We start from the raw sequence: 72,089 nt of genomic DNA, 5'->3' as shown, positions 1-72,089 counted from the left end.
AAGAGCCCATATTACCTTGTCTTCTCTCTTGAATTGAATGCTTGCAGATTCCAGCTTAGTCCAATGAACGTGCACTATTATTATTATCCACACTATTCGGTCGTGCAAGTGAAAGGCAATAATGATGATTATATGATGAACTTATTGAGATGAGAAAAGCTGGTCTGAACTCGACCTCTCTTGTTTTTGTAAACATGATTAGTTCATCATTCCTGATTCAGCCTATTATGGAAGAAACACATTTGCAATGCCAATTAGAGATTGTAGTTGCTTATGCCATGCTTAATTAGCTAGGAGCCTATAATGGTTTACCTTGCGTGCCAACATGCTATTAAAATGGTTGTGATGTGGTATGATAGGGTGGTATCCTCCTTTGAACGATTCGAGTGGCTTGACTTGGCACATGTTCACGCATGTAGTTGAAACAAAATCAACATAGCCTCTACGATATTTATGTTCATGGTGAATTATATCCTACTCATGCTTGCATTCGGTGTTGATTAATTTTAATGCATGTTCATGACTGTTGTTGCTCTCTAGCTGGTCGCTTCCCAGTCTTTTTCTAGCCTTCACTTGTACTAAGCGGGAATACTGCTTGTACATCCAACTCCATAAACCCCAAAGTTATTCCATATGAGTACACCATACCTATCTATACACAGTATCTACCTGTCGTTCCAAGTAAATTTGTATGTGCCAAACTCTAAACCTTCAAATAAACATTCTGTTTTGTATGCTCAAATAGCTCATGTATCAACTAGGGTTGTCTGTATCCTCCATGCTAGGCAGGTTATTCTCAAGAGGAGTGGACTCCGCTCCTCACTCACGAGAAAATGGCTGGTCACCGGGATGCCCAGTCCCATGCTTTAAGCAAATCAAATCAAAATAATTGCAAAAAAAACTCCCCCAGGACTATTGTCATTTGGAGGCACCCGTTGTTTCGGGCAAGCCATGGATTGATGCTTGTTGGTGGTGGGGGAGTATAAACTTTACCATTCTGCTTGGGAACCGCCTATAATGTGTGTAGCATGGAAGATATCGAGATCTCTCGGTTGTTATGTTGACAATGAAAGTATACCGCTCAAAATATTATTCATCTCTACTTCAAAACCGAGCTCTGGCACCTCTACAAATCCCTGCTTCCCTCTGCGAAGGGCCTATCCATTTACTTTTATGTTGAGTCATCATCCTCTTATTAAAAAGCACCAGTTGGAGAGCACCGCTGTCATTTGCATGTATTACTATTAGTTTACATTGAGTATGACTTGACTGGATCTCTTTTACCATGAATTACAATGTCTATTCAGTCCTTGATCTTTAAAGGTGCTCTGCATTTATGTTTTGCGGTCCCAGAAAGGGCTAGCGAGATACCATCTTGTTATATCATATTATGATTGTTTTGAGAAAGTGTTGTCATCCGAGATTTATTATTATTGCTCGCTAGTTGATTATGCCATTGATATGAGTAAACATGAGACCTAAGTGTTATTGTGAATATGGTTAGTTCATAATCTTTGCTGAAAACTTGAATGTTGGCTTTACATATTTACAACAACAAGACCAAACAGAGTTTGTAAAAGTTTTTATTTATCACTTTTAGTTTGTCAACTAAATTGCTTGAGGACAAGCAAATGTTTAAGCTTGGGGGAGTTGATACGTCTCCACCGTATCTACTTTTCCAAACACTTTTGCCCTTGTTTTGGACTCTAACTTGCATGATTTGAATGGAACTAACCCAGACTAACGCTGTTTTCAGCAGAATTGCCATGGTGTTATTTTTTAGCAGAAATAAAAGTTCTCGGAATGACCTGAAAATCAACGGAGATTATTTTTGGAATATATAAAAAATACTGGAAGAAGAATCCATGTCAGGGGACCCACACCCTATCCACGAGGGTGGGGGTGCGCCTACCCCCGGGCGCACCCCCTGCCTCGTGGGCCCCCTGACGCTCCACTGACCTCAACTCCAACTCCATATATACGTGTTCGGGGAGAAAAAAAATCAGAGAAAAGGATTCATCGCGTTCTACGATACGGAGCCATCGCCAAGCCCTAATCCCACTCGGGAGGGCTGATCTGGAGTCCGTTCGGGGCTCCGGAGAGGGGAATCCGTCGCCATCGTCATCATCAACCTTCCTCATCATCAATTTCATGATGCTCACCGCCGTGCATGAGTAATTCCATCGTAGGCTTGCTGGATGGTGATGGGTTGGATGAGATTTATCATGTAATCAAGTTAGTTTTGTTAGGGTTTGATCCCTAGTATCCATTATGTTCTGAGATTGATGTTGCTATTACTTTGCTATGCTTAATGCTTGTCACTAGGGCTCGAGTGCCATGATTTCAGATCTGAACCTATTATGTTTTCATGAATATATGTGAGTTCTTGATCCTATCTTGCAAGTCTCTAGTCACCTACTAAGTGTTATGATCCGGCAACCCCAAAGTGATAATAATCGGGACCACTCCTGGTGATGACTGTAGTTTGAGGAGTTCATGTATTCACTATGTGTTAATGCTTTCGTCCGGTACTCTATGAAAAGGAGGCCTTAATATCCCTTAGTTTCCAATAGGACCCCGCTACCACGGGAGGGTAGGACAAAAGATGTCATGCAAGTTATTTTCCATAAGCATGTATGACTATATTCGGAATACATGCCTACATTACATTGATGAATTGGAGCTAGTTCTGTGTCACCCTATGTTATAACTGTTGCATGATCGATCGCATCCGACATAATTCTCCATCACCGATCCAATGCCTACGAGATTTTCATATATTGTTCTTCGCTTATTTACTTTTCCGTTGCTACTGTTACAATCACTATAAAACCAAAAATATTAATTTTGCTACCGTTACCACTACTATCATATTACTTTGCTACTAAATACTTTGCTGCAGATATTAAGTTTCCAGGTGTGGTTGAATTGACAACTCAGCTACTAATACTTGAGAATATTCTTTGGCTCCCCTTGTGCCGAATCAATAAATTTGGGTTGAATACTCTACCCTCGAAAACTGTTGTGATCCCCTATACTTGTGGGTTATCATAAACCCCATCTTTTTATCCTCGATGGCAACAATACAATACGTGCCTTGCTGCCCCCTACTGTCACTGTGAAAGGACACTGCAAGATTGAACCCAAAGCTGAGCACTTCTCCCATTGCAAGAAAAACGAATCTAGTTGGCCAAACCAAACCGATAGTTAGAAGAGAATTACAAAGATACCAAATCATGCATAAAAGAATTCAGAGAAGATTCAAATAATATTCATAGATAAGCTGTTCATAAATCCACAATTCATCGGATCTCGACAAACACACCGCAAAAGAAGATTACATCAGATAGATCTCCAAGAACATCGAGGAGAATATGGTATTGAGATTCAAAGAGAGAGAAGAAGCCATCTAGCTACTAGCTATGGACCCGTAGGTCTGAGGTAAACTACTCATGCTTCATCGAAAGGGCAATAGAGTTGATGTAGAAGCCCTCCATGATCGAATCCCCCTCCGACAGGATGCCGGAAAAGGCCCCTAGATGGGATCTCACGGGAACAGAAGGTTGCAGCGGTGGAAAAGTGTTTTCGCGGATGCTTCTGGTGGTTTGGGAATACATGTGAATATATAGGAGGAATATCTAGGTCAAGGGGTCACCGAGGGGCCCACAAGGTAGGGGGTGCATCCTACCCCTGGGCGCGCCTGATACGTCTCCAACGTATCTATAATTTTTGATTGCTCCATGATATATTATCTTCTGTTTTGGACATTATTGGGCTTTATTATTCACTTTTATATTATTTTTGGGACCAACCTATTAACCGGAGGCCCAACCCAGAATTGCTGTTTTTTGCCTATTTTAGGGTTTCAAAGAAAAGGAATATCAAACAGAGTCCAAACGGAATGAATCCTTCGGGAACATGATTTTTGGAACGAACAAGATCCGGGAGACTTGGACCCTACGTCAAGCAACCAACAGGGAGGCCACGAGGTAGGGGGCGTGCCTACCCCCAGGCGCGCCCTCCACCCTCGTCGGCCCCATGTTGCTCCACCGACGTACTTCTTCCTCCTATATATACCTACGTACCCCCAAATGATCAGATATGGAGCCAAAACCCTAGTTCCATCGTCGTAACTTTCTGTATCCATGAGATCCCATCTTGGGGCCTGTTCCGGAGCTCCGCCGGAGGGGGCATCGATCACGGAGGGCTTCTACATCAACACCATAGCCTCTCCGATGAAGTGTGAGTAGTTTACCTCAGACCTTCGGGTCCATATTTATTAGCTAGATGGCTTCTTCTCTCTTTTTGGATCTCAATACAAAATTCTCCCCCTCTCTTGTGGAGATCTATTCAATGTAATCTTCTTTTGCGGTGTGTTTGTTGAGACCGATGAATTGTGGGTTTATGATCAAGTTTATCTATGAACAATATTTGAATCTTCTCTGAATTCTTTTATGTATGATTGGTTATCTTTGCAAGTCTCTTGGAATTATCAGTTTGGTTTGGCCTACTAGATTGATCTTTCTTGCAATGGGAGAAGTGCTTAGCTTTGGGTTCAATTTTGCGGTGTCCTTTCCGAGTGACAGTAGGGGCAGCAAGGCACATATTGTATTGTTGCCATCGAGGACAACAAGATGGGGTTTTCATCATATTGCATGAGTTTATCCCTCTACATCATGTCATCTTGCTTAAGGCGTTACTCTGTTCTTATGAACTTAATACTCTAGATGCATGCTGGATAGCGGTCGATGTGTGGATTAATAGTAGTAGATGCAGGCAGGAGTCGGTCTAGTTGTCTTGGACGTGATGCCTATATACATGATCATACCTAGATATTCTCATAACTATGCTCAATTCTGTCAATTGCTCAACAGTAATTTGTTCACCCACCGTAAAATACTTATGCTCTTGAGAAAATCCACTAGTGAAACCTATGGCCCCCGGGTCTATCTTCATTAATCTTCCAATACTTAGTTATTTTCATTGCCTATTATTTTACGTTGCATATTTATCATAAAAATACTAAAAATATTATCTTATCATATCTATCAGATCTCACTCTCGTAAGTGACCGTGTAGGGATTGACAACCCCTTATCGCGTTGGTTGCGAGGAATTATTTGTTTTGTGTAGGTGCGAGGGACTCGCGCGTAGCCTCCTACTGGATTGATACCTTGGTTCTCAAAAACTGAGGGAAATACTTACGCTACTTTGCTGCACCACCCTTTCCTCTTCAAGGGAAAACCAATGCAAGTGCTCAAGAGGTAGCAGGAAGGATTTCTGGCGCCGTTGCCGGGGAGGTCTACGCAAAAGTCAAACATACCAAGTACCCATCACAAACCCTTATCTCCCGCATTACATTATTTGCCATTTGCCTCTCGTTTTCCTCTCCCCCACTTCACCCTTGCCGTTTTATTCGCCCTCTCTCTTTCTATCCTCCCTCTCTTTCTACATTTGCCTCTTTTTGCCCGTTCCCCGTTTGCTTGTCGTTATGGCTAGTCCCTTTTCTTCTCCGTTGTCTCCCGAGAATGAAGTTCTAAATTTTAAGCAAAGGGAGGGAGAAAATCTAAAAGACGCTTGGTATAGAATTTGCAATGCTCAAAATAGATCTACCAGGAAGCAATCTACTTCTGTTCTTCTTCGCAATTTTTATGTAGGCACTGCTCCTTGGCACAGATATATCCTTGATACCATTACCGGAGGGAACTTCTTTGGTAGCCATACTTTTGATTCTTATAATGCTATGATAGATTTGTTTGGCTCACCACCTCTTTTGGTTAATGGAACTATGTTAACTTTGGAGCATGTAATGCAAAGACTTGAAATTATTGAGAATAAGGTTGCTACTGTAGAGTTAATTGAAAATTTGGATAAAAAGATCCACAACCGGATCACTCAATATGGATCTAAAGTAGGAGTCACTTTGACAAATATTAGAGAAAAGGAACCTATAGTTAATGAGAAAATAAATCAGGATTCCACTAGAATCGATAAACTTGAGGGTATTATTCCGTAAAGAATACTCCAAGTCCTCCCACTAAAATTGCCAAGCTTATGTATGTTCCTAAAAATAAGGGTGAATCTTCTAGTAAGGAAACTGCGGATCTCAAATCTATAAGTATTCATCCCAATCTTTTTTCTATCATTAAGGAACCAATTGTTACAAATGAATTTTTCAATCTTGTGCCTAAAAGTTTGATAATCAATAAAAATAAAGAAATTCCTAAGGATGGTAGATGCCTCATTGAAGAATTACCTACCAAAGATGCCAATACCTAGATCTATCGTCCTTGCTTTTTATGCCTAGCTAGGGGCGTTAAACGATAGCGCTTGTTGGGAGGCAACCCAATTTTATTTTTATTCCTTACTTTTTTCTCCTGTTTAGTAATAAATAATTTATCTAGACTCTTTTTTGGTTGTGTTTTTTGTGTTTAATTAGTGTTTGCGCCAAGTAGAACCGTTGGGAAGACTTGGGGAAAGTCTTGTTAATCTTGCTGTAAAAAACAGAAACTTTAGCGCTCACGAGAACTGCTGCCATTTTTATTTGGAAAGTGATGTTTAGTTAATTATTTTTGCAGATGTTTAATAGATAAATTCCTCACGTCCAGAAATTTATTTTAGAATTTTTGGGGTTCCAGATCTTGCGCTAGCTACAGATTACTACATACTGTTCTGTTTTTGACAGATTCTGTTTTTCATGTGTTGTTTGCTTATTTTGATGAATCTATGGCTCGTAAAATTGTTTATAAACCTTAGAGAAGTTGGAATACAGTAGGTTTAACACCAATATAAATAAATAATGAGTTCATTACAGTACCTTGAAGTGGTCTTTTGTTTCCTTTCGCTAACGGAGCTCACGAGATTTTCTACTTTAAGTTTTGTGTTGTGAAGTTTTCAAGTTTTGGGTAAGGATTTGATGGATTATGGAACAAGGAGTGGCAAGAGCCTAAGCTTGGGGATGACCATGGCACCCCCAAGATAATATAAGGACACCTAAAAGCCAAAGCTTGGGGATGCCCCAGAAGGCATCCCCTCTTTCGTCTACTTCTATCGGTAACTTTATTTGGAGCTATATTTTTATTCACCACATGATATGTGTTTTGCTTGGAGTGTCTTGTATGATTTGAGTCTTTGCCTTTTAGTTTAACACAATCATCTTTGCTGTACACACATTTTGAGAGAGACACACATGATTTGGAAATTATTAGAATACTCTATGTGCTTCACTTATATCTTTTGAGTTATATAGTTTTGCTCTAGTACTTCACTTATATCTTTCAAGAGAACGGTGGTGGATTTGTTTTATAGAAACTATTGATCTCTCATGATTCACTTATATTATTTTGAGAGTCTTAAATAGCATGGTAATTTGCTTAAATAATCCTAATATGCTAGGTATACAAGATTAGTAAAAACTTTCTTATGAGTGTGTTGAATACTAAGAGAAGTTTGATACTTGATAATTGTTTTGAGATATGGAGATGGTGATATTAGAGTCATGCTAGTTGAGTAGTTGTGAATTTGAGAAATACTTGTGTTAAAGTTTGTGATTCCCGTAGCATGCACGTATGGTGAACCGTTATGTGATGAAGTCGGAGCATGATTTATTTATTGATTGTCTTCCTTATGAGTGGCGGTCGGGGACGAGCGATGGTCTTTTCCTACCAATCTATCCCACTAGGAGCATGCGCGTAATACTTTGCTTTGATAACTTGTAGATTTTTGCAATAAGTATATGAGTTCTTTATGACTAATCTTAAGTCCAGGGATCATACGCACTCTCACCCTTCCACCATTGCTAGCCTCTCTAATACCGCGCACCTTTCGCTGGTATCATACACCCACCATATACCTTCCTCAAAACAGCCACCATACCTACCTATCATGGCATTTCCATAGCCATTCCGAGATATATTGCCCTGCAACTTTCCACCGTTCCGTTTACTATGACACGCTCCATCATTAACATATTGCTTTGCATGATCATGTAGTTGACATTGTATTTGTGGCAAAGCCACCATTCATAATTCTTTCATACATGTCACTCTTGATTCATTGCATATCCCGGTACACTGCCGGAGGCATTCACATAGAGTCATATTTTATTCTAAGTATCGAGTTGTAATTGTTGAGTTGTAAGTAAATAAAAGTGTGATGATCATCATTATTAGAGCATTGTCCCAAGTGAGGAAAGGATGATGGAGACAATGATTCCCCCACAAGTCGGGATGAGACTCCGGACGAAAAAAGAGGCCAAAGAAGCCCAAATAAAAAAATGATGAGAGAAAAAGAGAGAAGGGACAATGCTACTATCCTTTTACCATGCTTCAAAGTAGCACCATGATCTTCATGATAGAGAGTCTCCTATGTTATCACTTTCATATACTAGTGGGAATTCTTCATTATAGAACTTGGCTTGTATATTCCAATGATGGGCTTCCTCAAAATGCCCTAGGTCTTTGTGAGCAAGCGAGTTGGATGCACACCCACTTAGTTTCTTTTTGAGCTTTCATATACTTATAGCTCTAATGCATCCGTTGCATGGCAATCCCTACTCACTCACATTGATATCTATTGATGGGCATCTCCATAACCCATTGATATGCCTAGTTGATGTGAGACTATCTTCTCCCTTTTTGTCTTCCCACAACCACCATTCTATTCCACCTAAAGTGCTATGTCCATGGCTCACACTCATGTATTACGTGAAGATTGAAAAAGTTTGAGAATGTCAAAAGTATGAAACAATTGCTTGGCTTGTCATCGGGGTTGTGCATGATTTAAATACTTTGTGTGGTGAAGATAGAGCATAACCAGACTATATGATTTTGTTGGGATAACTTTATTTGGCCATGTTATTTTGAGAAGACATAATTGCTTAGTTAGTATGCTTGAAGTATTATTATTTCCATGTCAATATTAAACTTTTATCTTGAATCTTTTGGATCTGAATATTCATACCACAATTAAGAAGAATTACATTGAAAATATGCCAAGTAGCATTCCACATCAAAAATTCTGTTTTTATCATTTACCTACCCGAGGACGAGAAGGAATTAAGCTTGGGGATGCTTGATACGTCTCCAACGTATCTATAATTTTTGATTGCTCCATGCTATATTATCTTCTGTTTTGGACATCATTGGGCTTTATTATTCACTTTTATATTATTTTTGGGACTAACCTATTAACCGGAGGCCCAACCTAGAATTGCTGTTTTTTTTTCCTATTTTAGGGTTTTGAAGAAAAGGAATATCAAACGGAGTCCAAACGGAATGAAACCTTCAGGAACGTGATTTTTGGAACGAACAAGATCCAGGAGACTTGGACCCTACGTCAAGCAACCAACAGGGAGGCCACGAGGTAGGGGGGCGCGCCTACCCCCAGGCGCGCCCTCCACCCTCGTCGCCCCCCTGTTGCTCCACCGACGTACTTCTTCCTCCTATATATACCTACATACCCCCAAACGATCAGATACTGAGCCAAAACCCTAATTCCACCGCCGTAACTTTCTGTATCCACGAGATCCCATCTTGGGGCCTGTTCCGGAGTTCCGCCGGAGGGGGCATCGATCACGGAGGGCTTCTACATCAACACCATAGCCTCTCCGATGAAGTCTGAGTAGTTTACTTCAGACCTTCGGGTCCATAGTCATTAGCTAGATGGCTTCTTCTCTCTTTTTGGATCTCAATACAAAGTTCTCCCCCTCTCTTGTGGAGATCTATTCGATGTAATCTTCTTTTGCGGTGTGTTTGTTGAGACCGATGAATTGTGGTTTTATGATCAAGTTTATCTATGAACAATATTTGAATCTTCTCTGAATTCTTTTATGTATGATTGGTTATCTTTGCAAGTCTCTTCGAATTATCAGTTTGGTTTGGCCTACTAGATTGATCTTTCTTGCAATGGGAGAAGTGCTTAGCTTTGGGTTCAATTTTGCGGTGTCCTTTCCCAATGACAGTAGGGGCAGCAAGGCACATATTGTTTTGTTGCCATAGAGGATAACAAGATGGGGTTTTCATCATATTGCATGAGTTTATCCCTCTACATCATGTCATCTTGCTTAAGGCCTTACTCTGTTCTTATGAACTTAATACTCTAGATGCATGCTGGATAGCGGTCGATGTGTGGAGTAATAGTAGTAGATGTAGGCAGGAGTCGGTCTACTTGTCTTGGACGTGATGCCTATATACATGATCATAGCTAGATATTCTCATAACTATGCTCAATTCTGTCAATTTCTCAACAATAATTTGTTCACCACCGTAAAATACTTATGCTCTTGAGAGAAGCCACTAGTGAAACCTATGGCCACCGGGTCTATCTTCATTAATCTTCCAATACTTAGTTATTTTCATTGCCTTTTATTTTACTTTGCATCTTTATCATAAAATACTAAAAATATTATCTTATCATATATATCAGATCTCACTCTCGTAAGTGACCGTGTAGGGATTGACAACCCCTTATCGCGTTGGTTGCGAGGATTTATTTGTTTTGTGTAGGTGCGAGGGACTCGCGCGTAGCCTCCTACTGGATTGATACCTTGGTTCTCAAAAACTGAGGGAAATACTTACGCTACTTTGCTGCACCACCCTTTCCTCTTCAAGGGAAAACCAACGCAAGTGCTCAAGAGGTAGCAGCGTCCTCCACCCTTGTGGCCGCCTTGTGGCTCTTCTGACTTGCACTCCAAGTCTCCTGGGTATCTTATGGTCTAAGAAAAATCATCGTGAAGATTTTATGCCGTTTGGACTCCGTTTGGTATTCCTTTTCTACGAAACTCAAAAACAAGGAAAAAAACAGAAACTGGCACTGGGCTCTAGGTTAATAGTTTAGTCCCAAAAATAATATAAATTAGCATATTAATGCATATAAAACATCCAAAATAGATAACATAATAGCATGGAACAATCAAAAATTATAGATACTTTAGAGACGTATCAGTGCCCTCAAGAATGCTTTGCTTCTTATAAGAGACTGTTTTGGCCTGTCCTTTGCCACAAAAGGATTGGGCTACCTTGCTGCACTTTATTTACCGTTACCGTTACTTGTCCGTTACAAATTGTCTTGCTATCAAACAACCTGTTACTGACTATTTCAGTGCTTGCAGAAAATACCTTGCTGAAAACCACTTGTCATTTCCTTTTGCCCCTCGTTGGATTCGATACTCCTACTTATCGAAAGGACTACGATTGATCCCTTATACTTGTGGGTCATCATGCTGCGTCCCGAAAGTCCTCTACTTATTTTTTCTAGGTCAAAAGACCTTATGTACCAGAAGATGGGCACCAGAGGTGCGCCGAGGAGCCCACTACCCACCAGGGCACGTGATAACCCACAAGTATAGGGGATCACAACAGTTTTTGAGGGTAGAGTATTCAACCCCAATTTATTGATTCGACACAAGGGGAGCCAAAGAATATTCTCAAGTATTAACAGTTTAGTTGTCAATTCAACCACATCTAAAAGACTTAATATCTACAACAAAGTATTTAGTAGCAGAGTAATATGGAAGCAGCGGTAACGGTGGCAAAAGTAATAGTATTGGTTTTGTAGTGATTGTAACAGTGGCAATGGAAAAGTAACTAAGCAAAGATCAATATGTGAAAAGCTCGTAGGCAATGGATCAGCGATGGATAATTATGTCGGATGTGATTCCTCGTGCAATAGTTGTAACATAGGGTGACACAGAACTAGCTCCAGTTCATCAATGCAATGTAGGCATGTATTCCGAATATAGTCATACATGCTTATGGAAAAGAACTTGCATGACATCTTTTGTCCTACCCTCCCATGGCAGCGTGGTCCTATTGGAAACTAAGGGATATTAAGGCCTCCTTTTAATAGAGTACCAGAACAAAGCATTAACACTTAGTGAATACATGAACTCCTCAAACTACGGTCATCACCGGGAGTGGTCCCGATTATTGTCACTTCGGGGTTACCGGATCATAACACATAGTAGGTGACTGTTGACTTGCAAAATAGGATCAAGAACTCACATATATTCATGAAAACATAATAGGTTCAGATCTGAAATCATGGCACTCGGGCCCTAGTGACAAGCATTAAGCATAGCAAAGTCATAGCAACATCAATCTTAGAACATAATGGATACTAGGGATCAAACCCTAACAAAACTAACTCGATTACATGATAAATCTCATCCAATCCATCACCGTCCAGCAAGCCTATGGTGGAATTACTCACACATGGCGGTGAGCATCATGAAATTGGTGATGGAGGAAGGTTGATGATGATGATGGCGACGGATTCCCCTCTCCGGAGCCTCGAACGGACTTCAGATTAGCCCTCCCGAGAGAGATTAGGGCTTGGCGGCGGCTCCGTATCGTAAAACACGATGATTCCTTCTCCCTGATTTTTTTCTCCCCGAACGTGAATATATAGAGTTGGAGTTGATGTCAGTGGAGCCTCAGGGGGCCCACGAGGCAGGGGGTGCGCCCTGCACCCTCGTGGAGAGGGTGTGGGCCCCCTGGTGTTGATTCTTTCGCCAATATTTTTTATTATTCCAAAACGTGTCTCCGTTGGTTTTTAGGTCATTCCGAGAACTTTTATTTCTGCATAAAAATAACACCATGGCAATTCTGCTGAAAACACCGTCCAGGTTAGTTCCATTCAAATCATGCAAGTTAGAGTCCAAAACAAGGTCAAAAGTGTTTGGAAAAGTAGATACGATGGAGACGTATCAACTCCCCCAAGCTTAAACCTTTGCTTGTCCTCAAGCAATTCAGTTGACAAACTGAAAGTGATAAATAAAAACTTTTACAAACTCTGTTTGATCTTGTTGTTGTAAATATGTAAAGCCAGCATTCAAGTTTTCAAGAAAGATTATGAACCAACCATATTCGCAATAACATTTAGGTCTCATGTTTACTCATATCAATGTCATAATCAACTAGCGAGCAATAATAACAAATGTCGGATGACAACACTTTCTCAAAACAATTGTAATATGATATAACAAGATGGTATCTCGCTAGCCCTTTCTAAGACCGCAAAACATAAATGCAGAGAACCTCTGAAGCTCAAGGACCGACTAAACATTGTAATTCATGGTAAACAAGATACATTCACAGTCATACTCAATGTAAATTAATAGTAATACATGCACATGACAGCGGTGCTCTCCAACTGGTGCTTTTTAATAAGAGGATGATGACTCAACATATAAGTAAATAGATATGCCCTTCTCAGAGGGAAGCAGAGATTTGTAGAGGTGCCAGAGCTCGAGTTTTGAAATAGAGATGAATCATATTTTGAGTGGTATACTTTCATTGTCAACATAACAACCAAGAGATCTCGATATCTTCCATGCTACACACATTATAGGCGGTTCCCAAATAGAATGGTAAAGTTTATACTCCCCCACCACCAACAAACATCAATCCATGGCTTGTCTGAAACAACTGGTGCCTCCAACTAACAACATTATCGGGGGGATTTGTTTGCAATTATTTTAATTTAAGCATGGGACTGGGCATCCTGGTTACCAGCCATTTTCTCGTGAATGATGAGCGGGGTCCACTCATCTTGAGAATAACCCACCTAGCATGGAAGATATAGACAGCCCAAGTTGATACATGAGCTATTCGAGCATACAAAACAGAATTTCACTTGAAGGTTTACAGTTTGGCACATACAAATTTACTTGGAACGGCAGGTAGATACCGCTTATAGGAAGGTATGGTGGACTCATATGGAATAACTTTGGGGTTTATGGAAGTGGATGCATAAGCAGTATTCCCGCTTAGTACAAGTGAAGGCTAGAAAAAGATTGGGAAGCGACCAACTAGAGAGCGACAACAGTCATGAACATGCATTAAAATTAATAAACACTAAGTGCAAGCATGAGTAGGATATAATTCACCATGAACATAAATATCATGGAGGCTATGTTGATTTTGTTTCAACTACATGCGTGAACATGTGCTAAGTCAAGCCACTCGAATCATTCAAAGGATGATACCACCCTATCATACCACATCATCACAACCATTTTAATAGCATGTTGGCACACAAGGTAAACCATTATAAACTCCTAGCTAATTAAGCATGGCATGAGCAACTATAATCTCTAATTGTCATTGCAAACATGTTTCATTCATAATAGGCTGAATCAGGAACGATGAACTAATCATATTTACAAAAACAAGATAGATCGAGTTCATACCAGCTTCTCTCATATCAAGCAGTCCATCATATATCATCATTATTGCCTTTCACTTGCACGACCGAACGGTGTGGATAATAATAATAGTGCATGTGCATTGGACTAAGCTGGAATCTGCAAGCATTTAATACAAGGGAGAAGACAAGGTTATATGGGCTCTTGGTTAGATCAACAATAATGCATATGAGAGCCACTCAACATTTTCATCATGGTCTTCTCCTCTCGACCCCCAAAGAAAAGAAATAAAACTATTTACACGGAAAAGCCCCCAACGAGCAAAAGAAGAACGAGAAATCTTTTTGGGTTTTCTTTTAATTACTACTACTACAAGCATGGAAAGTAAACTAGCTAAAAGTTACAACTAATTTTTTTGGTTTTTACTAAGGTTTTTCAAACACACAAGAAGAATGCTGGAAAAGAAAATAAACTAGCATGGATAGTACAATGAAAAAGTATGAGCACCGACAACTAGAATGAGCGTGTGAACATGAATGTAATGTCATTGAGAAATACGTACTCCCCCAAGCTTAGGGTTTTGTCCTAAGTTGGTCTATGGCCACTGATCGAAGCTACTCTCTCCGGTGTACTGAGGAGGGTCCTCAGGGTGCCACTGGTTGGTGATCTCCTCCGGATCCCACTGATAAACAGACTGGCGATAAGGATCAACTGGTGGCTCCGGCTCAGGCTTTGGGACTTGTGTCAGCCTTTAGAATGCATAAATGGCTTCAGGTAAGATGAGGTACATGCCTGAAAGTATGTTAAGCAGAGAGGGTGCAGGCAAGGTAATAATCTCACAGTAAGTTTTATCAAATATCAATTTATACTTAAGCATCTTCTTCTTATCTTTAACAATAAAATCATGTGCTACCATACTCTTATAATCTAGAAAAATAGGGGGCAACAACTTTTCCTCTTTCCCATAATGCCTAATAGGTATCCCAAAGTATTCAGCAAGGCGTGAAGCAAAGATGCCTCCGAAGATGGGACCCTTTGTTCGGTTCAGATTTAATCATTTAGCAACAATAGCGCCTAAGCTGAAAGTGGTATCACGAAACAAAGCATGGCGCAGAATGACAATATCAGGAGCACTAAGATTTCCATTATTCCCGCGATGAATTAAGCATCTACTAGCAAATATCGCAAAGTAATGAAGAACAGGAAAATGTACACTGGTAATTCTTGCATCAATAAACCCATCCACATCGCTACGATGTGGTTCCTCGATGCTGCCCTCACAGGGGATCTTGCAGACCCGACAAAAATCGAGAAGTGACATCTCCTTAACCTCATCATATAAGTGAAACTCCACCGAGGGTGGTGATTTCTTAGCATGGAAATAAAAATTTTTGCACGAAAATATTAGTGAGTAGGAGATACTGTTCACGCTGGTCGCGGAGGAAGTCGGAGAGGCCTGCATTCTCAGCCAAATAATAAAATTCATCATAAATCTCGGCTACTCTCAAGAACCCATCACATGGCCATTCGCACGGCCGAACCTCCACAGTGCGAGGAAGATTGTATTTGGGCTTTTTATTCTCCTCATTCTGCTTATCCTTCGAGCTTCGGCTCGAGGAGCCTCTCAATAATCTCTTCAACATTTTCTTCCTCTAAAAATTTCTGAAATTTTTAGTGACTCAAAATAAAAGTGTACCAAACTCAACAAGATTGATAGCAACTACTCCTACAAGTGCCTAGAGGCCATATCATGCATTAAAACTACATTTGACCACATAAATTTGACATGCAAGCTCAAGAACAGGGTCACCTAAGCAGCAAAAATTAGCAATAAATAAAGCACTAGAACAAAAACTAATTGGACCATTGGAGGAGTCACATACCGAAGAACAATCCCGCAAAGTAGTTTTGTGAATGGAGCTTTGAGCTAGGAGATCAAAAATGGCAGCAAGATGAGCTAGAACTCGGGTTTGAGCTGTGGCATGATTTTTTCTGAAGGAAGACGAAGTGTGTGGGTGCTGGAATAAGTGGAGGGGGCCCACGTGGGGTCCACGAGGCAGGGGGGCGCGCCCAGGGGGTGGGCGTGCCCTGGACCCTCGTGGCCAGGTGGTGTGGCCCCCTGGTGTGTTCTCAGTGCCAATAATTCTTAAATATTCTACAAAAAGTCATATTTCATTTTCAGGACATTTGGAGAACTTTTATTTTTGGGGTATTTTTTATTGCAAGGATAATTCAGAAAATATATAGAAAATACTATTTTGCTTTATTTAATCTAAATAACAGAAAGTAAAAGGAGGGTACAGGGAGTTGTGCTTTCTAACTTCATCCACTTATGCTCATCAAAAGGAATCCACTAACAAGGTTGATCAAGTCTTGTTAACAAACTCTGTCCGAATAACATGAAACCGGAGAATTTTCGAATAACACTAAGTTACCTCAACATGGATATGCATGTACCCAACAATAAGAATATCATATTTCTTCTTGACAGTAGGAAGAGGGAATTCAAAACCTCCAATAGTAATCATTGAAAATTTTCCAATAGAATTGATACTGTTGACTTGAGGCTGTTTCCTAGGAAAGTGTACCGTATGCTCATTACCATTAACATGAAAAGTGACATTGCCTTTGTTGCAATCAATAACAGCCCCTGTAGTATTCAAAAAGGGTCTACCAAGAATAATAGACATACTATCGTCCTCGGGAATATCAAGAATAACAAATTCCGTTAAAATAGTAACGTTTGCAACCACAACAGGCACATCCTCACAAATACCGACAGGTATAGCAGTTGATTTATCAGCCATTTGCAAAGATATTTCAGTAGGTGTCAACTTATTCAAATCAAGTCTACAATATAAAGAGAGAGGCATAACACTAACACCAGCTCCAAGATCACATAAAGCAGTTTTAACATAGTTTCTTTTAATGGAGCATGATATAGTTGGTACTCCTGGATCTCCTAGTTTCTTTGGTATTCCACCTTTAAAAGTATAATTGGCAAGCATGGTGGAAATTTCAGCTACCGGTATCTTTCTTTTATTTGTAACAATATCTTTCATATACTTAGCATAAGGATTCATTTTAAGCATATCAGTCAGTCACATACGCAAAAAGATAGGTCTAATCATTTCAGCAAAGCACTCAAAATCCTCATCATCCTTTTTCTTGGATGGTTTAGGAGGAAAAAGGATGGGTTTCTGAACCCATGGTTCTCTTTTTTACCGTGCTTCCTAGCAACAAAGTCTCTCTTATCATAACGTTGATTCTTTGATTGTGGGTTATCAAGATCAATAGCAGGTTCAATCTCTACATCATTGTTATTGCTAGGTTGAGCATCAACACGAACATTATCATTGATATTATCACTTGTTCATTACCAGATTGTGTTTCAGCATCAGAAATAGAAATATCATTGGGATTCTCAGGTGTGTCAACAACAGGTTCACTAGAAGCATGCAAAGTCCTATCAATTTTCCTTTTCTTATTTTTAGAAGGACTAGGTGTATCAATATTAGTTCTCTGAGAATCTTGCTCAACTCCCTGAGGGTGGCCCTCAGGATACAAAGGTTCTTGAGTCATTTGACCCCCTCTAGTCACAAATCTAACAACATTATCATTTTTCTTATTATTTAATTCATTGAGCAAATCATCCTGTGCTTTAAGCACTTGTTCTACTTGAGTGGTAACCATAGAAGCTTGTTTACTAACAAGTTTAAGTTCACCTTTAACTCTAGACATATAATCACTCAAGTGTTCAATCATATAAGCATTACATTTCAATTGTCTACCAACATAAGCATTGAAGTCTTCTTGTTTAACAATAAAATTATCAAACTCATCCAAGCATTGGCTAGCAAACTTAGTAGATGGGATTTCAACCTTATTAAATCTATAGAGAGAATTTACCTTTACTACATATGTCGGGTTATCAAGACCATGTATTTCTTCAATAGGTGGTAAATTCTTAACATCTTCAGCTTTAATACCCTTTTCTTTCATAGATTTCTTTGCCTCTTGCATATCTTCAGGACTGAGAAATAGAATACCCCTTTTCTTCGGAGTTGGATTAAGAGTTGGTTCAGGAAGTGTCCAATCATTATCATTACTCAACATATTATTCAATAGCAATTCAACTTGATCAATAGTTCTTTCCCTGAAAACACAACCAGTACAACTATCCAGGTGGTCTCTGGAAGCATCGGTTAGTCCATTATAAAAGATATCAAGTATTTCATTTTTCTTGAGAGGATGATCAGGCAAAGCATTAAGTAATTGAAGAAGCCTCCCCCAAGCTTGTGGGAGACTCTCTTCTTCAATTTGCACAAAATTATATATTTCCTTTAAGGTAGCTTGTTTCTTATGAGTGGGGAAATATTTAGCAGAGAAGTAATAAATCATATCCTGGGGACTACACACACAGCCAGGATCAAGAGAATTAAATCATATTTTAGCATCACCCTTTACTAAGAACGGATATAACTTAAGGATATAGTAGTAACGAATTTTTTCCTCATTAGTGAATAGGGTGGCTATATCATTCAATTTAGTAAGATGTGCCACAACAGTTTCAAATTCATAGCCATAAAAAGGATCAGATTCAACCAAAGTAATTATCTTAGTATCAGCAGAGAAATCATAATCCTTATGAGAAATACACATAGGTGAAGTAGCAAAAGCAGGGTCATATTTCATTCTAGCAGTCAAAGATTTTTCTTTCAGCTTAGCTAACAGTTTCTTAAGATCATATCTATCTTTGCAAGCTAAAAGATCTCTAGCAGTTTCTTCATCCTAAACATAACCCTCAGGCACATTAGGTAATTCATATCTAGCGGGAGAATCTTCATCATCAATATTATCAGTTTCAATAATTTCATTCTCTCTAACCCTGGCAAGTTGTTCATCAAGAAATCACCTAATGGCACAATATTATCAAGCATAGAAGTAGTTTCATCATAAGCATCATGCATAGTAGAAGTGGCATCATCAATAATGTGCGACATATCAGAATCAATAGCAGGTGTAGGTGTCGCAAGTTTACTCAAAACAGAAGGTGAATCAAGTGCAGAGCTAGATGGCAGTTCCTTAACTCCCCTCGTAGTTGAGGGAAAAATCTTGGTTCTTTCATCTTTTAAGTTCCTCATAGTGATCAATAGATATAAATCCCAAGTGACTCAAAGAATAGAGCTATGCTCCCGGGCAACAGCGCCAGAAAATAGTCTTGATAACCCACAAGTATAGGGGATCGCAACAGTTTTCGAGGGTAGATTATTCAACCCAAATGTATTGATTCGACACAAGGGGAGCCAAAGAATATCCTCAAGTATTAACAGTTGAGTTGTCAATTCAACTGCACCTGAAAGAATTAATATCTGTAGCAAAGTATTTAGTAGCAAAGTAATATGGAAGCAGCGGTAACAGTGGCAAAAGTAATAGTATTGGTTTTGTAGTGATTGTAACAGTGGCAATGGAAAAGTAACTAAGCAAAGATCAATATGTGAAAAGCTCATAGGCAATGGATCAGTGATGGATAATTATGTCGGATGCGATTCCTCATGCAACAGTTATAACATAGGGTGACACAGAACTAGCTCTAGTTCATCAATGCAATGTAGGCATGTATTCCGAATATAGCCATAAGTGTGATAACCCACAAGTATAGGGGGTCGCAACTGTTTTCGAGGGTAGAGTATTCAACCCAAATTTATTGATTCGACACAAGGGGAGCCAAAGAATATTCTCAAGTATTAGCAGCTGAGTTGTCAATTCAACCACACCTGGAAACTTAGTATCTGCAGCAAAGTGTTTAGTAGCAAAGTAATATGATATTCGTGGTAACGGTAGCAAAAGGTAACGATAGCAAAAGTAATATTTTTGGTGTTTTGTAGTTATGATAACAATAACAACGGAAAAGTAAATAAGCGAAGAACAATATATGGAAAGCTCGTAGACAATGGATCGGTGATAGAGAATTATGCCAGATGCGGTTCATCATGTAACAGTCATAACCTAGGGTGACACAGAACTAGCTCCAATTCATCAATGTAATGTAGGCATGTATTGCAAATATAGTCATACGTGCTTATGGAAAGAACTTGCATGACATCTTTTGTCCTACCCTCCCGTGGCAGCGGGGTCCTAGCGGAAACTAAGGGATATTAAGGCCTCCTTTTAATAGAGTACAGGACCAAAGCATTAACACATAGTGAATACATGAACTCCTCAAACTATGGTCATCACTGGGAGTGGTCCAGATTATTGTCACTTCGGGGTTGCCGAATCATAACACATAGTAGGTGACTATAGACTTGCAAGATAGGATCAAGAACTCACATATATATTCATGAAAACATAATAGGTTCAGATCTGAAATCATGGCACTCGGGCCCTAGTGACAAGCATTAAGCATAGCAAAGTCATAGCAACATCAATCTCAGAACATAGTGGATACTAGGGATCAAACCCTAACAAAACTAACTCGATTACATGATAAATCTCATCCAACCCATCACCGTCCAGCAAGCCTATGATGGAATTACTCACGTCGGCGGTGAGCATCATGAAATTGGTGATGGAGGATGGTTGATGATGACGATGGCAACGGATTCCCCTCTCGGGAGCCCCGAACAGACTCCAAATCAACCCTCCCGAGAGAGTTTAGGGCTTGGCGGCGGATCCGTATCGTAAAACGTGATGAATCCTTCTCCTTTATTTTTTTTCTCCCCGAACACGAATATATGGAGTCAAGATGGACGTCGGTGGAGCTCCAGGGGGGCCACGAGGCAGGGGGCGCGCCCAGGGGGAAGGCGCTCCCCCACCCTCGTGGCTAGGGTGTGGACCCCTGGCCTTGATTCTTTGCCAGTATTTTTTATTATGTCCAAAAATAATCTCTGTGGAGTTTCAGGTCATTCCGAGAACTTTTGTTTTTGCACATAAATAACACCATGGCAATTCTGCTGAAAAGAGCGTCAGTCCGGGTTAGTTCCATTCAAATCATGCAAGTTAGAGTCGAAAACAAGGGCAAAAGTGTTTGGAAAAGTAGATACGACGGAGACGTATCAACTCCCCCAAGCTTAAACCTTTGCTTGTCTTGAAGCAATTCAGTTGACAAACTGAAAGTGATAAAGAAAAACTCTTACAAACTCTGTTTGCTCTTGTTGTTGTAAATATGTAAAGCCAGCATTCAAGTTTTCAGCAAAGATTATGAACTAACCATATTCACAATAACTCTTAGGTCTCATGTTTACTCATATCAATGGCATAATCAACTAGCGAGCAATAATAATAAATCTCGGATGACAACACTTTCTCAAAACAATCATAATATGATATAACATGATGGTATCTCGCTAGCCCTTTCTAAGACCGCAAAACATAAATGCAGAGCACCTTTAAAGATCAAGGACCGGCTAGACATTGTAATTCATGGTAAAAGAGATCCACTAAAGTCATACTCAATGTAAACAAACAGTAATGAATGCAAATGACAGCGGTGCTCTCCAACTGGTGCTTTTTAATAAGAGGATGATGACTCAACATAAAAGTAAATAGATAGGACCTTCGCAGAGGGAAGTAGGGATTTGTAGAGGTGCCAGAGCTTGGTTTTGAAATGGAGGTGAATAATATTTTGAGCGGTATACTTTCATTGTCAACATAACAACCAAGAGATGGCAATATCTTCCATGCTACACACATTATAGGAAGTTCCCGAACAGAATGGTAAAGTTTATACTCCCCCTCCACCAACAAGCATCAATCCATGGCTTGCTCGAAACAACGAGTGCCTCCAACTAACGACAGTCCCGGGGGGAGTTTTGTTTGAAATTATTTTGATTTGATTTGCATAAAGCATGGGACTGGGCATCCCGGTGACCAGCCATTTTCTCGTGAGTGAGGAGCGGAGTCCACTCCTCTTGAGAATAACCCGCCTAACATGGAAGATACGGACAACCCTAGTTGATACATGAGCTATTCGAGCATACAAAACATAATGTTTATTTGAAGGTTTAGAGTTTGGCACATACAAATTTACTTGGAACGGCAAGTAAATACCGCGTATAGGTAGGTATGGTGAACTCATATGGAACAACTTTGGGGTTTATGGGATTGGATGCACAAGCAGTATTCCCGCTTAGTACAGGTGAAGGCTAGAAAAAGACCGGGAAGCGACCAGCTAGAGAGCGACAACAGTCATGAACATGCATTAAATATAATCAACACCGAATGCAAGCATGAGTAGGATATAATGCACCATGAACATAAATATCGTAGAGGCTATGTTGATTTTGTTTCAACTACATGCGTGAACATGTGCCAAGTCAAGCCAATCGAATCGTTCAAAAGAGGATACCACCCAATCATACCACATCACAACCATTTTAATAGCATGTTGGCACGCAAGGTAAACCATTATAAGCTCCTAGCTAATTAAGCATGGCATAAGCAACTACAATCTCTAATTTTCATTGCAAACATGTTTATTCATAATAGGCTGAATCAGGAACGATGAACTAATCATATTACCAGCTTTTCTCATCTCAATATTTCCATCATATAATCATCATTATTGCCTTTCACTTGCATGACCGAATAGTGTGGATAATAATAATAGTGCACATGCATTGGACTAAGCTGGAATCTGCAAGCATTCAATTCAAGAGAGAAGACAAGGTAATATCTACTCTTTGTCAGATCAACAATAATGCATATAAGAGCCACTTTAACATTTTAATTATGGTCTTCTCCTATCGACCCCCAAAGAAAAGAAAAGAAATAAAACTATTTACATGGGAAAGCTCCCAACAAGCAAAAGAAGAAAGGGAAATCTTTTTGGGTTTTCTTTTTAATTACTACTACAAGCATAGAAATTAAAGCTAGCTAAAAGCTACAACTATTTTTTTTTGGTTTTTTCTTAAGGTTTATCAAACACACAAGAAGAAATCATAAAAAGAAAAATAAACTAGCATGGATATTACAATGAAAAAGTATGAGCACTGACAACTAGCAATGAGTGTGTGAACATGAATGTAACATCGGTGGGAAATACGTACTCCCCCAAGTTTAGGCTTTTGGCCTAAGTTGGTCTAATGCCACGGATGGCCTGGCGGATATCCAAAGTTGTAGTTGGGGTCGTACTGAGATGCAACAGTCATTGCATCATGGGCTGCAGCTTGGAGGCGAGCTATCTCAGCCCTCCTCTTATACTCTTCTGCCTCCTCTCTGGTTATAAAATATCTCCCTTTTGCCTGAAAGTCAAAGAAAGTAGAAGCAGGGAGAGCGACATGGTAGGTGCGTCGTCTGTCAAAGATTAGTCGGTACTGGAGGAACTGATCGTTCCTCTCAACAAAATGATGACGAACCATAGCCTCATAATCCAAATAAGCAGGAGGCAACTCAATATCATCCTCGCGTATGGTTATACCAAGAAAATTAGCTATACGGGTTGCATAAATTCCACCAAAGAAATCTCCATTAAATCTATTGTGATGCAACCTACGTGCAACAATGGCTCCCAAATTATAAGATTTATCTCCTAACACAGCACTCCTAAGAATATTGAGGTCAGGGACACACATGTGACATGCTTCATCTTTACCATTAATGCATCTACCTATGAAGAGAGCAAAATAATGTAGAGCAGGAAAATGAATGCTCCCTATGGTAGCGTGTGTTATATCTCTAGATTCCCCCACAGTTATACTAGCAAGAAAATCTCTAAACTCAGATTTGCGGGGTTCACTAGTACTACCCCATTGTGGAAGTTTGCAAGCAGTGGTAAAATCCTCTAAGTCCATAGTATAAGAATTTTCATAAGATCAAACAGGACAGTTTGAGAATTGCGTGAAGATGAATATTCAAACCTCCTCACAAAGGAACTAGTGAGATAGTGGTATTGGGGGCATTTTTCTGCCTCGAAGCTCACAAGATCAGCATTACGCAAATATGCGTTAAATTCTTCCTTAATTCCTGCTCGATCCATGAAGTCCGCTGAAGGCCATTCACAAGGCCGCACTGGAGCGTCCCTTGGTGGCTCATCATCAGCATCGCGCATTGCAAGCCTGGGTCCTTGTTTCCTTGAAGAACCACCTTGGTACATTTTCCTAAACATATTTCTTCTTCTGAAAAATTTCTGAAATTTTTAGTAACTTCAAATAAAAGTAAACCAAACTCAACAAAATTGATAGCAACCACTCCTACAAGTGCCTAGAGCTTATATCATGCATTAGAACTACTTGGAACCATATAAATTGACATGCAAGCTAAAGAACATGGTCACCTAGGCAGCACAAATTTGCAATGAATAAAGCAATAGAACAAAAACTAATTGGACCATTGGAGGAGTCACATACCAAGGAACAATCCCCCAAAGCAGTTTTGTGAGAGGTGCTTTGAGCAAGGAGATCAAAAATCGCGGCCAAATGAGCTAGAACTCGTGCTTGAGCTGGATGGTGATTTTTTTTGGAGGAATAAGAAGTGTGTGGGTGCAGGAATAGGTGGAGGGGAGCCACTGTGGGCCCACGAGGCAGGGGCGCGCGCCCAGGGGGTGGGCGCGCCGTGGACTCTCGTGTCCAGGTGCTTGCTCCCCCTGCTGTGTTCTTAGTGCTAGATATTCTCAAATATTCCAGAAAAAATCATATTTAAATTTCAGGGCATTTGGAGAACTTTTATTTTTGGGGTATTTTATATTGCACGGATAATCAGAAAAAGACAGAAATTACTATTTTTTGCTTTATTTAATATAAATAACAGAAAGTAAAAAGAGGGTACAGAAGGTTGTGCTTTGTAACTTCATCCATCTCATGCTCATCAAAAGGAATCCACTAACAAGGTTGATCAAGTCTTGTTAACAAACTCATTTCGAGTAACATGAAACCGGAGAAATTTCGAATAGCACTAGATTACCTCAACGGGGATATGGACATCCCCAACAATAAGAATATCATATTTCTTCTTGACAGTAGGAAGAGGAAATTCAAAACCTCGAAAACTAATCGATGGAATTTTTCCAATAGAATTGATACTGTGGACTTGAGGTTGTTTCCTCTGAAAGTGTACCGTATGCTCATTACCATTAACATGAAAAGTGACATTGCCCTTGTTGCAATCAATAACAGCCCCTACAGTATTCAAAAAGGGTCTTCCAATAATAATAGACATACTATCGTCCTCGGGAATATCAAGAATAACACAGTCCATTAAAATTGTAACGTTTGCAACCACACAGGCACATCCTCACAAATACTGACAGGTATAGCAGTTGATTTATCAGCCATTTGCAAAGATATTTCAGTAGGTGTCAACTTATTCAAATCAAGTCTACGATATAAAGAGAGAGGCATAACACTAACACCGGCTCCAAGATCACATAAAGCAGTTCTAACATAGTTTCTTTTAATGGAGCATGGTATAGTTGGTACTCCTGGATCTCCTAGCTTTTTAGGTATTCCACCCTTAAAAGTATAATTAGCAAGCATGGTGGAAATTTCAGCTTCCGGTATCATTCTTTTATTAGTAACAATATCTTTCATGTACTTAGCATAAGGATTCATTTTAAGCATATCAGTCAAACGCATACGCAAGAAGATAGGTCTAATCATTTTAGCAAAGCGCTCAAAATCCTCATCATCCTTTTTCTTGGATGTCTTAGGAGGAAAAGGCATGGGTTTCTGAACCCAAGACTCTCTTTCCTTACCATGCTTCCTAGCAACAAAGTCTCTCTTATCATAACGTTGATTCTTTGATTGTGGGTTATCAAGATCAGCAGCAGGTTCAATTTCTATATAATTATCATTACTAGGTTGAGCATCAACATGAACATCATCATTAACATTATCACTAGTTTCATGTTCATTACCAGATTGTGTTTCAGCATCAGAAATAGAGATATCATTTGGATTCTCAGGTGTTTGAATAACAGGTTCACTAGAAGCATGCAAAGTCCTATCATTTTTCTTTTTCTTCCTTTTAGAAGGACTAGGTGCATCTATATTATTTCTGTGAGAATCTTGCTCAATTCTCTTAGGGTGGCCTTCAGGATACAAAGGTTCCTGAGTCATTTTACCAGTTCTAGTAGCCACTCTAACATCATAGTGTCAGTGTGGAACGACACCTATGGGATCACGAGAATCCCTACTACGGTTGCTGGGGCGCAGGGTTGGGAGGAGAGCAGGGCTACTAGACAGCACAAGGATCGTTTACCCAGGTTCAGGCCGCGAGGATGCGTAAAACCCTAGTCCTGCTTTGGTGGGTGTATTTCTGAGAGTTCTTGAGCTCTCGAACTAGCTGTGGTCAGTGTGTGGTTCAAAAGAGCCGAATCCCTCTCCTCGTCGCCTCGGGCCTCCTTTTATAGGAAAAAGGGGTTGCCACAGTGGCACACAGGAGGTGGAAAGGTCTACAGTGGCACAAGGTTATCCCTCGTATTACAGGACAAGGTGCATTTAATGCATCGCTTAGGTGTCCTCTTGCTTTATCAGGGACGGGGGCGAGGACCGTCCCGTCCGTCACCGCTCCTCCTCGCTTCGACACGCGCCTCGGCTACGGATGCGTGCGGTGCCATGTAGGCAGGCAGGCAGCTGAGTTGGTGCGGTGGTGGAGCCTTCACGAAGATCTGCATGCCGCCACATAGGTGCTTGATGAGTTGGCATGGGAGCTGCATGTTGCCACGCAGGTGCCCGCCCAGCTGGTTGGGCTGGTAGCTGCATGTGAACGGCGGTGGAAGCTCGGTTGACGTGTGTGACGCCCGGGTATTTAAGCTACAGTAACTCCCTGTTAATCATGCCACGTCATCGCGGTTACTGTTGTTAATCTCACGTTAGTGCAAACCATTTCATATTTAAATTCTAAATAAGTCAAACAACAAAATTTTTCAAAATATTAAACAAAAATGTTCGGTGTGTGACAATTATTTCTATGGTAATTATATTGAAGAAAGCATAATTTTACAAAATGCATAAATATTTTAAATGAGATAAAACAGAAATGTAAATAAAATAAAGGAAAGAAAATACAAAAAAATAGAAAACCAAAACTAACAAAAAAAAGAGGAACAACACCCCCACTGGGCAAAGGCCCAGCCAGCCACCCCACTCCCCCCATAACACCCCACCCTTGGTCAAACGCTAACCCAACCACCCGCACTCCCCCCCACGTCGTCCCCCCTCCCGATCCAATCTGGATTGGGGACGAAACCCCCACTCCCCTCGCTCCTCGCTCCCCTCCTTGCCCGATCTGGACCGGGCACGACGCCCCATCCCCGTCTCCCTGTCGCGTCGCCTCCTGCCATCGACGCCCGCCGCGCCTCCGTCCTCCTCCGCGGCATCACCTCATCGGCGCCGCTTCCTCGCTGGACCGCCCCGTTCCCCCGCCTCTGCTTCGCCCGTCGTCGCCGGACTGCCGTCGCCTCATCCTCTCCCTTGTCGGACCTCCCCGACCTCCGTCGAGCCCGCTGCCCTTGACTCCTGCATTGTACGGTGAGGGCCACGCCCTCTCCTTTCTCCCTGTCCAGACGCCCGCACACGTGCATCCGTGCTCGCTGCGCCCGCGCCGCGGTCGACGTCGCCCTGCGCCCAGACGCGCGCCCGCGCCTCCCTACTAGCCTAGCCGCGTCCCGCGCCGTCCCGCTCAGGCCATGGGCTCGCCTCCCCGCGCGTTGCGCTTGCCGGCCACATCCTGGCCTTGCCCGGCGTTGCTCGCTGCTCTGCCTTGCCGCCTTCTTCCCCTGCTGCCGCCCGCACGCGCTGCCCCTCCCCACCGCTCCGGTCTGCCGCGCCTCGCGCGCCCCCGAGCCCCGCAGCAACTCCGCCTGCACCTGTCGCTAAGCCTGCCACCGTTGTTGCTGCTCCACCGCTGCCCCGCGCGCCCACGTCTCCGCGCCTTCCCTCGCGCTTGCCGGCGGCCGACGCTCCCCGCGCCCCGCTCCGGTGCCGCCCGACGCTCCTCCCGTCTCTCCCGCGCCAGCCACTGGCGGCTGGCCTCGCCGCGGCCGCGCCCCCTCATTGGCCGCCGCCCAGGTCCGCCCCTCGCCTGCTGTCGCGGCTTCACGCCGGCGCGCCGACACCCGCGAGGGCCATCGCCCGTCGGGCTGTGCCCGTAACCCGCACGGCTGGTTAGCCCACATGGGCCAATGACAGTGGGACCCCACGCCCCAGAATGTTAAAAAAGTTAAAATAAATAAATAAATAAATAATAAAATTATTAATTAATTAATTAACTTAATTAAACTAAAACAACTAATTAGGCCTAACTAATTAACCTAAACCTTAATTAACTAAAACAGTCAATGACAGGATGGTCCCACCCCTGTTGACCAGTCAAACGTTGACTGGTCAACTGGGTCCCTCTGGCCCACCTGTCAGCCACTGGGTACACTTTTGTGTACACTGTGCTGGGTGCACCTAGCAATTTAGCATTTATTTTTGAATTAAAAATAATTTCAAAATAATAATAAAATCTTTAGAAAATCATATCTTTTAATCCGTAACTCGGATTAAATTATTTTCAACATGAAAGTTGCTCAGAACGACGAGACGAATCCGGATACGCAGCCCGTTCATCCGCCACGCATCCCTAGCATAGCGAACACGCAACTTTCCCCCTCCGGTTTGTTTGTCCGAAAACGCGAAACACCGGGGATACTTTCCCGGATGTTTTCCCCCTTCGCCGGTATCACCTCATACCACGTTAGGGCACCCCTAGCACCGATACTTGTCATGTTATGCATCGCTATGCATCTGTTTGCTTAAATCTTTATTGTTTCTTCCCCCCTCTTCTCTCGCTAGACACCGAGACCGACGCCGCTGCTACCCAGTACGACTATGGTGTTGACGACCCCTCTCTCTTGCCAGAGCAACCAGGCAAGCCCCCCCTTGATCACCAGATATCTCCTACTCTCCTCTATACTGCTTGCATTAGAGTAGTGTAGCCTGTTACTGCTTTCCGTTAATCCTATTCTGATGCATAGCCTGTCATTGTTGCTACAACTGTTGATACCTTACCTGCAATCCTAAATGCTTAGTATAGGGTGCTAGTTTATCATCAGTGGCCCTACATTCTTGTCCGTTTGCCATGCTATACTATCGGGCCGTGATCACTCGGGAGGTGATCACGGGTATATACTCTATACTTTATACATGATACCCGTGGTGACTAAAAGACGGGTCGGCTCGTAGGAGTACCCGCGAGTGGATCTTTGTGGCGGAGCGACAGGGCAGGTTGAGACCGCCTAGGAGAGAGGTGGGCCTAGCCCTGGTCGGCGTTCGTGGTTATTTCAAGATAACACGTTTAATGAGATCTTGGTATTTGATCTGAGTCTGGCCACTGGCCTATACGCACTAACCATCTATGTGGGGATAGTTATTGGCACTCGACATCGTGGTATCAGTCGAAGCCTTCGTGACATCAGCGACTGAGCGGCGCGCGCCGGATTGGACTGGAACGCCTGCTAGGCTAGGTCTGCTTCCGGTCGCGTTCGCAACGTGCAGGTGTGCAAAGGGCGATGGGCCCAGACCCCTGCGCCATAGGATTTAGACCGGCGTGCTGACCTCCCTGTCGTGCCTAGGTAGGGCTACGACGTGTTGATCTTCCGAGGCCGGGCATGACCCAGGAAAGTGTGTCCGGCCAAATGGGATCGAGCGTGTTGGGTTATGTGGTGCACCCCTGCAGGGAAGTTAATCTATTCGAATAGACGTGATCTTCGGTAACAGGATGACTTGGAGTTGTACCTTGACCTTATGACAACTAGAACCGGATACTTAATAAAACACACCCTTCCAAGTGCCAGATACAACCGGTGATCGCTCTCTCACAGGGCGACGAGGGGAGGATCATCGGTTAGGATTATGCTATGCGATGTTACTTGGTGAACTTACCATCTATTCTCTTCTCCTGCTGCAAGATGGAGGTTACCAGAAGCGTAGTCTTCAAAAGGACTAGCTACCCCCCTATTATTCTGGCATTCTGCAGTACAGTCCACATATGATACTCTTATTCCATTTAATACCAATGCATACATATGTAGTGTAGCTCCTTGCTTGCGAGTACTTTGGATGAGTACTCACGGTTGCTTTGCTCCCTCTTTCCCCCGTTTCTATACCCGTTTGCTGCGACCAGACGTTGGAGCCCAGGAGCCAGACGCCAGCGTCGACAACGACTACTACTACTCGGGAGGTGCCTACTACTACGTGCAGCCCGCTGACGACGACCAGGAGTAGTTTAGGAGGATCCCAGGTAGGAGGCCTGCGCCTCTTTCGATCTGTATCCCAGTTTGTGCTAGCCTTCTTAAGGCAAACTTGTTTAACTTATGTCTGTCCTCAGATATTGTTGCTTCCGCTGACTCGTCTATGATCGAGCTCTTGTATTCGAGCCCTGGAGGCCCCTGGCTTGTAATATGATGCTTGTATGACTTATTTTATTTGTAGAGTTGTGTTGTGATATCTTCCCGTGAGTCCCTGATCTTGATCGTACATGTTTGCGTGTATGATTAGTGTACGATCGAATCGGGGGCGTCACAACATGGGCTTGGCGGTGGCCTTGCCGATGTCTTTGGCGAGGGCCTTGCCGGGTGGCCCGGCAAGGGTCTCCCCGTGGCGTATTGTCGTCCCCGGCGCCAAGGATCTTGCCAGGGGTCTGGTGGCCTTGCTTGGCAAGGATCCTGCCGAGAATCGTCGTCTTCTAATCTGATCTTGAATATGTCCTCACAAAGATCCGCATGCCACCACAGGGGTGCCATCCCGAGCCCTGGCCTCACGCTGATGATGGCACTGGGGGCCGTGGGCTCAAGGGTGGCTCGCTCTGTCGGTGTGGGGCGAGCTGTCCCGGCAAGAGTCTTGCCGGGGCCGCTGAGGCCACCCGGCAAGGGTCTTGCCGGGGGAACTTGCTTTGTCCCTCTGCTCCTTGTGGTCTTGGCCTTGGCATTGCTTTGATTTTCTTGGGCTTCGATCTTACCTTGGCTCACCTCCCTCGTTCTGCTTGGTGTGGCCGTGGGCGCAGCTCTGACTGCCCGTGCACAGGAAAAGGGGTACAAAGATGTGCCCCTATTTTGTACACTGACAGGAGCCCCCGATCCTGGGCCTCACATAAGCGCAACACGTTGTTGGGCCAGGCCCAAAATAGTGCACGGGCAAGTGGGGCGGTTTTTACTGTGGTAAGATTCTTCGCGCGCTCCGCCTCCCATGACCCGCGCGCGTGGCGCGGCATGGAGGGGTGTGCGTGACGTGGGCGGCATGCGTGGGGCGGTTTCCACATGTATGCGTCACATCGTAGTAACGAGGCGGCTCGCGTCTTCCCCGTAAAAAGAGGGAGGCATGGAGGCGTGGCTCATTTACTGAGCGAGGTTGGGGTGCGTTCTTCAAGGCGTCCACTCCCCACGATCACGGGGTGGGGAGAGGTCGCCTCACCTGTCCCCTTAGTTCTGCATGTCTGCGACGCGTCCTTGTGGTGGCAAACGGTGGAGGCGAGAAACCGGGCCACCGCTAGTTGGGTGGCGGGTCGATCCTGATTCCCCGTGCCTCCGGTGTCTGGATTGGCCGAGCGGGGCAGCCGAGCCTCAACCCCGTTCCTTTATAGAGAGGAGGAAGGGGAAATGGCACCACACATTCTTCCATCTTCTATCTCTCTCTGCTTCTGCTCCTTCCTCTCACCCGCCATGGAGAAAGGGAATCCTGGTCCTTCGACGGTGGCGGCGAGGGTCGCCGCTCGACAGCGCGTCCCTCCCCCTTCTGAACCCGTGGTGGTGGAACCGACGGCGAGGGGAAGGGGGAGGGGGCGAGGCCGTGGGCGAGGTGATACGTCTCCAACGTATCTATAATTTTTGATTGCTCCATGCTATATTATCTACTGTTTTGGGCAATATTGGGATTTATTATCCACTTTTATATTACTTTTGGGACTAACCTATTAACCTGAGGCCCAGCCCAGATTTGCTGTTTTATGCCTATTTCAGTGTTTCGAAGAAAAGGAATATCAGACGGAGTCGAAACGGAACGAAATCAACTGGAGAAGTTATTTTTGGAAGGAAACACACCTGATGGACTTGGACCCCACGTCAGGGGAGACCGAGGTGCTCACGAGGGTGGGGGCGCCCCCCCTAGGGCGCGCCCCTGTCTCGTGGGACCCCCGTGGCTCCTTCGACGTCCTCCCTGCACCCATATATACCCACGTGACCTAAAACTTCCAGAACGCACAATAGATCGGGAGTTCCGCCACCAGAAGCCTCCGTAGCCACCAAAAGTCAATGGGGACCCTGTTCCGGCACCCTGTCGGAGGGGGGAACCCTCACCGGTGGCCATCTTCATCATCCCGGTGCTCTCCATGACGAGGAGGGAGTATTTCTCCCTCGGGGCCGAGGGTATGTACCAGTAGCTATGTGTTTGATCTCTCTCTCTCTCTCTCTCTCTCTCTCTCTCGTGTTCTTGAGGTGATACGATCTTGATGTATCGCGAGCTTTGCTATTATAGTTGGATCTTATGTTTCTCCTCCCCCTCTTCTCTCTTGTAATGAATTGAGTTTCCCCTTTGAAGTTATCTTATCGGATTGAGTCTTTAAAGATTTTAGAACACTTGATGTATGTCTTGCCGTGGATATCTGTGGTGACAATGGGATATCACGTGATTCACTTGATGTATGTTTTGGTGACCAACTTGCGGGTTCCGCCCATGAACCTATGCATAGGGGTTGGCACACATTTTCGTCGTGATTCTCCGGTAGAACTTTGGGGCACTCTTTGAGGATCTACATGTTGGTTGAATAGATGAATCTGAGATTGTGTGATGCATATCATATAATCATGCCCACAGATACTTGAGGTGACATTGGAGTATCCAGGTGACATTAGGGTTTTGATTGATTTGTGTCTTAAGGTGTTATTCTAGTACGAACTCTAGGGCTGTTTGTGACACTTATAGGAATAGCCCAACGGATTGATTGGAAAGAATAACTTTGAGGTGGTTTCTTACCCTACCATAATCTCTTCGTTCATTCTCCGCTATTAGTGACTTTGAAGTGACTCTTTGTTGCATGTTGAGGGATAGTTATGTGATTCAATTATGTTAGTATTGTTGAGGGAACTTACACTAGCGAAAGTATGAACCCTAGGCCTTGTTTACCATCATTGCAATACCGTTTACGCTCACTTTTATCACTTGCTACCTTGCTGTTTTTATAATTTCAGATTACAAAAACTATTATCTACTATCCATATTGCACTTGTATCACCATCTCATCGCCGAACTAGTGCACCTATACAATTTACCATTGTATTGGGTGTGTTGGGGACACAAGAGACTCTTTGTTATTTGGTTGCAGGGTTGCTTGAGAGAGACCATCTTCATCCTACGCCTCCTACGGATTGATAAACCTTAGGTCATCCACTTGAGGGAAATTTGCTACTGTCCTACAAACCTCTGCACTTGGAGGCCCAACAACGTCTACAAGAAGAAGGTTGTGTAGTAGACATCAAGCTCTTTTCTGGCGCCGTTGCCGGGGAAGTGAGTGCTTGAAGGTATATCTTTAGATCTTGCAATCAATTCTTTTAGTTTCTTGTTTTATCACTAGTTTAGTTTATAAAAGAAAACTATAAAAAATGGAATTGAGTTTGTCTCATACACTTCACCTTTTTAATATATTTCGTGAGTATGATGGAAAGGATAATTGTGCTCAAGTGCTAGAAGAAGAAATCTATAAAATGTTTAGCACTAAATATTTTAATAATGAGCATGATTGCAATGTTGTTAGTATGAATTCCTTGAATATCCATGATGCTAATGATATGCAAAGCCACAAGCTTGGGGAAGCTATGTCTGATGAAGATGATATTTTTTGTCCCCGAAGCTTTGATGAGAATATTTATTATGATGAAAGCATTCCTCCTATCTATGATGATTATTGTGATGACACGTATACTTTAAAGAATAATGATAACCATGAAACTTGTCATCTTGATCTTAATTTTCAATCACATGATAGTTATTTTGTTGAGTTTGCTCCCACTATTATTCATGAGAAGAAATTTTCTTATGTGGAGAGTAATAAAATTTCTCTGCTTGTAGATCATGAAAAGAATGCTTTAGGTGCTGGTTATATTGTTGAATTCATTCATGATGCTACTGAAAATTATTATGAGGGAGGAATGTCAGGACCCCGATTCCAAGTCACATCGATCTAGCCGGTAACACCTCATATCACTTTGCGGCCTCACGCATGGTATTCCCACGGGTGTCGCCTTACCATGGCCAGGGACCGTTTGCGCCTTTTGGCTCACGTATATGATAGTGTCGCTAGCATCCATATGACAGAGAACCCGGCCCGACATGGCTAGTCGTGAACCCAAGCGGCACCAACCTATGGGGACAGGCATACATGAATCACATCGAGCATGTCGGTCAGCAGTGTGTGAATCCGGGTTGTAGCACTGGGCTAATAGGACTCCGGGGAACCCGGGCTGTAGCAGGCTAGGCAGGACTCCGGATGTCACCGCGTGACATTTCCCTAAAGGGACAGACATAGGAACAAAGTGAAACACATGCCGGCCAGTCAAGTGTCCTGAGCAGTAGTGCTGGGCTAGCAGGACTCCGGTGAACCGGGCTGTAGCGGACTACTATGGCTCATTGAAGCACTAGACTACATTTCCCCATAAGAGAGGCTGCCAAGGATAAACAACTATATTGTCGGATCCCACACATACCAAGCATTTCAATCATACACACAATATGCTTGATATGTGTAAATACAACATGGCATCACAACATAACTCTACGACTCAAATATTTATTCATTAAGCTCCGAGGAGCAAGATATTACAAACATGGGTCTCATGACCCAACATTCAGAGCATACAAGTCAAGGCACATGCGGAAGCTTAACATGTCTGGGTACAGACATCTACAAATGGAAAAGGCTGAGAAGCCTGACTATCTACCAGATCCTGCCGAGGGCACAAGATCGTAGCTGAGGTATCAAGCTAAACATTGAAGTCCACATGGAACTACTAGCGACACTGAAGTCTCTCTGGAAAACATAAATTAAGCAAACGTGAGTACAAATGTACCCAGCAAGACTTACATTAGAACTAACTATATATGCATCGGTATCAACAGGGGGTGGTGGAGTTTAACTGCAGCAAGCCAGCTTTGACTCAGTGGCTATCTTAAACTATGACTGCAAGTAACTCTTTCGAGGTGGCACACACGAGTCCACATATTCACCATATCAATACACCACTATGGATCCGCTCCCGTCTCCCTACGAGAAGGCCATCCATAGCACTCACGCTTATCTTGCGAGTTTTAGAGTATCCACTTCAAGTTATCTATGAACTGTTATAGGCAACCCAGAAGTCCTTTACCGCGGACGCGACTATTCGAATAGATCATTTATAACCCTGCAAGGGTGTACTTCGTCACACATGTTTCCACCACTTAGCGTCTGCACATGACATGTGCTCGGCAGACTTCAAGCGAAAGCCGACGTGGGTGTAGACCACGAACTGACTAACCGCACAAGTCTCTAGTACAGGTTTATCGCCTATTCGGGTTCCATCCGCAAGGAAATCCGACCGGGGTGTCCTCAACGGCCCCAAACGATATGTACAGGGTCCCGAGATGCCAAACGGGTGCCCGGCATACCCGGCCACAGTGTATCTACCGCATCATAGCCCGCCCCTAGGGTGAGCGCTACACACGGCCGCCAACACATAACCTACAAACACTAGAAACTAGTTGCCACTCCTAGACAGAGGACGAGAGGGGTCAATAAGTTGAGCAGGGTCATATTTCAGGGCCCAATGTGTGGTAGTAGCTGTTTCATGGATCACAAACACAGAACTCAGTTCCTGAGATCGGTTTCAATGAGAAAACCCACCATGTACTCCTACATGGCCTCTCACCGCTACCTTTACCAAATCGTGTTCACACACTTAGCTCACACACAGTAGGACATGTTCACAACTTTCCAATTCATCCCCGATGAATCAGACCTGACACAACTCTAAGCAATAGCAGGCATGACAAGCAAACATGAATGAGTAGGCACATCAGGGCTCAAACAACTCCTACTCATGCTAGTGGGTTTCATCTATTTACTGTGGCAATGACAGGTCATGGAAAGGAAAGGGGTTCAACTACCGCAGCATGTAACAGCTGAATCGGTGTTGTCCAAATGCAGTAAAAGAGAGCAGGAGCGAGAGAGTGGGTTTGTATCGGAATGAACAAGGGGGTTTTGCTTGCCTGGCACTTCTGAAGATATCATTGGGTCTTCATCAGTGTCAATGATCACAGCGTCGTTACAACGTCTATGTCACAGCCCCAGTTCAGCCCTTGCTTGACTTTGCTTGTTCTTCATGCCATCATGTTTTAATTCCAAAGAAACTTGAAATGGGGATTGTTGAAACCCTAGCACCAAATGAAATTCACTAGGTTCAACTAAAAATATTCTCAGTGAATCCAAATGGTTTTAAAAAATGTTCATCATTTCTGGAAAATGCTAGAAGCAATAACCAGAGGTGTTGCACATTTTTCCATGACATATTTGGGCTTTGAATTAAATCATATTATATTTGCATTTGGGCATTTAAATGCTATAAAATATTTTAAATGCTCAAATAATCATAAACTAAAATGTTTACTGTTGGTTATATTATAAACAGTAGCCATGATTAGTTTCATGATTTTTGGAAATGTCTTAGCATTTTAATTAAGTCAAAACAATTGCAGAAAAATAGAAAACATAAACAATTTAGAAAAGAGAGAGAGAGAACACTTACCTGGCCACCTACCTATGCAGCCCACCAAAGCCGGCCCAGCTGGCTGGCCCGGCCCACCAGGGGCACGCTTGTCTTCTTCCCCTTGCCAGCGCATTAAGCAGCTCGGTGGCGAGCGCCGACGTCACGCTTGGCCACCTCCTGCTTGCTGCCGCCTCCCCGACGTCGCCCTGGAGATGCCACGCGCCCCCAGGCCCTCTCAGCCTCTCCCCGAGCTCCCCTCCTCCTCTGGCTCTCTCGCACGCAAACCACCGAGCGCTGTTGTCGCCTCTCCCTCGGCCATCGCCTCTCCCTCGCCTCTCCGCGACGTCCAGAGGCTCCGCCTCGACGCCACGGAGCCCCAAGACGAAGCACGCGCCCGCGGAACGCCCTAAGCGATGCCATCATCCTCATCCTCGCCGTCGGACGCCGGAGATACCCCTCGCCGCCCCGCTCGCTCCGGCGCCTCCCCGAGCTCGTTGACCTTCCCTACATGATCGCCGTGAGCTTCTGCTCCCAACTCCTCTCTCCTCCCACTCAATTCCTTCCTCTAACCCTGCCGGCCACCGCGGCCAAAGCTCGTCGCCGCCTGCCTTGTCGTGCGCCGCCACTGCAGCCCGCGCCCATCGTTGCTAGGCATGGCAATGAGCTCCTGGTGCTTCCAGGAGGCCGCCTATCCCTTTTGCCAGCTCGCCCGTGCCCCGTAGCACCGCTGCCCGCGTGTACCCGAGCGCCGCCGCCGCCCACCTCGACGCCGGCGACGCTACAACCCTCCCCTGCAGTTGCCACTTGCACCATCCGACGCGCCTCGACGCGCTGCTTTCGTAGAGCCCAGCCACGCGAGCTCCCGTCGCCGGAGTTGGCCGGACGGGCAACCCCGTCGTGTCCTGTTTAGCGCCGGCGGCTAACCGCCGTTTTGGATGATGTGGCACGTCATTAGCCGCTAATGACCCCGACTAATTAATCCCCTCTCTCATTGACACAAGGGCCCCACGCCTAATTAACATCGGGCTTATTTTCTGTTTTGTTTAGTTTATAACCCAGCGGGACCCATGCGTCGGAGTTGACTGTGCTGACGTGTCTGTTGACCGGACCCACCTGTCATTGACCTAGGATGCACTGGGTCACTGACCAGTGGACCCCACTGATGCAATAATGTAATTTCTGGATTTATTTCTATTCAGGAAATTCCAGAAAATGTTATTAACTTTTAAAAATCATATAAAATCAACCGTAGCTCAGAATGAAATAAATTATATATGAAAAATTATCAGAAAAATTCAAGGAATCTGTTTATGACATTTTCATGCATGTTAGAACAACTTATGGCTGCTGTTTAGGCCAATTCATATAAATGGAATTTAAACTCTCACATATGGAGTTTGAATTTGAACCTAGGGTTCAAACCAACTCCATTTAACATGTTGCTAGTTGCATTAGCTCAAACCACAGCATATTGACATGTCATGATCATGCATCATATTGTGCATTGCATTGATTGTGTTTCTTTCTCTGTTGCCGGTATTTGTCCCCTCTCGATAGACGTGGTTTTGACGATGAGATTGATGACACCGATGAAGAACTATATTATCTTTAGGAGTGCCAGGCAAGAAAAAACCCCTTGCTCATTCCGATACAATCCCACTCTCTCGCTCCTGCTCTCTTTTACTGCATTAGGACAACAACGATTCAACTGTTACATGCTGCGGTAGTTGAACCCCTTTCCTCTGCATGACCTGTCATTGCCACAGTAAATAGATGAAACCCACTAGTATGAGTAGGAGTTGTTTGAGCCCTGATGTGCCTAGTCATTCATGTTTGTTTGTCATGCCTGCTACTACTTAGAGTTGAGTCAGGTCTGATTCATCGGGGATGAATCAGAGGTGTGTAAACATGTCCTACTGTTGAGAGTTAAATGTGTGAACACGATTTGGTAAAGGTAGCGGTGAGAGGCCATGTAGGAGTACATGGTGGGTTGTCTCATTGAAGCCGTCCTCAGGAACTGCGTTCTGTGTTTGTGATCCATGAAACAGTTACTACCACGCATTGGGCCCGAAACCAATGGACCCTCTCGGCTTCTTGATCACCCTTGTCCTCTGTCCAGGAGTTGCAACTAGTTTCTAGTGTTTATAGGATATGTGTTGGCGGTCGTGCGTAGCGCTGACCCTAGGGGTGGGATATGATGCGGTAGATACACCGTGGCCGGGCATGCTGGGCGCCCGTTTGGTGTCTCGAAACCCTGTACACATCGTCCGGGGCCGTATGTGGAAACCTCGGCCGGACTCCCTGCGGATGGAACCTGGATAGGCGGTAAACCTGGACTAGAGACTTGAGTGTTTAGGTAGGCCATGGCCGACACCCTCGTTGGGCTTCCCCTTGAAGGTTGCCGAGTACATGTCGTGTAAACGGCGGTAAGGGGTGAGAGCGTGTGTGAATAAGTGCACCCCTGCAGGGTTAACATCATCTATTCGAATAGCCGTGTCCGCGGTAATGGACTTCTGGGTTGCCTATAACAGTTCATAGACAAGTGAAAGTGGATACTCTAAAACTCGCAAGATAAGTGTGAGTGCTATGGATGGCCTTCTCGTAGGGAGATGGGAGCGGATCCATAGTGGTGTATTGAATGGTGAATATGTGGACTCGTGTGCGCCACCTCAAAAGGGTTGCTTGCAGTCGTAGTTCAGGTTAGCCACTGAGTCAAAGCTGGCTTGCTGCAGTTAAACTCCACCACCCCCTTTATTGATACCAATGCATATGTAGATAGTTCTGATGTAAGTCTTGCTGGGTACATTTGTACTCACGTTTTCCTATTTTATGTTTTGCAGAGAGACGTCAGTCTCGCTAGTAATTCCGTGTGGACTTTGACGTTTAGCTTGATACCTCAGCTACGATCTTGTGCCCTCGACAGGATCTGGTAGATAGTCAGGCTTCTTAGCCTTTTTCATTTATAGATGTCTGTACTCAGACATGTTAAGCTTCCGCATGTGCTTTGATTTGTATGCTATGATTGTTGGGTCATGAGACCCATGTTTGTAATTTCTCGCTCCTCGGAGCCTAATGAATAAATACTTGAGTCGTAGAGTTATGTTGTGATGCCATGTTGTATTTACACATATCGAGCATATTGTGTGTATGATTGAAATGCTTGGTATGTGTGGGATCCGACAATCTAGTTGTTTATCCTTGACAACCTCTCTTATGGGGAAATGTAGTCTAGTGCTTCCATGAGCCATAGTAGTCTGCTATAGCCCGGTTCATCGGAGTCCTGCTAGCCCAGCACTACTGCTCAGGACACTTGACTGGCCGGCATGTGTTTCACTTCGTTCCTGTGTCTGTCCCTTAGGGGAAATGTCACGCGGTGACATCCGGAGTCCTGCCTAGCCTGCTACAGCCCGGGTTCCCCGGAGTCCTGTTAGCCCAGTGCTACAGCCCGGATTCACACGCTGCTGACCGACATGCTCGATGTGATTCATGTATGCCTGTCCCCATAGGTTGGTGCCGCTTTGGGTTCACAACTAGCCATGTCGGCCTGGGTTCTCTGTCATATGGATGCTAGCGACATTATCATATACGTGAGCCAAAAGGCGCAAACGGTCCCGGGCCAGGTAAGGTGGCACCCGTGGGAATACCGTGCGTGAGGCTGCAAAGTGATATGAAGTGTTACATGCTAGATCGGTGTGACTTAGGATCGGGGTCCTGACAGCGTTGGTATCAGAGCCTGACTGCCTGTAGGATTACCAAGCCAAACTGGTCGAAGTTGAGTCTAGAAATGCTTTAGTTATATAAGGGAATTGATTGTGGAATGTAACGTAAGGCTCTTTTTACTCCTTATATCTCATGCCCTCTGATCTGAGTCACCCTCTTCCTTTCTACGTGGTTAAGAAACTAGGCCTTCTCATCTATCTATCAGGATGACGAGTTCCTATGTTAGAGACTTATAGGATTGCTAGTTTCAAGCCTCAGTTCCGTTCCTACTACTTCCGTATGTTGACAGTTGATCTTGGAACTTTGATATTGTGATGTTGAGTGGTTATGCCACCATTTTGCAGGATGTCTCAAATCATTTTGAGCATTTACAGCCGTTATGCTGTCCGAGTCATCCCAGGTTTCTAAACAATCTGATGCATTTGCAAAATCTTTTCCCTCTGGTTTCGATGTTCCTTTAGGCCAGGTTAATCACACTAATTGCTGAGTTGAGGTACTCTATTGCCTCGACATATATGTTGGAGTTATTACTATGACCCTAGGTGTCTTAGGGGATCATCTAGTAACCTAGCCATGTTTTGTGTTCCCAGTGTGATCATTCTGGCCATCATTCTCGAAAGCATCCTGTGATGCCATTTAGTATGTAGGTACTCTATTTATGGGTTCTTGAGCCCAATATTTACTCTACTTACCTTGTGTTGATAGTGTTTGCTCGTTCCTTTAGGTTATTAGTACTCTTTTGATAGTCCTTAAGGTCTGTGGTACATCGTTCTTCCAATACCATGAGCCAATATGGTAGAAGTTATTTGAACCAAAAGATCACAATCAGAGTACTCTTGAGGAGTTCTCCATTCATAATTGTGACTCTGCCAGTCCTACCTCTCTGCATGGGTTATCCGGAAGAAACATGTTGAACTTGATTCGACATACCAATCTATGCATCCACAACTCAAAAAGTTATATGTTCCTTGAGTTGACCCTCCTCAGCTGTATTCCGACCCTAGTCTATCACTTGATAGTCAGGAATAGTTGTGCATGCGTGTTCATCGATGCCTATTATTCTTGTGGTCCGTCAAGCCATTCTATTCTAGAATGACTAGGAGAAACAAACCCCAGTACCTTGTCCATATCTAGGATTGGGTCAAAGTAGTTGTATTCCATGGATCAAAATGCCAATCTAGCTTTTGCTCTGTTCTACCTTGAAGTGTTACCATATTTATGTCAAGGATATTATAGGAATTGCACCATCTCTTATGAATTCTTGATGCAGTGATACTTCTCACCATCATCATTCATTCCTCGGTCCTCGTGTTGTTGTAACCAGAATGCCGACAAGTGAATTGTGATGTGTGAAATCAATACTCCAAGCAACTCGTTGCTTGGTAGTAAATGGACAGCATTCTCATTTATTAGCTTGTTGGTTATTAAATCATCATTCTAAGATTGATCGTGCTACCTAATCCTTATTTCTGGTGCACTCTTCGATCCATGAGTTAGGATTGTGTCGATCCCTCACTCTTTTGATCATATCATCTTGCAATAAGAAGCAAGGTTGTTCTCGAGCTTAGTAACATATCGGTGGTTCGTGACTTTCCGAATATCTTCTCGGAAGTGTTACCAGGTTGTCACCTGACCGCTATGTTGAGTTCGTGATCAAGTTGGTTTCTTGTAGCCATGCCTTTTCTCCAAGAATCAGTGTTGGATACCCCTGATCTAGTTGGTTAAGCTAAACAAAAACTTGGAGAGTTGGAAGATAAAAGCTTGTCTGACCTAGTTCATGTTAAGGGATATCTTTTTGTGTGGGCGTGTGTTGAAGAAAGATGATATCTTCACCAATTGGTCCTCGTGATCAGTTGTTGGATTTATTGTCTTGTCAAAACTTTGACTTGAGTATGGGCTATCGTCAAGTCAAATCAGAACCAACGATGTTCGTAATGTTGTCTTACTCGTGGTTGATCCCTCGAGCATACACCATTACATCTTTTGGTCTGACCAATGCTATCACCGTGTTCACATGATGGTGGAAGTCCAGTGATATGGAAACTCCGATGAGTTGCTGTTGAGCCCATCAGCAACATTTTGTCTCCCCATGATTCATGTTGAACATTAAGCTAGTATTGGGAACTCTGTAACCATTGCCTTCATGTTGCGTTCATGAGGTATATGTTTGGTGCAAGAAGTGGCTTTCTCCAAGTTCACGTGCATTAGGTGCAAGTTGCCGTCGTGAATTCGAGAAATTTAGTTTTGCTTCCTTGGGAATCATCCCAAGTCAGTCATGCACGTGCGAGGTATACTATGGCTTGAGAGATTAGCTACCTCCATCCCATCGGTATTTCCTAGCACACCAAGCCACTGATTGATTTGTTCAAAGAAAAGAAGTTCATGCGCTAATCCTGAAGGGCCCGGACGGACATGCACAAGACTTCGTTATTCCAATGATGGTTCCCAATCAAAACTCGGTAGTGTTTCGTTGTAAGACTACTACGTGGTCATGCTTGTCTGCGACAACGTGTTCACATGTGTTTAGCAGGACCAGCTCATGTTTTGGAGCTTGCTATCGTAGTTCATTTTCCGAGAATCTCGCAACGTCATCTCGTCGATTTGTGTTGCAAACTTTCACTTTTATTTCTAGATTCGATGAGTCTGGAATATCCTGACACCAACCAGATCTGAATCTCAGGCAGATATGATGGTTGGGACATGTCCCAAGAATTATAATATTGGTCTCTCAGTAAACTCGGTAACGTGGATGCCGTGGCCAACACACCTAGCCGGAAGGCCTATTATTGTAGTATCTTGGTTGAAGAAGTTGGTCACCTCCCCATAAGGATCTCGCAGGATCTGCCTCCGTAGTTATTCCTTATGGATTCTTGAGCTTCTGAAGTCTGACCTTCTACTTGATGTTCTTGTTATTAAACCATATCTATAAATGGGTTGCACTAGCACATCAAAGAGAACATTAGAAGTGAAGTGCCAAATGTCTCTCGGTCGATCATCTAGATTTTGTTTCCTTGGCCTCGCTAAGGTGAAATCTGGGAAAGTGTTGTCTTCCTTTGCATCTGCATTGTCCAACACTATTCATCATGGTAGCAAGATGTGTTGCCAGGATCCTTGGCACGGATGTTGGTAAAACCTTGATGAATATGGAAATGCTCAAGTTCTTGAGAGCACGCGCAAGCAAAATCATTCCTTGCGTTGTCTTCAACAAGGTAGCCCACATCATCCATTCTGGTATGGGTATGCCATTCTTTCGAATTCGTTCACACATCGTTTGTGATTGCCTTAGGCTGGTCTGAAGAGTTTCAATGAGCTATGGATAAAAAGTAATTCTTTTTGCCACTTAAGGGAACAATCCAACGAGTCACCTTTCCCAAGGTGCCCCGTTATGGGATCATGGCCATTATTTCCATGCCACCTCAACGCCATCCACCATCTTTCTAAGCGTGGAGTTGTTGCCCACCAAATCAAATCCTGTTGTTTGTCCTTCCATCCCTCTCGATGTGCATTGTGTCTCAACTCGAGATGTGTCGACATCCCATTCCGCAAGTTGATCTTGTATAGCTCGGTCTTCGAGAAGATCAATCCTAGTAGAGTTTCTTTCCGTCGTCATCGCATGGATGAAGATCTCAAAAGCGAGGATGTCAAGATCAACGTATGCAACGAATCAACAACCTTATGAGGTGCAGCTTGGATCGAGAAGACTGTGATAGTTTGTGACCTCCTTTCTTCTTACCTCACGTCTTGAATCTCGGGACGAGATTCTTGTTTAGTGGGGGTGAGCTGTCACAGCCCAAGTTCAGCCCTTGCTTGACTTTGCTTGTTCTTCATGCCATCATGTTTTAATTCCAAAGAAACTTGAAATGGGGATTGTTGAAACCCTAGAACCAAATGAAATTCACTAGGTTCAACTAAAAATATTCTCAGTGAATCCAAATGGTTTTCAAAAATGTTCATCATTTCTGGAAACTGCTGGAAGCAATAACCAGAGGTGTTGCACATTTTTCCATGACATATTTGGGCTCTGAATTAAATCATATTATATTTGCATTTGGGCATTTAAATGCTATAAAATATTTAAATGCTCAAATAATCATAAACTAAAATGTTTACTGTTGGTTATATTATAAACAGTAGCCATGATTAGTTTCATGATTTTTGGAAATGTCTTAGCATTTTAATTAAGTCAAAACAATTGCAGAAAAATAGAAAACATAAACAATTTAGAAAAGAGAGAGAGAGAACACTTACCTGGCCACCTACCTGTGCAGCCCACCAAAGCCGGCCCAGCTAGCTGGCCCAGCCCACCAGGGGCACGCTTGTCTTCTTCCCCTTGCCAGCGCATGAAGCAGCTCGGTGGCGAGCGCCGACGTCACGCTTGGCCACCTCCTGCTTGCTGCCGCCTCCCCGACGTCGCCCTGGAGACGCCACGCGCCCCCCAGGCCCTCTCAGCCTCTCCCCGAGCTCCCCTCCTCCTCTGGCTCTCTCGCACGCAAACCACCGAGCGCTGTCGTCGCCTCTCCCTCGGCCATCGCCTCTCCCTCGCCTCTCCACGATGTCCAGAGGCTCCGCCTCGACGCCACGGAGCCCCAAGAGGAAGCACGCGCCCGCAGAACGCCCTAAGCGACGCCATCATCCTCATCCTCGCCGTCGGACGCCGGAGATCCCCCTCGCCGCCCCGCTCGCTCCGGCGCCTCCCCGAGCTCGCTGACCTTCCCTACATGATCGTCGTGAGCTTCTGCTCCCAACCCATCTCTCCTCCCACTCAATTCCTTCCTCTAACCCTGCCGGCCACCGCGGCCGAAGCTCGCCGCCGCCTGCCTTGTCGTGCGCCGCCACTGCAGCCCGCGCCCATCGTTGCTGGGCATGGCAATGAGCTCCTGGTGCTTCTAGGAGGTCGCCTATCCCTTTTGCTAGCTCGCCCATTCCCTGTAGCACCGCTGCCCGCGTGTACACGAGCGCCGCCGCCGCCCACCTCGACGCCGGCGACGCTACAGCACTCCCCTGCAGCTGCCACTTGCACCATCCAACGCGCCTCAACGCGCTGCTTCCGTAGAGCCCAGCCATGCGAGCTCCCGTCGTCGGAGTTGGCCGGACGGGCAACCCCGTCGTGTCCTGTTTAGAGCCGGCGGCTAACCGCCATTTTGGATGATGTGGCACGTCATTAGCCGCTAATGACCCCGACTAATTAACCCCTTCTCTCACTGACACAAGGGCCCCACGCCTAATTAACACCGGGCTTATTTTTTGTTTTGTTTAGTTTATAACCCAGCGGGACCCACGCGTCGGAGTTGACTGTGCTGACATGTCTGTTGACCGGACCCACCTGTCATTGACCTAGGATGCACTGGGTCACTGACCAGTGGAGCCCACTAGTCAGGTTTGACCTGGATGGCGCCTGTTGACCTGCTGAGGTCAGCATGACGTAATGCTGATGCAATAATGTAATTTCTGGATTTATTTCTATTCAGGAAATTCCAGAAAATGTTATTAACTTTTAAAAATCATATAAAATCAACCGTAGCTCAGAATGAAATAAATTATATATGAAAAATTATCAAAAAAATTCAAGGGATCTGTTTATGGCATTTCCATGCTTTTTAGAACAACTTATGGCTGCTATTTAGGCCAATTCATATAAATGGAATTTAAACTCTCACATATGGAGTTTGAATTTGAACCTAGGGTTCAAACCAACTCCATTTAACATGTTGCTAGTTGCATTAGCTCAAACCACAGCATATTGACATGTCATGATCATGCATCATATTGTGCATTGCATTGATTGTGTTTCTTTCTCTGTTGCCGGTATTTGCCCCCTCTCGATAGACGTGGTTTCGACGATGAGATCGATGACACCGATGAAGAACTATATTATCTTCAGGAGTGTCAGGCAAGCAAAACCCCCTTGTTCATTCCGATACAATCCCACTCTCTCGCTCCTGCTCTCTTTTACTGCATTAGGACAATAACGATTCAACTATTACATGCTGCGGTAGTTGAACCCCTTTCCTCTGCATGACCTGTCATTGCCACAATAAATAGATGAAACCCACTAGCATGCGTAGGAGTTGTTTGAGCCCTGATGTGCCTACTCATTCATGTTTGTTTGTCATGCCTGCTAATGCTTAGAGTTGAGTCAGGTCTGATTCATCGGGGATGAATCGGAGGTGTGTAAACATGTCCTACTGTTAAGAGCTAAGTGTGTGAACACGATTTGGTAAAGGTAGCGGTGAGAGGCCATGTAGGAGTACATGGTGGGTTGTCTCATTGAAGCCGTCCTCAGGAACTGAGTTCTGTGTTTGTGATCCATGAAACAGTTACTACCACGCATTGGGCCCAAAACCAATGGACCCTCTCGGCTTCTTGATTACCCTTGTCCTCTGTCTAGGAATTGCAACTAGTTTCTGGTGTTTATAGGATATGTGTTGGCAGCGATGCGTAGCGCTGACTCTAGGGGTGGGCTATGATGCGGTAGATACACCGTGGTCGGGCATGTCGGGCGCCCGTTTGGTGTCTCGGAACCCTGTACACATCATCCGGGGACATATGTGGAAACCTCGGCCGGACTCCCTGCGGATGGAACTTGGATAGGCGATAAACCTGGAATAGATACTTGAGTGTTTAGGTAGGCCGTGGCCGATACCCTCGTTGGGCTTCCGCTTGAAGGTTGCCGAGTACATGTCGTGTAAACGGCGGTAAGTGGTGAGAGCATGTGTGAAGAAGTACACCCCTGCAGGGTTAACATCATCTATTCGAATAGCCGTGTCCGCGGTAATGGACTTCTGGGTTGCCTATAACAGTTCATAGACAAGTGAAAGTGGATACTCTAAAACTCGCAAGATAAGTGTGAGTGCTATGGATGGCCTTCTCGTAGGGAGACGTGAGCGGATCCATAGTGGTGTATTGAATGGTGAATATGTGGACTCGTGTGCGCCACCTCAAAAGAGTTGCTTGCAGTCGTAGTTCAGGTTAGCCACTGAGTCAAAGCTGGCTTGCTGCAGTTAAACTCCACCACCCCCTTTATTGATACCGATGCACATGTAGATAGTTATGATGTAAGTCTTGCTGGGTACATTTGTACTCACGTTTGCCTATTTTATGTTTTGCAGAGAAATGTCAGTCTCGCTAGTAGTTCCGTGTGGACTTCGACGTTTAGCTTGATACCTCAGCTACGATCTTGTGCCCTCGACAGGATCTGGTAGATAGTCAGGCTTCTTAGCCTTTTTCATTTATAGATGTCTGTACTCAGACATGTTAAGCTTCCGCATGTGCTTTGATTTGTATGCTATGATTGTTGGGTCATGAGACCCATGTTTGTAATTTCTCACTCCTCGGAGCCTAATGAATAAATACTTGAGTCGTAGAGTTATGTTGTGATGCCATGTTGTATTTACACATATCGAGCATATTGTGTGTATGATTGAAATGCTTGGTATGTGTGGGATCTGACAATCTAGTTGTTTATCCTTGGCAGCCTCTCTTATGGGGAAATGTAGTCTAGTGCTTCCATGAGCCATAGTAGTCCGCTACAGCCCGGTTCACCGGAGTCCTGCTAGCCCAGCACTACTGCTCAGGACACTTGACTGGCCGGCATGTGTTTCACTTCATTCCTGTGTCTGTCCCTTCGGGGAAATGTCACACGGTGACATCCGGAGTCCTACCTAGCCTGCTACAGCCCGGGTTTCCGGACTCCTGTTAGCCCAGTGCTACAACCCGGATTCACACGCTGCTGACCGACATGCTCGATGTGATTCATGTATGCCCGTCCCCATAGGTTGGTGCCGCTTTGGGTTCACGACTAGCCATGTCGGCCCGGGTTCTTTGTCATATGGATGCTAGCGACATTATCATATACGTGAGCCAAAAGGCGCAAATGGTCCCGGGCCAGGTAAGGTGACACCCGTGGGAATACCATGCGTGAGGCCGCAAAGTGATATGAAGTGTTACATGCTAGATCGGTGTGACTTAGGATCGGGCTCCTAACAGTCTATCGAGAGGGGACAACCACCGGCAACAGAGAAGGAACACAATCAATGCAATGCACAACATGATGCATGATAATGACATGGCAATATGTTGTTTATTGAGCTAATGCAACTAGCAACACAATTAAATGAAGTTGGTTTGAACCCAAAGATCAAATTCAAACTACACATGTGGTTATTTAAATGCCATTCACTTGATTTGTCCTAAACAGTGACCTTAAGTTGTTCTAACATGCATGAAAATGGTACAGATGGATAGATTGGATTTTTCTGATATTTTTTCATATATAACTTATTTCATTCTGAGCTACAGTTGAATTTCTATGATTTTTTTAGAAGTTTTGGGCATTTTCTGGAATTTCCTGAACAAACTTAAATCCAGAAAATGCTTTACCGCGTCAGCATGACATAGGTGTGACCTCAGCAGGTCAACTGGGTCGGCCAGGTCAAACCTGACCTGTGGGACCCATACGTCAGTGACTCAGGCTGGTTTGGGTGGATGACAGGTGGGACCAGTCAACATTGACTTGACCAAAGTCAAAGCTGACAAATGGGGTCCACACATATTAGTACTAGTCTTAACAGAAATTTAGACTAACCTAATTATGCTCGGGGACCCACATGTCAGTGTCTAAACCAACTATCAGGGTTAATTAGCACTAATCTAATCTAGCTAAAGATTAACAGAGACGGGCCCGCACGTCACTGACCCTGGGGGGTCAAACCCCAGGTCAAACGAGTCAACTTCGCCGGACTTGGTCCACGGCTCAACGCCGGCGATGCCAGAGACGGCAGAGGCGCTTAGAATCGCAACTCAGGCGACCAAATGAGCGGCGGAGAGGCTCTACGGGGAGCTGGCGATCGCGCACATCTAACAGGGCAAGCGGGAGCAGCTGGGGTGGACTGAGCTCGTCGGAAGGGAGCTCGCGGTGGCGGCCGGAGTTTGGCCAACGGCGGTTTGCGCGTTGCGGGGCATGTCCGGAGCCGTGGATGGTCGTGATCGACCCGCGGAAGTGCAGCGAGTGCAGCGGTGCGCTCGGACGCGTGCTTGCACGGCCGTGGTCGCGGTGGCGACATGGCCGGCGACGAGGAGCTATCGGCTCCGATGGCTACGGTGGTTAGAAGACGCAGATAAGCACGAGGAGAGAGGGGAAAGGGGCAGGGGCTCATGGCGATTCCACTAGAGGCAACGGCAAGGCCGGGGAGGGGCTAGAGCTCGCGAATCCCTGGTAAGTTCACCGGCGGTCAGAGGTTGAAGACGAGCTCGGGGACGACGCTGCAGGGCTTCCGGCGTGGCGTGGCTCGGTGAGGGGGTGGGGGACGAGGTGGCGGAGCTTCTTGGTGTGTCGGCGAGGCGTGGGGTGGCCGGTGGCCATGGCTACGGCGAGCAGCGGCTGTGGCTGCGCTCGGGTGCGCTGCGAGGAGAGAGCAGAGGAGGGGAGAGAAGGAGTGGATAGGCTAGAGGGGTTGGGGCGGTTGCATGGCGTGTCCAGCTAACCTCCAGCGTCGGCGGAAGCAGGAGGTGGCTCGGGCGCGTGCCGGCGCGCGGCGACCACACGCGCGGCGTCCGACTGGCGGGAGTTGGACGATGACCGGCAGCGCTAGGTGGTGGGCTGCGCCAAAACAGGTGAGGCCCAGGTGAGTGCCAGGTAAAAACCCTCTCTCTCTCTCTTATTAATTGTTTCTGTTTTCTATTTTCTGCAATTGTTTTGTCTTTATTAAAAATGCCAGAGCATTTCCAAAAATCCTGAAAATATTTGTGGGCACTGTTGAAATTATTCCCAACAGCCCTCAACTAGTTTCAGAATTATTAGAGCATTTAAAATATTTATAGGATTTAAATGCCCCAATTCAAGTACAATATGAGTTAATTCAAAAATCCAGAAATGACCTAGAAATATGTTTATCATTTTTGGTAGAGGTTTTTACCTTTATCAGAAATGATGAACATTTCCAAAGGCATTTTGGGATCATTGAGAATATTTCATTGTGATCCTAGTTGGATTTCATTTGGTGCTAGGGTTTGAACATCCCCATTTCAAGTTTAGGCAAAATTTAAACATGATGCACACATGAAGCTAGCCTAGTGCAATGCCGGAAGCTAGGGATGTGACAACTCACCCCCACTAAAACAAGAATCTCGTCTCGAGATTCAAGAAGTGAAGTAAGAAGACAGAGGGGTCACAAAACTATCACAGTCTTCTCGATCCAACTGCCCTTCTCAAAGATACCGATATATTGCATCACATTGATCTTGACGTCTTGCTTTGAGAACTACATCCAACATGACAACAAGAAGAAAGGGAAAATTTAGAAGAATTGATCTTCTTGAGGTTCGAGCAACTTAGGATCATCTTAATGATCACCAGATCAACTCACGGAATGAGACGTAGAAACATCTCTGGAGCTGAGAGGTAAAAATGCATCAGGAGGAACGGAAGAAACAATTTGACGAGGGTTTCAATGTAGCTAAGAAACAATTTCCATGATCCCATAGCAGGGCACCTTGGGAGGGGTGACTCATAAAATTATTCCCTTAAGTGGCAAAAAGAATTACTTTTGATACAGAGATCATTGGAACTCTCTATACCAGCCTAAGGCAATCACAATCGATCATTTGGCGGAGTTCAAATGAATGGCATGTCCGGATTCGAATGGATGATGTGGACTACCTTGTTGAAGACAACGCAATGGATGATTTTTGCTTATCATCGGAAATGGATGGGACCCGTGGTAGGACCACTTTTGAAGATGATCCTTGACAGCAACTGCTAAGAAGGAAAACCCATAGGAAATTGGCATAATGGGGTGCAAACTGGGAACAAAATGCAAATGTTGGGAATGTTCCAACCATCATATCTGCCTAAGATTCAGATCTGGTTAGAAACAGGATACTTCAGACTCACATGTCTGAAAAGAAGAGTTTCAACACAAGTCGACGAGATAACGTTGGGAGACTCTCGGGAGATGAACTATGATAGAAAGCTCCAAAACATGAGCAGGTTTTGCTACACACCTGTGAACACACTATCCTAGACAAGCATGACCACGTGGCAGTCTTATAATAAAACACTACCGAGTTTAGGGGGGAACCATAATTGAGGATATTGAAGTCCTTGCATAAGGCATGCTCTTAAGAAGGAACTTCCTTTCCTTGAACCAATTAATCAGTGGCTTGGTGTGCTAGGGGATACATATGGAATGAAGATGATCAATCTATCAGACCATACAATACTTCGCACATGCATGACTGACTTGGGATGATTCTAGAGGAAGCAAAACAAACTTTCTCGAATTCACGGCGGCAACTTACATCAAATGCACGTGAATCAAAGGAAGTCACTTCTTTCATCCAAACATATACTTCATGAACGGGGCATGAATAAAATGCTTACACAAGTTTCCAACACCAGCTGGATGTTCAACACAAATCATGGAGGAGACAAAATGCTGCTGATGGGCTCAATAGCAACTCATCGGAATTTCCTTATCACTGGACTTCCACCATCATGTGAACACGGTGATAGCATTGGTCAACCAAAAGATGTAATGGTGTATACTCGAGGGATCAACCACGAGTAAGACAACATTATGAACATCGTTGGTTCTGATTTGACTTGACGATAGCCCATACTCATGTCAAAGTTTTGACATGGCAGTAGATCCAACAACTGATCACGAGGACCAATCGATGGAGATAACATATTTCTTCAATACACACACAAGGATATCCCTTAGTGATGAACTAAGTTGGACAAGCTTTCATCTTCCAACTCTCCAAGTTGTTGTTTAGCTTAACCAACTAGCTCAGGGGTATCTAAACAGATTCTTGGAGAATGGGTGGTTTGGAGGAAAACCAACATGACCACGAACTCAACATAGCGGTCAGGTGACAACCTGGTAATACTTCAAAGAAGATATTCAGAAAATCACGAACCACCGATATGTTACTAAGCTCAAGATCAACCTTGCTTTTCAGGGCAAGATGATATGATTATAAGATTGAGGGATTGACACAATCCTAACTCATTGATCGAAGAGTGCACCAGAAATAAGGACTAGGTAGCACGTTCAATCTTAGGATGATGATTTAATAACCAACACGCTAAGAATGAGAATATTGTCCATTAACTACCAAGCAACTAGTTGCCAGGAGTATTGATTTCACACATCACAATTCACTTGTCGGCATTCCGGTTGCGACAACACGAAACCGAGAAATGAATAATGATGGCGAGAAGTATCACTGCGTCAAGAATGTATAAGAGATGGTGCAATTCTCATGACATTCCTGGCATAAAGTGGGTAATACTTCAGGGTAGAACATAACAAAAACTTGATTGCATTTGATCTACGGAATGTAACTGCTTTGACTCAATCCTGGATATGGATGAGGTACTGGAGTTTGTTTCTCCTAGTCATTCTGAAATAGAATGGCTTAACGGACCACAAGAATAATAAGCATCGATAACATGGATGCACAATTACTCCTGACTATCAATTGATAGGCGATGGTCGGAATACAAATGAAGAGGGACAACTCAAGAGGACGTATATCTTTCTGAGTTGTGGATGCATAGATTAATATGTTGAACCAAGTTCAACAGGTTTCTTCCAGATAACCCATGCAGGAAGGTAGAACTGGCAGAATCACAATTATGAATGGAGAACTCCTCAAGAGTACTCTGATTGTGATATTTTGGTTCAAAGAACTTCTGCCTTAATGGTTCATGGTATTTGGAAGAAAGAAATACCACGGACCTCGAGGACCGTCGCAAGGTTACTAATATCCTAAAGGAATGAGAAAATACTATCAACAGGAGGTAAGTAGGGTGAATCTCGGGTTCAAGAACCCAGGAATAGAGTACCTACTACTAAATGGCATCACGGGATGCTTTCAAGAATGGTGGCCAGAATCATCACACCGGGAACAGAAAACATGGCTAGATTACTAGGTGACTCCCTAAAACACCTAGGGTCATAATAATAGCTCCAACATATATGTCGAGGCAACAGAGTACCTCAACTCACCGATTAGCGTGCTTAATCTGGCCCAAAGGAACAACGGGATAGGAAGAAGGAATTTGCAAATGCATCAGACTAATTAGAAACCTGGGATGACTCGGACAACATAACGGCTGTAAATGCTCAAAAATATTTGAGACATCCTGCAAAATGGTGGCATAACCACTCAACAACATCATAATATCAAGGTTCCGAGACCAACTATGAACACAGGGAAGTACTGGAGGCTGAACTGAGACATGAATCCATCAATCCTATTAGTCTATGGATTGGTAACACGTCATCCTGATAGATAGATGAGAAGGCCTAATTCTTAATCCCCGTAGAAGAGAAGAGGTTGACTCAGATCACAAGGTCATGAAGATAAGGAGTAAAAAGAGCCTTACGTTCCCATCCACAATCAATTACCTTATATAACTAAAGCATTTCTAGACACGACTTCGACCAGTTTGGCTTGGTAATCCTACAGGTAGTCAGGCTCTGATACCAAAGCTGTCAGGACCCTGATTCCAAGTCACATCGATCTTGCTGGTAACACCCCATATCACTTTGCGGCCTCACGCACGGTATTCCCACGGGTGTCGCCTTACCATGGCCCGGGACCGTTTGCGCCTTTTGGCTCACGTATATGATAGTGTCGCTAGCATCCATATGACAGAGAACTCGTGCAGACATGGCTAGTCGTGAACCCAAGCGGCACCAACCTATGGGGACAGGCATACATGAATCAAATCGAGCATGTCGGTCAGCAGCATGTGAATCCGGGTTGTAGCGTTGGGCTAACAGGACTCTGGGGAACCCGGGCTGTAGCAGGCTAGGCAGGACTCCGGATGTCACCGCGTGACATTTCCCCGAAGGGACAGACATAGGAACGAAGTGAAACACATGCCGGCCAGTCAAGTGTCCTGAGCAGTAGTGCTGGGCTAGCAGGACTCCGGTGAACCGGGCTGTAGCGGACTACTATGGCTCATGGAAGCACTAGACTACATTTCCCCATAAGAGAGGCTGCCAAGGATAAACAACTAGATTGTCGAATCCCACACATACCAAGCATTTCAATCATACACACAATATGCTCGATATGTGTAAATACAACATGGCATCACAACATAACTCTACGACTCAAATATTTATTCATTAAGCTCCGAGGAGCAAGATATTACAAACATGGGTCTCATGACCCAACATTCAGAGTATACAAGTCAAGGCACATGCGGAAGCTTAACATGTCTGGGTACAGACATCTACAAGTGGAAAAAGGCTGAGAAGCCTGACTATCTACCAGATCCTGCCGAGGGCACAAGATCGTAGCTGAGGTATCAAGCTAAACGTTGAAGTCCACATGGAACTACTAGCGAGACTGAAGTCTCTCTGCAAAACATAAATTAAGCAAACGTGAGTACAAATGTACCCAGCAAGACTTACATTAGAACTAACTATATATGCATCGGTATCAACAGGGGGTGGTGGAGTTTAACTGCAGCAAGCCAGCTTTGACTTAGTGGCTATCTTAAATTACGACTGCAAGTAACTCTTTTGAGGTGGCGCACACGAGTCCACATATTCAGCATATCAATACACCACTATGGATCCGCTCTCGTCTCCCTACGAGAAGGCCATCCATAGCACTCACGCTTATCTTGTGAGTTTAAGAGTATCCACTTCAAGTTATCTATGAACTGTTATAGGCAACCCAGAAGTCCTTTACCGCGGACGCGGCTATTCTAATAGATCATTTATAACCCTGCAGGGGTGTACTTCGTCACACATGTTTCCACCACTTAGCGTCTGCACATGACATGTGCTCGGCAGACTTCAAGCGAAAGCCGATGTGGGTGTAGACCACGACCTGACTAATCACACAAGTCTCTAGTCCAGGTTTATCGCCTATTCGGGTTCCATCCGCAAGGAAATCCGGTCGGGGTGTCCTCAACGGCCCCAAACGATGTGTACAGGGTCCCGAGACGCCAAACGGGTGCCCGACATACCCGGCCACAGTGTATCTACCACATCATAGCCCACCCCTAGGGTCAGCGCTACGCACGGCCGCCAACACATAACCTACAAACACCAGAAACTAGTTGCTACTCCTGGACAGAGGACGAGAGGGGTCAATAAGTCGAGCGGGGTCATATTTCAGGGCCCAATGTGTGGTAGTAGCTGTTTCATGGATCACAAAGACAGAACTCAATTCCTGAGATCAGTTTCAATGAGACAACTCACCATGTACTCCTACATGGCCTCTCACCGCTACCTTTACCAAATCGTGTTCAAACACTTAGCTCACACACAGTAGGCCGTGTTGACAACTTTCCAATTCATCCCCGATGAATCAGACCTGACACAACTCTAAGCAATAGCAGGCATGACAAGCAAACATGAATGAGTAGGCACATCAGGGCTCAAACAACTCCTACTCATGCTAGTGGGTTTCATCTATTTACTGTGGCAATGACAGGTCATGCAAAGGAAAGGGGTTCAACTACCGCAGCATGTAACAGTTAAATCGTTGTTGTCCTAATGCAGTAAAAGAGAGTAGGAGCGAGAGAGTGGGTTTGTATCGGAATGAACAAGGGGGTTTTGCTTGCCTGGCACTTCTAAAGATATCATTGGGTCTTCATCAGTGTCAACGATCACAGCGTCGGTACAACATCTATCGAAAGGGGACAACCACTGTCAACAGAGAAGGAACACAATCAATGCAATGCACAACATGATGCATGATAATGACATGGCAATAAGTTGTTGATTGAGCTAATGCAACTAGCAACATAATTAAATGAAGTTGGTTTGAACCCAAAGTTCAAATTCAAACTCCACATGTGGTTATTTAAATACCATTCACTTGATTTGTCCTAAAAGGTGGCCTTAATTTGTTCTAACATGCATGAAAATGGTACAGATGGATAGATTGGATTTTTCTGATAATTTTTCATATATAACTTGTTTCATTCTGAGCTACAGTTGAATTTCTATGATTTTTAGAAGTTTTGGGCATTCTCTGGAATTTCCTGAATAAACTTAAATCCAGAAAATGCTTTACTGCGTCAGCATGACATAGGTGTGATGTCAGCAGGTCAACTGGGTCGGTCAGGTCAAACCTGACCTGTGGGACCCATACATCAGTGACTCAGGCTGGTTTGGGTGGATGATAGGTGGGACCAGTCAACGTTGACTTGACCAAAGTCAAAGATGACATGTGGGGTCCACACGTATTAGTACTAATCTTAACAGAAATTTAGACTAACCTAATTATGCTCGGGGACCCACATGTCAGTGTCTAAACCAACTGTCGTGTTAATTAGCACTAATCTAATCTCGCTAAAGATTAACAGAGACGGGCCCGCACGTCAGTGATCCTGGGGGGTCAAACCCCAGGTCAAATGAGTCAACTTCGCCGGACTTGGTCCACGGCTCATCGCCGGCGACTCCAGAGACGGCGGAGGCGCTCGGAATTGCAACTCAGGCAACCAAATCAGCGGCGGAGAGGCTCTACGGGGAGCTGGCGATCGCGCGCATCTAACGGGGCAAGCGGGAGTAGCTGGGGTGGACGGAGCTCGTCGGAAGGAGCTCGCGGCGGCGGGCGGAGTTCGGCCAACGGAGGTTTGCGCGTTGCGGGGCATGTCCGGAGCCGTGGATGGTCGTGATCGACCCGCGGAAGTGCAGCGAGTGCAGCGGTGGGCTCGGACGCGTGCTTGCACGGCCGTGGTCACGGTGGCGACATGGCCAGCGGCGAGGAGCTATCGGTTCCGATGGCTATGGTGGTTAGAAGGCGCGGACGAGCACGGGGAGAGAGGGGAAAGGGGCAGGGGCTCACGGCGATTCCAGTAGAGGCAACGACGAGGCTGGAGAGGGGCTGGAGCTCGCGAATCCCTGGTAAGTTCGCCGGCGGTCAGAGGTTGAAGACGAGGTCGGGGACAATGCTGCAGGGCTTCCGGCGAGGCGTGGCTCGTTGAGGGGTGGAGGACGAGGTGGCGGAGCTTCTGGGCGCGTCGGCGAGGCGTGGGGTGGCCGGTGGCCATGGCTACGGCGAGCAGCGGCTGCGGCTGCGCTCGGGTGCGCTGCGAGGAGAGAGCAGAGGAGGGGAGAGAAGGAGTGGATAGGCCAGAGGGGTTGGGGCGGTTGCGTGGCGCGTCCAGCTAGCCTCCTGCGTTGGCGGAAGCAGGAGGTGGCTCGGGCGCGTGCCGGCGCGCGGCGACCATGCGCGCGGCGTCCGACTGGCGGGAGCTGGACGACGACTGGCAGCGCTAGGTGGTGGGCTGGGCCAAAACAGGTGAGGCCCAGGTGAGTGCCAGGTAAAAACCCCCCCTCTCTCTCTCGCTTTTATTAATTGTTTCTGTTTTCTATTTTCTGCAATTGTTTTGTATTTATTAAAAATGCCAGAGCATTTCCAAAAATCTTGAAAATATTTGTGGGCACTGTTGAAATTATTCCCAACAGCCCTCAACTAGTTTCAGAATTATTAGAGCATTTAAAATATTTATAGGATTTAAATGCCCCAATTCAAGTACAATATAAGTTAATTCAAAAATCCAGAAATGACCTCGAAATATGTTTTTCATTTTTGGCAGAGGTTTTTGCCTTTATCAGAAATGATGAACATTTCCAAAGGCATTTTGGGATCATTGAGAATATTTCATTGTGATCCTAGTTGGATTTCATTTGGTGCTAGGGTTTGAACATCCCCATTTCAAGTTTAGGAAAAATTTAAACATGATGCACACATGAAGCTAGCCTAGTGCAATGCCAGAAGCTAGGGATGTGACAAGGAACATATGCTTGTAGGAATTGCAATAATATCAAGTTTCCTCTCTATGTGCTTAAAGTTTTGAAGTTATGCTTGTTTTGCCCTCCAATGCTAGTTGATTATTGTTCCCACAAGTTGTTTGCTCACAAAATCCCTATGCATAGGAAGTGGGTTAGACTTAAATGTGCTAGTCATATTCTTCATGATGCTCTCTTTATGTTTCAATTCTTTTCCTTTCTGTGAGCATCATTGAAATCATCATGCCTAGCTAGGGGCGTTAAACGATAGCGCTTGTTGGGAGGCAACCCAATTTTATTTTTGTTCCTTACTTTTTAGTCCTATTTAAGTAATAAATAATTCATCTATCCTCTGTTTAGATGTGGTTTTAGTTGTTTAATTAGTGTTTGTGCCAAGTAGAACCTTTGGGAAGACTTTGGGAAAGTCTTGTTGATCATGCTGTAAAAAACAGAAACTTTAGCGCTCACGAGAACTGCTTCCATTTTTATTTGGAGAGTGATATTTATTTAATTCTTTTTGCATATGATTAATAGATAAATTCCTCAGGTCCAGCAATTTATTTTAGAATTTTATGAGTTCCAGAAGTATACGTTTTATCCAGATTACTACAGACTGTTCTGTTTTTGACAGATTCTGTTTTTCATGTGTTGTTTACTTATTTTGATGAATCTATGGCTAGTAAAATAGTTTGTAAACCATAGAGAAGTTGGAATACAGTAGGTTTAACACCAATATAAATAAAGAATGAGTTCATTACAGTACCTTGAAGTGGTGATTTACTTTCTTATACTAACGGAGCTTACGAGTTTTCTGTTAAGTTTTGTGTTGTGAAGTTTTCAAGTTTTGGGTAAAGATTCGATGGACTATGGAATAAGGAGTGGCAAGAGCCTAAGCTTGGGGACCCAAGGCACCCCAAGGTAATATTCAAAGGACAACCAAGAGCCTAAGCTTGGGGATGCCCCGGAAGGCATCCCTCTTTCGTCTTTGTTCATCGGTAACTTTACTTGGAGCTATATTTTTATTCGCCACATGATATGTGTTTTGCTTGGAGCGTCAATTTATTTTGTTAGGATTTGATTGCTGTTATTTATAACAATGTTTTGCACCTTTTATTTCAATAAAAGTGGCATTGATATCCTTTACTATGCCTATGTTACAAGTATACATGTTGCTGTTTGAAAACAGAAAGTTTACCGCTGTTGCAATAATTCCCTAGAAAATTCAGAATGTGATAAAATATTGAAACCTTTTGCATATTAAGCTCTGATAAATTTACTACAGTGGGAATTTTCTTTCATAATTTTTGGAGCTAGGGAAGTATGGATGTTGCAGCATTCTTTGTAGACTATCCTGTTTAGGCAGATTGCTATTATGTTTACATTGTTTGCATATGGTTGCTTCTTTAATGATTCTATTTGAGGATAGGACTATTAAATATGCAGAGACATTTAGTATACAATGTTGAATAATTATTTTTGTGATTTGCTACAGTAGAGTATGGTAAGGTTTTGGAAATGGTTTATACTAACTTATCTCACGAGTCCTTGTTGAGTTTTGTGTGGATGAAGCTTTTGAGATTTAGGGAGACCATGATATGAGAGGAATTAAGGAGACACAAAAGCTCAAGCTTGGGGATGCCCAAGGCACCCCAAGATAATATTTAAAGAAGTCTCAAGCATTTAAGCTTGGGTATGCCCCGGTTGGCATCCCACCTTTCTTCTTCAACAATTATCGGTTAGTATCGGTTGATCCTAAGTTTTTGCTTCTTCACATGATGTTTTCTATTCTTAGATGTCGTTTTATTTAGTCTTGCTTCCTGTTTGAATAGGATACCAAGATTTGAAATTATTAAATGTTAGAGAGTCTTCACATAGTTGCATAATTATTCAACAACTCATTGATCTTCACTTATATCTTTCGGAGTAGTTTGTCGATGCTCTAGTGCTACACTTATATTATTTTGAGAGTCTTAAATAGCATGGTAATTTGCTTAAAATCCTAATATGCTAGGCATTCAAGAATAGTAAAATTCTCTTATGAGTGTGTTGAATACTATGAGAAGTTTGATACTTGATAATTGTTTTGAGATATGGAGATGGTGATATTAGAGTCATGCTAGTTGAGTAGTTGTGAATTTGAGAGATACTTGTGTTGAAGTTTGTGATTCCCGTAGCATGCACGTATGGTGAACCGTTATGTGACGAAGTCGGAGCATGATTTATTTATTGACTATCTTCCTTATGAGTGGCGGTCGGGGACGAGCGATGGTCTTTTCCTACCAATCTATCCCCCTAGGAGCATGCGCATAGTACTTTGTTTCGATAACTAATAGATTTTTGCAATAAGTATGTGAGTTCTTTATGACTAATGTTGAGTCCATGGATTATACGTACTCTCACACTTTCACCATTGGTAGTCTCTCTAGTACCGCGCAACTTTCGCCGGTACCATAAACCCACCATATACCTTCCTCAAAACAGCCACCATACCTACCTATTATGGCATTTCCATAGCCATTCCGAGATATATTGCCATGCAAGTTTCCACCGTTCTGTTTATTATGACACGCTCCATCATTGTCATATTGCTTAGCATGATCATGTAGTTGACATTGTATTTGTGGCAAAGCCACCGTTCATAATTCTTTCATACATGTCACTCATGCATCATTGCACATCCCGGTACACCGCCAGAGGCATTCATATAGAGTCATCTTTGATCTAGTGTCGAGTTGTATCATTGAGTTGTAAATAAATAGAAGTGTAATGATCATAATTCAATTGAGCATTGTCCCAAAAAAAAGAAAGGCCAAAAAAAAGAGAAAGGACAAATAAAAAAATAATAAATAAAAAAGGGGCAATGCTACTATCCTTTTTCCACACTTGTGCTTCAAAGTAGCACCATGTTCTTCATATAGAGAGTCTCATATGTTGTCACTTTCATATACTAGTGGGAATTTTACGTTATAGAACTTGGCTAGTATATTCCAATGATGGGCTCCCTCAAAAAATTGCCCTAGGTCTTCGTGAGCAAGCAAGTTGGATGCACACCCACTAGTTTCTTTTGTTGAGCTTTCATACATTTATAGCTCTAGTGCCTCCGTTGCATGGCAATCCCTACTCCCTCATATTGATATCTATTAATGGGCATCTCCATAGCCCGTTGATACGCCTAGTCGATGTGAGACTATCTTCTCCCTTTTTGTCTTCTCCACAACCACCATTCTATTCCACCTATAGTGCTATATCCATGGCTCACGCTCATGTATTGCGTGAAGATTGAAAAAGTTTGAGAACATCAAAAGTATGAAACAATTGCTTGGCTTGTCATCGGGGTTGTGCATGATTTAAATATTTTGTGTGGTGAAGATGGAGCATAGCTAGACTATATGATTTTGTAGGGATAACTTTCTTTGGCCATGTTATTTTGAGAAGACATGATTGCTTTGTTAGTATGCTTGAAGTATTATTGTTTCTATGTCAATATGAACTTTTGTCTTGAATCTTATGGATCTGAATATTCATGCCACGATTAAGAAGAATTACATTGGAATTATGCCAACTAGCATTCCACATCAAAAATTATCTTTTTATCATTTACCTACTCGAGGACGAGCAGGAATTAAGCTTGGGGATGCTTGATACGTCTCCAACGTATCTATAATTTTTGATTGCTCCATGCTATATTATCTACTGTTTTGGGAAATATTGGGCTTTATTATCCACTTTTATATTACTTTTGGGACTAACCTATTAACCGGAGGCCCTGCCCAGATTTGCTGTTTTATGCCTATTTCAGTGTTTCGAAGAAAAGGAATATCAGACGGAGTCGAAACGGAATGAAATCAACTGGAGAAGTTATTTTTGGAAGGAAACACACCCGATGGACTTGGACCCCACGTTAGGGGAGACACGAGGTGCTCACGAGGGTGGGGGGCGCGCCCCCCCTAGGGCGCGCCCCCTGTCTCGTGGGACCCCCATGGCTCCTCCGACGTCCTCCCTACACCCATATATACCCACGTGACCTGAAACTTCCAGAACGCACAATAGATCGGGAGTTCCGCCGCCAGAAGCCTCCGTAGCCACCAAAAGTCAACCTGGACCCTGTTCAGGCACCCTGCCGGAGGGGGGAACCCTCACCGGTGGCCATCTTCATCATCCCGGTGCTCTCCATGACGAGAAGGGAGTAGTTCTCCCTCGGGGCTGAGGGTATGTACCAGTAGCTATGTGTTTGATCTCTCTCTCTCTCTCTCTCGTGTTCTTGAGGTGATACGATCTTGATGTATCGCGAGCTTTGCTATTATAGTTGGATCTTATGTTTCTCCTCCCCCTCTTCTCTCTTGTAATGAATTGAGTTTCCCCTTTGAAGTTATCTTATCGGATTGAGTCTTTAAAGATTTTAGAACACTTGATGTATGCCTTGCCGTGGATATCTGTGGTGACAATGGGATATCACGTGATTCACTTGATGTATGTTTTGGTGACCAACTTGCGGGTTCTGCCCATGAATCTATGCATAGGGGTTGGCACACGTTTTCGTCGTGATTCTCCGGTAGAACTTTGGGGCACTCTTTGAGGATCTATGTGTTTGTTGAATAGATGAATCTGAGATTGTGTGATGCATATCGTATAATCATGCCCACAGATACTTGAGGTGACATTGGAGTATCTAGGTGACATTAGGGTTTTGATTGATTTGTGTCTTAAGGTGTTATTCTAGTACGAACTCTAGGGCTGTTTGTGACACTTATAGGAATAGCCCAACGGATTGATTGGAAAGAATAACTTTGAGGTGGTTTCGTACCCTACCATAATCTCTTCGTCCGTTCTCCGCTATTAGTGACTTTGGAGTGACTCTTTGTTGCATGTTGAGGGATAGTTATGTGATCCAATTATGTTAGTATTGTTGAGGGAACTTACACTAGCGAAAGTATGAACCCTAGGCCTTGTTTACCATCATTGTAATACCGTTTACGCTCACTTTTATCACTTGCTACCATGCTGTTTTTATAATTTCAGATTACAAAAACTATTATCTACTATCCATATTGCACTTGTATCACCATCTCTTCGCCGAACTAGTGCACCTATACAATTTACCATTGTATTGGGTGTGTTGGGACACAAGAGACTCTTTGTTATTTGGTTGCAGGGTTGCTTGAGAGAGACCATCTTCATCCTACGCCTCCTATGGATTGATAAACCTTAGGTCATCCACTTGAGGGAAATTTGCTACTGTCCTACAAACCTCTGCACTTGGAGGCCCAACAACGTCTACAAGAAGAAGGTTGTGTAGTAGACATCACGAGGCCGGGGCAGAGGCCGTAGCACTCGGGGAAGAGAAGGACGGGGCGACGCATCGGCCAAGCCCCTGCCAATGATGCCCTTCCCGATGGAGGGCCACGTTGAAGACCAGCCTTGCGAGTTCTTCATCAGGCCCCGCCGCCCCCACGTCGTTGTCTTCGTCTCCCCACTCCGTTCGCTCGGGTGATGGAGCGTGCCCGGCCCCAGACCCTCAGGTTGCACATGAGGGGCTGCGGGAACGGGGGCACGCGGGTCGACGTCGACTTACCGGCTCCTCGAGTTATGTATCTCCGCCGTGGATGGAAGACGTTCGCCTGCATCCACAACCTGATGGGGGGGGGGCTCGTCCTCTACTTCAAGTTAATGGAGGACGGCCTGCTCTCCATCAAGGTCTTGGGAGATTTTGGAACTCGTCTGAAATGCTACGTGGAGAGCTCCTCTGATGGAGATTATGATGATGGAAGCTCTTCCTCGAGCGAGAGCGACGAGGAGGACTGCGGGGCGAACAGCAGGGACGAGTCCGACTAGGCGTCAGACACCCCGCGCCTGGGCGGGTGCGGCAGCAGCAGCATCTGCACCTGGCTGCTCCTCCGGCAGAAGCTGGCCGGGGGCAGGGCCAGCTCCTTGAACCTTGTGGGGCTGTCTCCTTGGGCGGCTGACATCGAGAGGCTGCGGAAGAGGAAGAGGGCAGGCGACAAGGCTGTCAACTCGGAGTATGCATGCACCGACGCCTTCATCACGTATTGCCGATCGTGCCGCCTCGTCTTCCAGCTCCTTTCTTGGCACCGTCATCACCGGACCGCCCGTGGGTGGCCATCGAGATGTTCTCTTGGTGCGTTCTACTAATTGTAGCTCGCCTAGGCGCCCCTTTTTCCCTTTCACCTCCTTGACCTGCCTCCTGAGGAGAGGGACAAGAAAGGGATTACGGGCATCTTATCTCTTTTTAGTTTGTAAGCCTGCGGGCCTTTGTTAAATTTAAAACTTGTAATCCCCTTGCTCATGTTTTTCATCTCGCACGAACTGTACCTGTATGGGATGTTTTTAATGAAAAAGGGATGCTTGCCGGGTTTTTCGTTCGAGGGTAAATCCTGCGACAAGGAGTGAATCCTTGTTATTGTTTTAAGATAAATGTTTTTCGCCCGGCAACAGGCCTTGTCGTCCCCCCACTCCACTCGACCGTTCTCGCGCTCTTGGTGGAGGCAGGGATGAAGTGGGCTTTAGGATCCTCGTCCCACCTCCTTGCCGCCGCGGCTACGACGAAATCCGGACCCAGGAAATAATCCCTAGGTATAGGAAAAAGGGGAGCACGACATCCTAGAGATAAAAACGAGGTTTCACATGCCCAGTCCGGTTCCGAAATGCATGATAGAGGATAAAAGACTTATCTGGATCCGCAGCCCTTGGCAATCTCATCTTGCCACGGTTGGATCCTTGTGCTTGCAGCCCCCGGCAACTCTGGCTTGCCGGGGTCGGGGCGCCGGTCCGTTTCCTTCTTTCCGAGTAGCTCAGCAGAAGTGCTCATGTGCCCTGCGAACCAAAGGAGGATAGAAAAGGAACAGACAGACGCACACTCGACCTCTAGGCTAGGGGTTAGTAGCTGCTAAGCACTATCAACCCTAACCAAGGAAGAGACTCGACCTAGCATGCATTCTATAACTTAGGGAGCCAGCGCTTCATTTATTTATGCTCAGGGTCTGCGCCTGGCTTTGTACCAAGGATCACATGCCTTGTCGGCAAAGCCTGTACAAAAGGTGGCTTGCCGGGGCCCCGGTGAGGGAGTCCTGGATTAGGGGGTCTCCGGACAGCCAAGACTATATCCTTTGACCGGACTATTGGACTATGAAGATACAAGATTGAAGACTTCGTCTCGTGTCTGGATGGAACTCTACTTGGCGTGGAAGGCAAGATAGGCAGTACGGATATGGATATCTCCTCCTTTGTAACCGACCTTGTGTAACCCTAGCCCCCTCCGGTGTCTATATAAACCGGAGGGTTTTAGTCCGTAGGACAACATACAATCATACCATAGGCTAGCTTCTAGGGTTTAGCCTCTCCAATCTCGTGGTAGATCAACTCTTGTAATACTCATATCATCAAGAATAAATCAAGCAGGACGTAGGGTTTTACCTCCATCAAGAGGGCCCGAACCTGGGTAAAACATCGTGTCCCCTGCCTCCTGTTACCATCCGCCTTAGACGCACGGTTCGGGACCCCCTACCCGAGATCCGTCGGTTTTGACACCGACATTGGTGCTTTCATTGAGAGTTCCTTTGTGTCGTCGCCATTAGGCTTGATGGCTCCTACGATCATCGATAGCGATGCAGTCCAGGGTGAGACTTTTCTCCTCGGGCAGATCTTTGTGTTCGGCGGCTTCGCACTGCGGGCCAACTCGCTTGGCCATCTGGAGCAGATCGGAAGTTACGCCCCTGACCACCAGGTCAGGTTTGGAAGCTTAAACTACACGACCGATATCTGCGGAGACTTGATCTTCGACGGATTCGAGCCCCTGCCTTGTGCTCCATGCGGTCACGATGAGTACGATTTAGCTCTACCGTCGGACAATGTTCAAGAAATCGCACCGGTAGCCGCTACGACCGTCAATTCGGAGCCAGTTGCGCCATCCATGGACGGGTGGATAGACCCCGCCACAGAGTCCGTATCCTCTGCGGCGATCGAGCCAAATATCGACCTTACCCTTCACAAGAGCCGTGTTGCCAAACTCCCGGATCCTTCTCTGGCCACGGACTCCGAACCGCCTGCGCCCGTTCCTGTCGAATCCGATTGGGCGCCGATCATGGAGTTTACCTCCACGGATATTTTTCAGCACTCGCCCTTTGGCGACATACTGAACTCATTAAGGTCTGTCTCCTTGTCAGGAGAGTCCTGGCCGAACTACGTCCGGCAGGATTAGGATGCGGATGATGAAGAAATTCGCCGCCCACCCACCACCCACTTAGTAGCCACTGTCGATGACCTAACCGACATGCTCGACTTCGACTCCGAAGACATCGACGGTATGGACGATGATGCGGGAGGCGAAGAGGAACCACTGCCCACAGGGCACTGGACAGCCACATCATCATATGACATATACATGGTGGACACACCCAAAGAAGGCAATGGCGACGGGACAACGGAGGATGACCCCTCCAAGAAGCAACCCAAGCACCGGCGTCAGCGGCGCCGCTCTAAGTCCCGCCAAGGCAAAAGCGGTGATACCGGCACCGGAGATAATAGCACTCCGGACAGTGCCGAAGGCAACAACAATCCCCTCCAGCAAGATTTAAAGCAGGAGGATGGAGAAGCCAGCCCTCCTGAGAGAGCGGCAGATGGAGAGGCAGAGGATGATAATTACATGCCTCCCTCTGAAGACAAGGCAAGCCTCGACGATGACGAATTCGTCGTGCCAGAGGATCCCGTCGAACAAGAGCGCTTTAAGAGCCGGCTTATAGCCACGGCAAATAGCCTTAAGAAAAAGCAGCAACAGCTTCAAGCTGATCAAGATTTGCTAGCTGACAGATGGACTGAAGTCCTGGCGGCCGAGGAACATAAACTCGAACGCCCCTCCAAGAATTACCCAAAGTGCAGGTTGCTACCCCGACTGGAGGAGGAAGCACCGAAACCTACATCCCCGGCGTATGACGCGGCTGACTGGCTACCTCGTGGCCGCGACAGAGAGGCATTCCAGCCAAAAGCTTAGCCCGCACCCCGACGCCATTCAAATAAAGAGGCATGGGGAAATACGCCAGACCTACGAGATGTATTGGAGGACAAAGCAAAACATGCAAGATTGATCTACGGATCATGAGGGCGTGCCACTATGCGAGACGATAATCGTCACGCCAGATACAGTAAAAGTAAGTCCGGCCGGGACGAACACAGCAGGTAAGACTCATTTAAGCTGCGTCGCGATATAGCCCAGTACAGAGGCGTGATACGTCTCTATAATTTTTTATTGCTCCATGCTATATTATCTACTGTTTTGGACTATATTGGGCTTTATTTTCCACTTTTATATTATTTTTGGGACTAACCTATTAACTGGAGGCCCAGCCCAGAATTGTTGTTTTTTGCCTATTTCAGTGTTTCAGATAAACGGAATATCAAACAGAGTCCAAACAAAATAAAATCTTCGGGAACGTGATTTTCTCACCAAACGTGATCCAGGAGACTTGGACCCTGCTCCAAGGAACAAAAGAGGCGGACACGAGGGTGGGGGCGCCCCCTAGGGCGCGCCCCCTGCCTCATGGGCCCCTCGTTGCTCCTCCGGCGTACTTCTTCCTCCTATATATACCCACGTACCCCCAAACGATCAGAACAGGAGCCAAAAACCTAATTCCACCGCCGCAACTTTCTGTATCCACGAGATCCCATCTTGGGGCCTGTTCCCGAGCTCCGCCAGAAGAGGGCCGTCATCACGAAGGGCTTCTACATCATCATAGCCTCTCCGATGAAGTGTGAGTAGTTTACCTCAGACCTTCGGGTCCATAGTTAGTAGTTAGATGGATTCTTCTCTCTCTTTGAATATCAATACAAAGTTCTCCCCCTCTCTTGTGGAGATCTATTCGATGTAATCTTGTTTTTGCGGTGTGTCTGTTGAGACCGATAATTGTGGGTTTATGATGAAGTCTATCTATGAATAATATTTGAATCTTCTCTGAATTCTTTTATGTATGATTGGTTATCTTTGCAAGTCTCTTAGAATTATCCGTTTGGTTTGGCCAACTAGATTGGTAGTTCTTGCCATGGGAGAAGTGCTTACCCAGTGACAGAAGGGGCAACAAGGCACGTATTGTATCGTTGCCATCGAGGATAACAAGATGGGGTTTATTTCATATTGCATGAATTTATCTCTCTACATCATGTCATGTTGCTTAAGGCGTTACTCTGTTTTTAACTTAATACTCTAGATGCATGCTGGATAGCGGTCGATGAGTGGAGTAATAGTAGTAGATGCAGAATTGTTTCGATCTACTAGTCACGGACGTGATGCCTATATACATGATCATGCCTAGATATTCTCATAACTATGCTCAATTCTGTCAATTGCTTAACAGTAATTTGTTCACCCACCGTAGAATACTTATGCTCTTAAGAGAAGCCACTAGTGAAGCCTATGGCCCCCGGGTCTATTCTCATCATATCAATCTCCATTACTTTACTTGCTTTGCTTTTTTACTTTGCCTTTACTTTTTTACTTTGCATCTTTATACCAAAAATACCAAAAACATTATATCTATCAGATCTCACTCTCGTAAGTGACCGTGAAGGGCTTGACAACCCCTAATCACGTTGGTTGTGAGTAGCTATCGCTTTGTGCAGGTACGAGGGACTTGAGCGTGGGCTCCTACTGGATTGATACCTTGGTTCTGAAAAACGGAGGGAAATACTTACGCTACTCTGCTGCATCATCCCTTCCTCTTCAGGGAAAACCAACGCAAGCTCAAGACGTAGCAAGAAGGATTTCTAGCGCCGTTGCCGGGGAGTCTATGAAAAAAGTCAACATACCAAGTACCCATCACAATCCCTATCTCTCGCATTACATTATTTTCCATTTGCCTCTCGTTTTCCTCTCCCCCCAATTCATCCTTGCCGTTTTATTCGCCCTCTCTCTCCCTATCCTCCCTCTCTATATGCCTCTTGTTTGCTCGTGTGCTAGTTTGCTTGCTTGTTGTTATGTCTGAAACTGGGGAAGTTATCGCCAATATGAGTGATAACAATATCATGGAAAATTCTGATGCTCCTGCTAAAGAACCTACCATCTTTCATACAAAAAAAATTCCGTGTTGGTAGTTGTAATATTATTGGAAAAGGAGTTATTCAAGATTTCTTTACTTGTGCCGGTGCTTTACCTTCTATGGGTAGTTCTATCCTTCACAGAACTAGTAGTCTTGTGGACGCTATTGCCATGCTTGTAGTTGAACTTGAAAGACAATTCATGCACATGCATCCTTCCATACAAAGGATTTTTCTGGAATTTTCTAATATTGAGCATTCTTCTGTTAAGCGTGCCGCCACTATCTTTTTGGCTCATGAGTTTAGATTCATAATAAGAGAAGCCAAAGAAATATTTGCGCATTATAGGGTGGACGCTTGCCGTCCTCCCAAAGAAACTATCCTCTTTGATCAAGAAGAAATAATGCTTTTTCAATCTCTAGATTATGTTGCTTTCAATGAAAATCTTAAAAGAAGGGTTCCTACCAATATTTTAGTTGATAGAATTTCTGAACTTAATGATGATTTGGCTATTCGAAATAATGAGCTAGGATATACTCTTGAATATAGGCTTACAAAGTTCTGACAAAACAATGCTTATAATGATGAATTGGTTGTGCATTACGAAGGACCAAAGGAGGAACCTATACCTCCCAAGGTTGATCTTGGGGACTTTTGTCCCGTTAAATTTAGTCCTTTTGATTACTTTTGCTTGCCGCAAAGAAAGTTTGCTGCCGAACGTAGAGAATATGAAATTAGTTTTAATAATCCATCTTACTATTATGGCAATACCTAGATCTATCATTGCTTTTATGCCTAGCTAAGGGCGTTAAACGATAGCGCTTGTTGGGAGGCAACCCAATTTTATTTTTATTACTTGCTTTTTGCTCCTGCTTAGTAATAAATAAATTATTTAGCCTCTGTTTTGGTTGTGTTTTTTTGTGTTTAATTAGTGTTTGTGCCAAGTAGAACCGTTGGGAAGACTTGGGGAAAGTCTTATTGAACTTGCTGTAAAAAACAGAAACTTTAGCGCTCACGAGAACTGCTGTCATTTTTATTTGAAGAGTGATATTTAGTTAATTATTTTTTCAGATGATTAATAGATAAATTCCTCACGTCCAGAAATTTATTTTAGAATTTTTGGGGTTCCAGATCTTGCGCTAGCTACAGATTACTACAGACTGTTCTGTTTTTGACAGATTCTGTTTTTGACAAATAGTTTATAATCCATAGAGAAGTTGGAATACATTAGGTTTAACACCAATATAAATAAAGAATGAGTTCATTACAATACCTTGAAGTGGTCTTTTGTTTTCTTTCGCTAACGGAGCTCACGAGTTTTCTATTTTGAGTTTTGTGTTGTGAAGTTTTCAAGTTTTGGGTGAATTCTTTTGATGGATCATGGAACAAGGAGTGGCAAGAGCCTAAGCTTGGGGATGCCCATGGCACCCCCAATATAATCCAAGGACACCAAGAAGTCAAAGCTTGGGGATGCCCCAGAAGGCATCCCCTCTTTCGTCCACTTCCATCGGTAATTTACTTGGAGCTATATTTTTATTCACCAACATGATATGTGTTTTTCTTGGAGCGTCTTGTATTATTTGTGTCTTTGTGTCTTAGTATGCCACAATCATCCTTGCTGTACACACCTTTTGAGAGAGCCATACATGAATTAAAATTTGATAGAATACTCTATGTGCTTCACTTATATCTTTTGAGTGTAGTAGTTTTGCTCTATGTGCTTCACTTATATCTTTTGAGCGTTATAATTTTGCTCTATGTGCTTCACTTAGATCTTTTAGAGCACGGTGGTGGATTTGTTTTAAAGAAACTATTGATCTCTCATGCTTCACTTAAATTGTTTTGATAGTCTCTTAATAGCGTGGTAATTTGCTTAATAATAATATGCTTGGTATTCAAGATTTGTGAAACTTTCTTTTGAGTGTGTTGAATACTAAGAAAAGATTGAAGCATGATAATTGTTTTGAGATATGGAGGTGATAATATTAAAGTCATGCAAGTTGAGTAGTTGTGAATTTAAAGAATACTTGTGTTAAAGTTTGTGATTCCCGTAGCATGCATGTATGGTGAACCGTTATGTGATGAAGTCGGAGCATGATTTATTTATTGATTGTCTTCCTTATGAGTGGCGGTCAGGGACGAGCGATGGTCTTTTCCTACCAATCTATCCCCCTAGGAGCATGCGCGTAATACTTTTCTTTGATAACTTCTAGATTTTTGCAATAAGTATATGAGTTCTTTATGACTAATGTTGAGTCCATGGATTATACGCACTCTCACCCTTCCACCTTTGCTAGCCTCTCTAATACGGCGCACCTTTTGTCGGTATCATACACCTACCATATACCTTCCTCAAAACAGCCACCATACCTACCTATTATGGCATTTCCATAGCCATTCCGAGATATATTACCATGCAACTTTCCACCGTTCCGTTCATGACACATTCATCATTGTCATATTGCATATCCCGGTACACCACCGGATGCATTCACATAGAGTCATATTTTGTTCTAAGTATCGAGTTGTAATTGTTGAGTTATAAGAAAAATAAAAGTGTGATGATCATCATTATTAGAGCATTGTCCCAGTGAGGAAAGAATGATGGAGACTATGATTCCCCCATAAGTCGGGATGAGACTCCGGACGAAAAATAAAATAAAAAAAGAGGCCAAAGAAGCCCAAATAAAAAGAGG

The sequence above is a fragment of the Triticum urartu genome, chromosome 2A (genome assembly GCF_056163025.1).
Source record: "Triticum urartu cultivar PI428250 chromosome 2A, HENAU_Tu73, whole genome shotgun sequence".
Lineage (NCBI taxonomy): Eukaryota > Viridiplantae > Streptophyta > Magnoliopsida > Poales > Poaceae > Triticum > Triticum urartu.
This window is presented reverse-complemented; position numbering follows the sequence as displayed.